The sequence below is a fragment of the Musa acuminata genome, chromosome BXJ3-7 (genome assembly GCF_036884655.1).
Source record: "Musa acuminata AAA Group cultivar baxijiao chromosome BXJ3-7, Cavendish_Baxijiao_AAA, whole genome shotgun sequence".
Lineage (NCBI taxonomy): Eukaryota > Viridiplantae > Streptophyta > Magnoliopsida > Zingiberales > Musaceae > Musa > Musa acuminata.
In genome coordinates this window covers 20,177,874-20,249,396 of record NC_088355.1, presented here as the reverse complement: position 1 = coordinate 20,249,396, position 71,523 = coordinate 20,177,874, and the positions used below count along the sequence as shown (strand labels likewise).

The window sequence follows — 71,523 nt, the reverse complement described above, 5'->3', positions numbered from 1 at the left end:
TCATCATGGACCGTACCATATCTAATAATGTACAATTTCTCCTTTCAGAGACACCATTGAGCTGAGGTGTATAAGGAGGTGTCCATTGGGATAATATCCCATGGTCCTTGAGGAACTGAGTAAACTCTATACTTAAGTATTCACCTCCTTGATCTGATCGAAGAGTTTTGATACTCTTTCCAGTCTGGTTCTCCACCTCATTCTTATACTCTCTGAATTTCTCAAAGGCCTCGGACTTGTACTTCATTAAGTACACATATCCATACCTTGAGAAATCATCAGTAAATGTAATGAAGTAGGAGTAACCTCCAATGGCATGAGTTGACATGGGTCCACATACATCACTATGTATGAGTTCCAACAACTCATTGGCTCTCTCTCCAGTTCTACTAAATGGAGATTTGGTCAGTTTTCTACGAATGCAAGGCTCACAAGTTGCATGTGACACATAGTCGAATGGATCTAGATATCCATCATTTAGCAACTTTTGAATCCTTCTTTCATGGATGTGACCTAGCCTACAATGCCACAAGTATGCACTGTTCAACTCATCTCGTTTCCTTTTGGACACATTTACATTCATGATATGTGGAGTGGTGTCTAACATAAATAAACCATTATGCAATGTTCCTTTCGTGATGATCTTATCATCTAATAATATCGAACAACCATTGTTCTCAAAAACAAATTTATATCCACTAATTGTTAAACATGAAATGGAGATAATGTTTTTGATAATAGAAGGAACAAAATAACATGCATCTAATGCAATAAAAGCTCCACTAGGCAGATGTAGGGCGACCTCGCCAACAGCTAATACAGCAACTTTTGCTCCATTACCCATCTTGAGGTCCATCTCGCCTCTCTCTAGTCTCCTAGGCCTTGCTAGAACTTGCAACGAATTGCATATATGATAAGCACTACTGGTATCCAATACCCATGTGTTATCATAAGAGTCTGACAAATGGAGACTGATCATGAATGTACCTGAAGCTTCATCAAGCTTTTGTTTCGCCCTTTCTGCAAGGTACTCTTTGCAGTTTCTCTTCCAATGCCCATCTTTACCACAGTGGAAGCACTGGCCTTTGTCCTTTGCTGGGTCTTTCTTAGCAACCTTTGCTTTACCTTGTTTGCCCTTGCCCTTTCCCTTCTTAAGGGACCTTTCTGGTTTCCTTTTCTTTATGGTCTCACTAGTGTAGACAACTGGCTTCTCTTTCTTAATAGTACTCTCTGCCTCCCTCAACATATTGAGGAGCTCTAGGAGAGTCACCTCAAGCTTGTTCATATTAAAATTCATTATGAACTGTGAAAAGGAATCTGGTAGGGACTGAAGCACAATGTCCACACACAAGTTATCCTCTAGGACCATTCCTAGATCTGTGAGTTTCTCTATCCACTCAATCATCTTTAGGACATGGTTCTGAACCGGTGTCCCCTAAGTCATCCTAGCGCGGAAAAGGCTCTTGGATATCTCATATCGTTGAGTCCTTCCCTGTTCCTCAAACAATTTGCGGACATGTAGGAGAATGGATCTGGCATCCATCTTTTCATGTTGTCTATGTAACTCTGGAGTCATAGAGCCCAACATATAGCACTGAGCAAGAGTGGAGTCATCAATGTACTTCACGTAGCGAGCGATCTCATCGTCGCTTGCCCCTTCTTCGGGCATAGGCATCACTGTATCAAGGACGTACACGATTTTCTCCGCTGTGAGAACAATTCTCAAGTTACGGAGCCAATCCGTATAATTTGGACCGGTGAGGCGGTTGACATCAAGTATGCCACGTAAGGGATTTGAAAGCGACATTTTCTGAAAATAAAGATGTAGCAGAAATGAATAACATGCAGATTTTGCAAGAAATAAACTATCAAGATATGGACTTCTATCTTAATATGCTCCCACTATTTTACTAACGAGTCACGCGACACCCTCAGCACGTGAAACGGAAGTCTCCGGCAGACTTCTAGTGGGGATCAGGATCCAATCAGCGTCTTAGTGTAACCTCGAGGGACTCGACCAATCACACTAAGCCTAAAAGGTAGGCAACTCTTGCCGATCACAACTCCTTGTGATTCCCGTCCTGTTCGGCCTCCGAATCACCATGGCCTCGAGGGACTCGACCAACCATGATGCTCGGTTAAGTCAACACCTTCATTACAAGATGAGTCTGATTTGATGATATACCCTCGAGGGACTCGACCAAGCATACCATGCCCTCAGGTCACCGGTGACATCTCTATGTCATAAGCAAGATAGCGAATCGCGATATAGGTGAGTCTCGAGGGACTTGACCAACTCAACATACACCGGGAATCGGTTCCTACTCATAACGATGGAAGGCCACGTGGGTCAATCTAATTGCCTCACGTTTACCGACTTAATATTATCGAGAGATGTTTCTATAATTTGGTCTCCTAATATGACATGTCACACATATACATATTTAATATATATCTACATCGCATGCAAATATATATACATATCTAGTATGTGTATAAGCAATCACACCAGATGATCATGGACCACAACCTAATATGATTAGGCCCGAGCCAGTAGGCCTAATCACTCACATCAAGATCTATGTGTGCAACGGTGCATCTCCATGCCCTGTGATCGTCCATCTCGTCCTCGTCGGTTTCGTCGACATCTTGATGCATCTCCATGCATCATGATCGTCCGTCTCGTGGGTCCCGCTATCGCATCTACGCTCCCGCTGCACCTCCTCATATGATTACAACTTAATCATAGGCACGCAGGCCCGACAATAAACGAGAAATATAATGGAGGTTCGCAGACCTCAATAATAATAATCACAAGTACACACATCACACGGTCCATGATCATCCGTCCACACATCATACATCACATGTATAAATAATCATCATCATGTAGGACTACTAGATAATAATAAAAATAATAATCAACTAAACCTTTTAATTAATTAATATTTTTCTGAAATCAGGGACATGTAGGGAATTTCTCAATTCCTAAGGGTATTTTCGTAATTTGGACAAAAGATAGAAATTGGAATTTCTCAAATTCCGAGGGGCAAAACTGTCTTTTGCCCAGAAAACCCTAATACCCTTTCCCCTTTTCGCTGCTGCCACCGCCGCCACCCTGCCGGCGGCGGCCTGTGCGGCGGGGCGAGGGCACTGCCCTCGCCTACAGGCGGCACGCCCGCTGGCGACGATGCCGCTGCGGGTGGGTGCCCCCTTCGGGCGCCGCTGCCTCCGCAGACGGTGTTGTATCGCTGGGCGGCCGCCCTTGTGGGGGGGTTTCGCCCGCGGGAGCAGCGGCGGCAGCCGCCGTTGCCCTGCGGCGCCTCTGCCCGTGGGCTGCCAGCCCCGCCAGCAGCAAGCCTGCTTCAAGCAGACCGCCGGCCGGCTGCTGCAGGCACAACGCTTGCGCATGCGTCGGCGCTGTGCTGCCTGGCTGCGGCCGCGGCTGCCGCTGCAGGTGGCTGCAGGCATGCAGATCGAGGGCAGCAACTGTTGCTGCCCTTCCTCGGTTTTGCGTCAACGATTTTGACGTCAATATTCTTCCTAAACACAACACACGCAGTTCAAAACCAATCATTCGCACGAACAACCTGGCTCTGATACCACTGTTGGGAAATCATGGGGGCGACATCATATGCGCAGTGGAAGAACAAGAAAAACAAAAATCCTCGATTCCCAAAAAGATGTTCGTCATCGTGCGAAGATTGGTGCGCAAAAATCCGCAAAACACAAAAATGCGTATAGAGATTGTGTTACCTAGGGAGATCGTATATCCCTGTTTCCTTGCATATCCTTAGGAGAGGGTGAAGGAGGTCAAGCGTCCTCCTCTCTAGCGGTGATCCACACAGCAGGGTTGCGACGACGCTCCTCAAAACTCCAGGCCTACTCTGAGGTGGAGAGGGAGAGGAGAATAGGAAGGGCAAGCAAAGACTCTAGCCTATGAGGCTGTGAATCCCTCATATTTATAGAGATCCCGTGTCAAACCCTAATGGGTCCTTCCCTAGTGGGTATTGGATCAGCATCCAATAAGACAAGGGCTCCGTCAGATATCTCATATCCGAACATCTACTCATCGCAATGCCTACCATATGTGTGTGACCCTCTAGGCCCAATATCGAGCTGGCTGTGAGTCATACCTGTCAGAACTCCTTCTAACTCAGTGAATTATTATCTCTGTAATAATTCACTCGACTCATCGACTACGGACGTACTAGGCCACTACGCCGTAGTCCCCAGACGATACAGGGGAATCCAATCCATTGGACCTGTCTGTCCATAGTTACCATGTACCTATAGTCCCTCATCCATCTAATATCCTAAATACCGTATATCGAGCATGGTGCTATCAGACCCATACGGTTTCTACTCAAGTCTCGCTCTAATCGGATTCTCCCGGAGAACTCTTTCTCTCTCAACCCGAATGACCCTGGCTAGGGATTTGTCTAAGCAAGAACACATGGGATATTCCTCTCATGACACCGAGAGTAGATGATCCTCTGTCGACACTCAATAGCCCTCGTAAGGTCGACTACCACTCCCAATGACCAACTGTACTAGATCTGGGACAGCCAAACCTATAAGTCTGGTATCAAAGAGTGGAGCACTCATACAGGACATCCTTAGAGTCTCAAGTCTAAGGACCAGGTACACCACTAGGACTACGGAATCGTTGTCTGACAATAAGGCATCATCAACCATCCAGCATTCCGTAAGCGGATCAATCAGTGAACTCATTCTCCAATGAGCACCTGTACTGTATCCCTAGTGTCCCTACACGAGCAGCTATGAGACCAGCTGCATCCATCATATGGACGGGTATACAATACACCAATCTATCCGGTTATCACGATGTCCCTCTCGAGTAACCTATGACCGGGATTATTTAGGATATGTGTTTAAAGGTGAATCGATCTCATTATCGTGATCTCATCACGATCCGATTCTCATTGCACAAATCCAAGGAAATCACAATATATATATGCACATATGCAATAGTTATAAAGTGATATACGCCAAAATATAATAAGCAAAAAGATTTTGTATCAAGTCACATGTACCATCACTTACGTGATTGGCTTGCTGGGCACCTATGACTAGCAGTTTTCTTGGGAGACTAAGCTCTTGGGCGGTGCCACCGCCGACCCAAGTGGTGCCACCGCCGGCTAGGAAATCTGGGTCCGAATGGGCTGATCCATTCAGCCCAATTTGGGTATGTCAAGGGCCCAATTGCCCCCAGATTAAGTTAATAGGATCACCTCTCATTCCTAGCTTAATCTACATGTTAACTACGATATTTCTTAAGACATTTACTACAACTTGCTCCGGTACGTCAATCGCTTCTTCTAGCGAGCTTCTGACGAACTTCCAGCGAACATCCGACGAACCCTCGGCGATGCTCTAGCGGACTTCCGACCAACTCCTAGACTTGCGACGATCCACTTGGCGAGTTCCGACGAGCTTCTTTGGCAAGCTCCTGGACTTCTCGGATTTGTTCCCGCAGAACCTCCGACGACCGTCCGGACTTCCGTCGAACTCTCGAACCCCCAACGTGATCATGGTCTTGACTCTGGCGCAACTCCTACTGCATATCTTACTTCCATCGTAGTTAATCCTGCACACTTATCTCAATATATGGATTAGATAACAAATGACAATTGACTTTATCATCAAAATCTGAGATTCAACACAAAGGACAAAGGCTAGTACTTCCACTGCATAAAAAATGGGCACTATAAGAGGAATTGTAAAGAGTATCTTGCAGAGAAAGCGAAATAGAAGCTTAGAGAAGCTTCATGTACATTCAGGATCAGTCTCCATTTTTTAAACTCTTATGATAATACATGGGTATTGGATACCGATAGTGCTTATCATATTTATAATTCGTTACAGGTTCTGGCAAGGCCTAGGAGACTGGCGAGAGGCGAGATGGATCTCACGATGGGCAATAGAGCAAAAGTTACTACAGTAGTTGTTGGTGAGGTCGCCCTACATCTGCTTGGTGGAGCTATTATTGCATTGAATGCTTATTGTTTTGTTCCTTCAATTATCAAAAATATTATTTCCATTTCATGTTTGATAGTTAGTGGATATAAATTAGTTTTTTAGAACAATGGTTATTCAATATTATTAGATGATGAGATCATCATAAGAGAAACATTGCATAATGGTTTGTTTATGCTAGACACTACTCCACATATCATGAATGTAAGTGTGTCTAAGAGGAAATGAGATGAGGTGAATAGTGCATACCTGTGGTATTATAGGCTAGGTCATATCCATGAGATAAGGATTCAAAAGTTGCTAAATGATGGATATCTAGATCCATTCAACTATGAGTCAAATGCAACCTATGAACCTTGCCTTCGTAGAAACTAACCAACTCTTCATTTAGTGGACGTGGAGAAAGAGCTACTGAACTACTAGAACTCATACATAGTGATGTATGTGGACCCATGTCAACTCATGTCATTGGTAGTTACTCCTACTTCATTATCTTTACTAATGAGTTCTCAAGGTACGAACATGTGTACTTAATGAAGTATAAGTTTGAGGCCTTTGAGAAATTCATAGAGTATAAGAATGAAGTAGAGAACCAAACTGGAAAGAGTATCAAGACTCTTCGATCAGATCGAGGAGGTGAGTACTTAAGTACATAATTTACCCAGTTCCTCAAGGACTATGGGATTCTATCTTATTTTGGGGATATGCCCTAGAGACCACAACTTACCTTCTGAACATAGTTCCAACTAAGTCGGTAGTGTCTACACCATATGAGATATAGAAAGGGAAGAAGCCCGATCTTAAGGTTGTTAAGATTTGGGACTGCCCTGCCCATGTTAAAATGCACAACCCCGATAAGTTGGAATCAAGGACGGAGTGGTGCAAGTTCGTGGGATACCCCAAGGAAACTTATAGGTATTATTTCTATCATCTTGAGGACCAAACGTCTTTGTAGCCAAGAGAGCGGTGTTCCTTGAGAATGAACACATTCTTGGCAGAGCCAGTAGGAGTATGATAGAGTTTAGCGATATGTGAGTTTGTTTGGGTACCTAACACACAAGTTCCAACTTTACATAGGTCTGGCAAAATATCCCATCCTCCTGAGAGATATGTGAGATATATTAGAGGTGAAGATGTTGAGGACATTGATCCTCAGACCTACGAGGAGGCTATTATGAGTCTAGACTCCGGGAAGTAGCAAGAAGCCATGAATTCTGAGATGGATTCCATGTACTCCAACAAGGGTTAGAACCTAGTTGATGCGCCCGAGGGTACTGTATCCATCAGTTACAGGTGAATCTTTCTAAAAAAGATCGAAGTATATGGAAAGATAGAGACCTATAAAGCAAGGTATTGGCTAAGGGGTATCGTCAAAGGCAATGTGTTGACTATGACAAAACCTTATCACCCGTAACCATGCTAAAATTCATCTGAATTCTATTGGCTATTGCAGCACACTATGATTATAAGTTCTGGCCGATGGATGTGAAAATCGTATTCCTCAATGGCAACCTCGAGGAGGAGGTATATATGATACAACCCAAGGGATTCGTGTCTAAGGACTGCCCACATAAAGTGTGCATGTTGCTTAGATCCATTTATGGACTAAAGCAAGCTTTCCAAATTAGAACATAAGATTTGATTAGGCAATAAGATCCTATGACTTCGTTAAGAACGAAGATGAGCCTTGTGTGTACAGGAAGATAAGTAGGAGCTCTATCACCTTCTTGGTGTTATATATAAATGACATCCTGATCATTAGGAATGATATAGAAATGCTATCCGTATTAAATGTTTAGTTATCTAGACACTTCTCCATGAAGGACTTAGGGGAAGCATCCTATATCTTAGGGATTCATATCTATAGAGATAGATCCAAGAGGATACTTAACTTGTCCCGGTCCAAGTACATAGATACCATTGTCAAAATGTTTGGCATGAAAAATTTTATGAGAGGTCTCATACCGATGAGATATGGGATACCGCTTTCTAAGATTATATCCCCAAAGACTCCTAAAAAAAGGGCGAACATGGATAGAACACCCTATGCCTCAATGATAAGGTCTATCATGTATGACATGCTATGTACCAAGCCTAATATAGCGTATTCTCTGAGTGTCACGAGAAGGTAACAAGCAGATCTAGTCTTGGAGCATTGAAAAGCAGTAAAGTATATCATTAAGTACTTGAGAAGGACTAAGGATCTTTTACTAGTATATGGAGATAGCAGCCTCAAGGTTGAAGGCTACACAAACTCGAGTTTTCATTCTAATATCGATGATAGCAAGTCAAATTTGGGGTATGTGCACACCTTGAATAGAGGAGTAGTATGTTGGAAGAGTTCCAAGCAAGATACTACTGATGACTCGACCACAGAAGCGGAGTACATTGCTATAACAAATGCAGCAAAAGAGGGAGTATGGATGAAGAAGTTCATCACAGATCTAGGAGTCGTGCTAAGCAGTGAGGAGCCGATTTTCTAATATTGTGATAACTATGGGCCAATTGCTTAAATGAGGGAACGCGGGTATCATTAGAAGTGTTCTGAGGAGGTTCCACCTGATCAGAGAGAACGTAACCCGAGGAGATGTAGCAGTGGAAAGAATTCCATCCGAAGATATCATTACAGATCCATTGACAAAACCGTTATCTCATATTGTTTGTGTCTTGATTGTCGAAGATTAGGTCTAAATTGAGTTAGTTTTGGGTGTAACCATGCTAACTCAATTAAGGGCCCATTGGGCTTGAACGAGGGTTGATTTGGGCCCATTAAAAGGCTCATTCAGTGACTTACAGATTGGGTTAAGCGGTGGCACAACCAAACTAGTGGTGGAACTATATATGAGTTGGAAATTTCAAGTACACAATCTCCTAGGTTGTTTGGTGGTAGTATCGCCTAAATTGGGCTGTGGTACTACTAGCACTTAATACTAGCAGGCAATGGTATTACCCAAGCTAGTGATAGTACTGCTAGAGCTTGGTCTCTCCTAGGTGGTAGTACTACCCAACATAGGCGTTGGTATCACTTGTACCCGGAAGACCTAGAAATTTAAATTTTTTGCTTCATTTTTTAAACGATTTGGGGCCTATAAATACCTCACTCATCCCTGTAAGGAAAAGACAGAAAAAGTGAACTAAAATGCTAGTGAATCAAAGTTGTAATATTGAAAAGTGTTGAGAGTTCCTCTTCTCTTCTTTAAAAGATTAGAATTATGTCTAAAAGATGTGTGAGACACAGTAAATATTTTCTCCTAAATCTATGAAAATGAGAAAAAAGTTATAACAAGGATAGTTGGTCTTCGTCCATTGAAAGAATATCGTTAGTGGAAGCAAGTGGTCTCGACAAAGGAGGAATCGAAAGTGGACGTAGGTCACAACGATCGAACCATTATAAATCCAATGTACATTTTCTTTATGCCTTTCACTCTCATCTCTTACTAATTTAATTGCTTATTATACTTGTACATTTTCTTTATGCCTTTCACTCTCATCTCTTACTAATTTCTTTATGCCTTTCACTCTCATCTCTTACTAATTTAAGTACACTTTTGATATTGATTTTCATCGAATGAAATTTTTAAAAATATCAAATATTTTCGAAAATATTAACTCACCTCCCCTCGTGCTACTACTATCCTAACAAAAATTGATTTATCTCTTTTGACTAATCTTTTACTTTTGACTTGTATTATTATCTTTACTCGTAACCTTTTTTACTCCCACTTAATACTTGATAAATCAAGTTTTTGAAATGTATTGATTTCTTATTGTTTTAAGATGGTTAAATTGCAATCCTAACAACACTTGGGTGGGTACATCTAGGGATGAACACAAGATGCGACTTAGACTAATCTCGACAAGTTTCATACAATAAGTCCAAGACTAAGCAAAGCTAATTAGAAATAGTGACCCAACTTCCCATATGAAATTTAATGATGTACCAAAGTCCCACGCCTCACACTTAATGAAGAACATGGTAACGAACTCGACATCCTCATTAATACCTTGTAAGATAGGGCAAGAGGGGTGGGGAGCATTAAAGGCAATGAGATGATTCCAAAGATCATGATGAAAATCCAATAAATTCATTTCCAGATAAAGCTCACACTATTTTTTAAATAGTGTTACTATTTTTTAATAGAGATATAGTGCTCACACTATTTTTGAATGTTGCTACAATGTTTTTCAATATGACACAAAAAATAGTATAATCATTTCAAAAATAATGTAACTCGGATCTTCAATTTTCTTTTTGTTTTATCAAAACTTTAGAAAAAAATCTATTAAAATATTCAAGTGGTTTTTGTTTCAATGTGATTGCAAATTTACCTTAAATTAGGATAATGACTTATTTAAAAAAATTAAAATAGAAAAAATGATCAGGCCTATGTAACTTCATTAAATATTTTTGATAAAAGTGAAATTTGAGTTACATTTTATTTGAATGATATCATACTATTTTTAAATATAGCCCAAAAATTATGTAATTACATTAAAAAATAACTTAGGTCTCTAAAATTTTTTTCTCCTTTAAACTTAAGAAAACCTTCTATAATAATAATCAAGTGATTTTGTCCTAAATGGATGGTAAATCCACCTTAAATTTGGTAAAATAAAAAAAATGACATAATTTTATTCTTTTAAGGACTGAAATAAATAAAAATACCTATTTTAAAAGGATGAAAAATAATTATTTAGCAATTTGTAAGTTGTTTACAATTTTAAAAAAAAAATAGAATACTTGAAAAAATTGGAATGTGAATTACATTATTTTTTAGTAGGGTTACAAAATTTTTAATAAGACTAAAAAATAGTATAACTTTATGTAAAAATAATATAATTCTGGTCAAAAAAAATTTATTTTCGTAAAATTTCGAAAAATCTTCTTTGATAATATTCAAGTAATCCTGTTTTCGAAAGTAATTTAAATTCTAAACGACATAATTTCATTTTTTTAAGGTTGAAGTAAATATGGAATACATATTTTAAAAGCCCAAAAAATTGAAAACAGTCACGCTGTTTTTAGAAAAATAAGAATTAAAAAAAATGGAATGCAAGTCACGCTGTTTTTAATTTAATGAAATTAATATAACCCTTAAATGGAAAAAATAATATTATTTAATTTTATCTTAAATGGAACCCAAAAACATTGTGACCCTAAAAGTAATATAACCCTTAAATGGAAAAAAAAATAATATTATTTAATTTTACTTAAATCGATCCATTGTTTTATTAGGATTTATTCTAAAAGGAAAGGAAATAAGGAAAAAGACAAATTAGTGGTTTGAGTGTATTTTTGTCTAAGTAAAAAAAAGCACGAGCTCTCTTTGGAAAAAAAAATCAAAATAGGACAGGAAAAAAATTTAAAAAAGAGTGTTTTTAGGAAATTTATTCTTGATTTTTTAAGATAAATTTACCGGACAAAATTATAAATAGACGGTCTTCTTATTTAGTTTAAGCTAAAGAAAAAAGTAAATTAAAAATAAAACCAAAATTATAAATTTGGCGGTCCTCTGTTTCCCCACTTTGACGGCGACGCCGCCTTGGGTAATGCTTCGTCTCTCTCTCCGTTTGCTTTCGATCTTCGGGGCCAGGTACGTTTCTTCTCCTTTTCGACCACGATCTCAGGGGGAACATATGCGGTCTTGATCAAGCAACGCAGGCATCGACCTTGTTCTTGCGGCCGTCTGCGTATTTTGGGGGTCAATTCGGTGGGTTTCCGTCGAATCCGGACGCTTGAGGTTCAGATTGTGCGGATTGGTGTCTCTCGTCTTGAATATGCGTTCGGAGATTGGTTTTGAGGAGCCTGTGATCGATTGAATGGTTCGCTGGTGGTGATTGTAGAATTAGGTTTTCGGTTAGGGCTAGGGTGGAAGATCTTGGGGGTTTGAACGAAAATTGAGATATTTTGGAGAAGGGCATGTTGATGGCTCCCGATTCTTGAATTGAGAATCGAGTGATGACCGTTCCTTTGGTAAATTGGCATGCCTAGAATTAGATTTTTGTCATCATTGGTGATTTTATGCCCTTTCCCCTTTTTTCATAATAGACGTTGTTCGTCTTTTCGGATGATTTTTTTATGCATTCGTCGGTCTAAAGCTGCCCTGTTTTTTCTACCTTAGCAAGGGCCAACTGTTTCTTTGATGGATGATGACCGCGCCAATGGTTAGGTCTTCTTCCACCTCGCCTGGGGAGCTTGCACAGCGACTTCTTGAAAAGGTATGAGCTCGTAAACGTCTTGTGTTTAAGATTGGATCTTGCTATTTAGATTTTGCAATTATACCATTTTTTTTGTCTCATCGTAAGGACTCTGGTGTCTACACCCACAAGCCTTGTTAGGTATGTAATCACGTCTCTACGGGTCACAAATAAGACTCCTTAAATTATTCAATCCTGCTAGAGACAAGTTACAGTACAAGAAGTGGATCATTTATGTTCTTAAGGCTGTTTATGAACTTATAGTGTTTCACATTCATATTAATATTTTACAAGATTAATCTTCTCCTGTCTGTCCTATCTTGTACCCTTGTCGAGTTGGAGAAGTGGATACATGTCTGTAACAAATTCTGGTGCACGTGTCCATGCAAGGATATGTATCTTATGAAGTACTTTATAAATCAGAATGTATAACCATTATATTTGCCTCCTGTGCGTAGGCAGCTAAATACTTATCTGAAATTGCAAACTCAATGGCAAAACGAAGTAACTATAACCAACCTTTTTATAAATAATGTCAATCTTGTATTAGATTAAAATTAATAATTTTGTTGTTTATGGAGCTTTTAAGTTTTGCTCTATCCTTGTGGAGCATAATTATCCCACCCAAGGTTCGTAATTTCGTATCGTACCGGAGTATCGAGCTTAACTCGGTGCGGTATACTGAGCGGTACGTTCTGGTGTATATATATATATATATATATATATATATATATATATTTTTTTTTTTTTTTTTTTTTTTTAAGGCGACATCGCCTTGACAACGCGGATGAGGAGAAGTCGTCGACAACGTCGTGGCCTTGTTGTCTCAGGCAAGGAGGAGGTGACATATCATCTGCGTTGTCCGGCGAGAGAGGGCGACGATGGATCGGGATCGTCGAGGGAGAGCAGCTCCGGATCTCTAGGTTCTCCCATTTCTTCTCCCTCTTCTTTCTTCTCTCTCGGCTAATACCATCTGGTAGTGGACGGCGACGGTCGAAATCGACCGTCACTGACCGATTTAGGGTGGTAACAGGACGGAAACAATCCTAATCTACGATACTGCCTGGTAACGGGCGGTCCGCGTATCGGTTTACTGGCAGACCGGTACGTACCATCTGGTACGGGTGGTATTATTCGAAATTAAAATCTTTAATCCCACTTATGCTACTTTTTTTTTTTTTATTGGCTTATTTTTATTTTTTGTATGTGCAGTGGTGCTTTGTAAATTCTGTTCCACGTTTGAACTTGTCTTACCATCTTCATGAAATTGTAATTGTCTTTTTTTTTTATACAGAACGTTGAATTGGAGAATGGGCTGCGAAGGTCCACAAAGTTAAAACTTCCTTCAGACCCTAATGCTTGGCTGCAAATGCGTGAAAACTATGAGATTATAATTCTTGAAGATCATGATTTTTCAGAAAAGCATGATGTGGAGTTTGTCCTGTGGCAACTGCACTACAGAAGAATTGAGGAGTTCAGGCAGCACATTAACGCAGCAGCCTCGGCCGGATCAAATGCAACTTTTGGTGGGAAGGTTCTCGTCCGGCCTGATAAAATTAAGAAAATCCGTTCAGTTTTTAAAAGCTTCTTAACAGAAGCTACTGGATTTTACCATGATCTGATATTGAAGATCAGTGTAAAATATGGCCTGCCTTTGAATTACTTCAGTGAGGGCATTGAGAAAGAAATTGTTTTGGCAAAAGATGAAAAGAAATTGGCTGAGATAAAGAAAGGGCTTATGTCTTGTCATCGTTGTCTGATATATTTAGGGGACCTTGCTCGCTACAAAGAACTATATGGAGAGAGGGACTCCGTTAGTCGTGATTATGCAGCTGCTTCAACTTACTACTTGCAGTCTGCTTCTCTTTGTCCTTCGAGTGGTAATCCACATCATCAGGTATTGGTCATATGTTATTTAATTAGAGCATTTACTACCTTCTAGAGCTTCTCTTGATTTAAGTCATGTTACTTTTCATATTTATGAGCTTATCCTTGCAGCTAGCAATACTTGCTTCCTACTCAGGTGATGACTTGTTGGCAGTCTACTGGTACTTCAGAAGTTTGGCAGTGGAAATACCCTTTTCAACAGCACGAGATAACTTGATCATCGCTTTTGATAAGGTATGTTTTCATTGCAACCAACTGGGACACTGTTCCATAATTTGTATTCTGTTGTGTTATCCCTAACTTGGTCCATGCTTCCATCATTACTGCATCCCTTGGCTAGTTTAAACAGTTCTGACATGAGTTACAATTCCATGTTTGCTCTGTTTCTTTTGGACTGCATGATTGTGTAGTCAGTTGTTATGATGATGATTTTTACCATGCTAAATAACTTTTTATTACTTTTCAAGTTTCTCTGGATTATGTAGATGTGAATTTAGAATATATGTTGTGGTGGATTATGGCTGATTTTTTTGGTAATGTTATACATGACTTATGGGCCTACTCAATAAGAGCAACACTGGCTTCACTCTCTCTCTCTCTCTCTTAATTTTTTTTTAAAGTTAGGTTATTGCAGATTATTTACTTTTGCATATCATGAAGTTAAAGAGTTGGGTTGTCATTCATTTGATGTTTCCACTTATTCTCCTTTCGTCTTGATCTTTAGTTTTTACTGTTCTACAGAATCGTCAAGGTTACTCTCTGCTGTATGGCAATTTGAAAACTGCTCCAGGCAGACGACTGTCTTCGCATTCAGCTGGGAGAGGTAGAGGAAGATGGGATGCAAAGTTTCTCCTAAAAGATACCAAAATTCAAGTGACTGCGACCAACGAGCAAGAGTTGACTATGTCAGAAGTGTTTAAAGCCTTTTCCACTTGCTTTGTTCGTCTTAATGGCATCCTTTTCACACGGATGAGGTACTTGATCAAATTAATTCCCTTCCAGTAAGACTTCTTGATAATGCTAAAGTTTGATAATGCTAAAGTTATTTGATTACTGCATTCAACAGCTTGGAAACTTTTGGAGAGGTATTATCATCTGTGATTAATGATCTAAATGTGCTCCTTTCTTCTGGTCCTGAAGAGGAGCTTAATTTTGGTCTGGGTGCTTCTGAAAATGCATTGATCATTTTGAGGCTTGTTGCAATTCTGATATTCACTGTACACAATGTGAAAAGAGAGTCTGAAAACCAGTCATATGCTGAGATTCTGCAGCGTACAGTGTTGCTGCAGAATGCATTCACTGCTGCCTTTGAGTTTGCTGGATACATCCTCAAGAGATGCATAGAGCTGCATGATGCTACATCAAGCTATCTCTTGCCAGCTATTCTGGTTTTCATCGAGTGGTTGGCATGTCATCCAGATGTAGCAGCAGGTATTGATGCAGAGGAAAAGCAAGCAGGTGCAAGATCAGTTTTCTGGAATCAATTTGTCTCATTAATGAATAAACTTATTCAGACAGGACTTGCATCTGCTACTGGTGACAAGGATGAAACCTGCTTTTTTAACATGAGTAGGTATGATGATGGAGAAAGTGGTAGTAGGATTGCACTATGGGAGGATTTTGAGTTAAGAGGTTTCTTACCCTTAGTGCCAGCGCAATTCATTTTGGATTTTTCGAGGATGCATGCCTACATGAATGATGGAGGCAAAAAGGACAAAGTATCCCGTGTCCAGAGGATTCTAGCAGCTGGACAGTCTCTTATGAATATTGTTTCAATTGATGAGCAGAGAATATATTTTGATCCTAGCGTCAAGAAATTTATAGTGGGTACAGAGCCTTTATCATTCAAAGGTGAAATAGATCCTACCTTTTCAAGTCCATTGGATTCAAATGTTACTGAACAGGGAAGTCAGAATGAGAGTGTGGCTGATCTTGGAGTAGCATTAAGGACATATAATCCTGGAGTGACTCAAACCAAGGTACAATTATATGTGGAAGGAGAAGAAGATGAAGAAGTAATTGTCTTTAAGCCTACAACTGCTGAGAAGTATCCGGATGTATCTGCTTCGGTGTTGAATACCTATGACTTAGTCAACCCTGTACAAGCATCTTTAGCAACTGATTTGATGACTCATGAGCATCTTTCTGTACATTCTGATGGTTTTCCGATGTCGGCAGTATCCAATGTGAGTTTGGAACTACATCCATCTACCACTAATGTCTCACAGCTACCTTTGCAGTATGTGAATTCTGACAATTCCAGATGGTTTATGAAGCAAGATGCATTTTTGTCTGATGGACTGAAAAATGTTAACATAACAGAAAATGGTTACTTGAATAAGCATATGTTGCAAGAAGGCTCAAGTAACTCGCAGCTTAGTTCATTTGCACCTTTATTTTCTTTTCCTGTCAGTTTAGGTGCCAACAGCACACTCTCTAGCCAGACTAAAGCTGCAGAAGATGTGTTTCCATCTACACTTGATACTATAGTGCCTTCAGGATTAAGCTCTGATGGCATGACCATGAACCTCTCTTCAGCCTTGCCATCATTAAGAAAAAATCCTGTGAGTCGTCCAGTTAGGCACTCTGGACCCCCTCCTGGATTTAGGTTTATTGCTTCTAAACAACTGAATGGAGCAAGTGATACTTCTTTTGCAAAGGAACAGCAGCCTGATGTTGATGATTACAGCTGGCTAGATGATGTTCAATCTTCATCAACCAAAGCAATGGGAACGGCAAACTCATATAATCAAAATACGCATTGGTTTCCATATGTTAATATGAACAACACTACTGCCTCTAGTGCTGCTTCCAGCTTCCCATTTCCTGGGAAACAAGTATCTAATGTGCAAACTCAAGTGGCAGATGAGCAAAAATGGCATGATTTTCAGCTTTTTCAGCAACTGAAAGCTTACAATGGGCAGAAGCTTCAGCAACTAAATCCACAGCAGAGTTTGCCACCTGAACAACATCAAGCACAATCTCTTTGGTCTAGCCCATACTTCGTGTGAAATTTTGTGAAGATGACTATTGGTAACAAAAGGAGGAACTAATATTATATATTTCTTCAGAAACTTTCATACCCTTATCTAATTTCATTGTTCTGTTTTAGTGATGGATGAATATCTTGCAAACAAGGGACCTCTAGCCTGGTGCCTATCGACTTTGGTTCCACCTTTGCAAACTAAATGATGTCAGGTTTATGTTTGAACATGGAAAGTCACTGGAGTGCTGCAGGTGCTTGGACTAAAATTTGGTACACGTTGATGCTTAAACTTTTTTCCACCACTTTTTATAGTTTTCAGATAAAAAAAGGCTTGATCTGATTCTTTCTAGGCTGCTTTTGTTTAGGGGAAAAGAAGGTTAAATTGTGTTTCCAGGAATCCTTTCTATACTGTTGGAGATATGGATAGATATCAGACTTCAGATCCATGAGTTTCCACTTTCTTATCCTGTCACATGGGTTTTATTGTTTTACTTGGTTGACCCTCCCTCGATCCCGTATTGACAGGAACCTTATGTACTGGATTTGATCCTTTTTGGTTACCTCTGCTTTCTGTTCTTATGCAAGTGTCTCGTGAAAACTTATCAAAAGATAAATTTTGTCATGTCACTTGCTGAGATTGTTTGCTATTATCATATGAGATGCACTTGACTAGTTCCATAGGATGAAGATGATTTACCTACTGATTAAGCAAAACACATAAGGAAATTACTTTAACTGCTGATGTTAATATCCTTGGTCTTTTATCTTTTGTGTTCTTCAGTTTTAAAATCAGATATTTAAATTTGTTTTTTGATTTTGAGATCTGAAATCTAAATATGGTGCCTAAGAGATTGCCTTTGTTGCATATGACTGGTGTCATATGATTTTGTTTTGCTTTTCTAGTTTATGGTGTTTGAATCACATGCAAACATAACTACGGATGCCCTTTTGTTGGACATTGTTCCATCCCAATCAAGTTTCTTGAGGTCATATTTGTGGATTAGCTGTTCCTAAGGCTTTTTTTTTTCTTTTTATCCTTCTGTTGTTAATGAAGTTAATGATGTGTTTCCTGAGGAAAATTTTGCTTTTACCAAATAACATTCGGCTGCAGTTTTGCTAGATCATGATTGGTGCCATTAAGTGAGTTTGATAATTTGTTTAATGCACACCAATATCATTGTTTTGGTCCTATGTTTCTTGTTGTTACTTTGCCTTGTGTCCTTAATCCTTATCACTTCAACCTCTTTTTACTGCATTTTTTGGTGTAACGCGTAAGCGTCCACATACTAAAGTTTGCATATGTGAAGTTAATTGAAGGCAGTTTCATATTCTGGCTCAGGTAGATTTTTTTGTCTGGTTTTTCTTTTTTGTTTCAAATGGTTTATTTAAATCGTACATTTAGGTTGATGTTTTGTCTTGCTATTCTTTTTGTTTCAAATGATTATGTTTATGCAGTACATGCTTTCTTGATTTGCTTGTTTGGGTCAACAAGTTTCGAAAGTATTTTCTTATTAAGATTTTTCATTTGAAAATTTTTATGCAAAGGGTTTTTTTTATATATAACTCAAATGAGAAGTTTGTGTTCAAACACTGTTAATTGGATTATGATTAATTGTTAAATTATATTAGTCTGTTATCTGGTGTTCTGCCACCAAGAGTTACTTTAATTGATTGGTATATGTTGATGTTTATCACCTGGGAATAATCAAGTCACTTGTCTTTCCAGAATGCTCCGAGACTACCAGGCCGAAGAGCAAAGATGGTCGTTGTCGACTTTGGAGTTATCGTGAGAAAGTCCAACACATACTTGATGGTTCAAAAGTTAAAACGATGTGAGATCTTCACGGACTTTGCTCCTCGGTGGCAACCATTGTTCCACCATAGAGTTGCCTTACATGGCAGGCTTCGGTGTACTTCATCTACCAGCATCTGGGTTTTAGCTGTTAAAATAAGGTGTCTACATCAGTAGTAGGAAGATATTGGTCGCAGAAAGAGATATGTAACTGCACAAAGTGATTTCATATCGGAGGTTACTTGGTGATGGTAATTAATTCAGAATGCAGGAGATGAGAATCCATTACTCATGTTGCCTTAAGGATACTTTTACTTAAATTGTTTTATATAGTGGTGTGGAGTTTCAGTTGGTGTGGTTTGCTTTATCACCTAGCTCAATAACTTGGAAGACCTCGAACTTCCAACTAGAATATCCTATATGTTTGCAACAATTTGTATGGATTATGGTAGCTGCCATCTCTGGCTTAGTAGTAATTGCACTTGTCTATAAGGTATGTGTGGTGTGTCATGCAATCCAACCGCCACTATATTTTCAAGGATCTGTACTTCAATCTGGATTTGTTTTCTGTGGCTATCACAAGAGGTTTGATGCATCTTACTGTTACAAGAGTATGCTATGCATCTTACTGTTACAAGAGTATGCTATGACTCACCTATTTTTGAAACCGGTGTTTGGGACTCCTGCTTGCTATTCTAGTTTTCTGCTCCTCCTCATCACTAGATCAGCATTGCAACTTGACTTGAAAATTGGAGTTCATCGCAGTTTCCTAGTGTCAGCTATGTTGAAGAGTGAAAGTTGCTTGAAGATTAATAATTTGACATGGGCTGATGTATCTCCTTTGGACAAATTCCCTAAAAGTCTCTCGACGTTCATTTTGCTTCTTTCCCGGACAGTACCTCTGTTCCTTAACTACTTTCTACTTTTTTTTTTTTCCGTCCAGAACAGTACCTCTTCCATGTCTTTAGTCCGATTTATTATGAATTGTCTTCGATTCAAAATGAAATTGAAACCGGTTCAGAATCGGTTTTATTTTGATTAGCACATTTATAATTTTAATGATTGTAAATTTTGATTTCAACACTTCAAAAAAAAAGAGAATGATTTTTTGCCCAATTTATTCTTTTTGGATAACTTGAATTGAATATAGAACAATTTCATACACAAAACCAAGTTTCCTGAAAATTTAAAAATCTATTTATTTTCAGATCTCGATGCTCGTTCTAAATCCGATATGGTGCTAAACTCGTGTAGCATAAGTTTTCTCGCGTATAGTTTTCATGTGAGGCTTGAAGATGACGAATCGTGCGAACAGCAGCCGTTCACGGGGGGTGACCCGAATTTAGGGAAACGGTAAATAAGGCAACGGTATTCCCATCGTCCAAACTAGTCGGAGTGTGCGTTCGTGGCGGTGACGGCAATCTGCGGTGGACGTACAGCAGTGAGTCCTGACGATGATACCATCTAAAAAACAAAGAGGAATCATTGTGAAATCAAACAACTTCATACTCTGACGACGGTGACCAGAATCTCGGGTAGAGGTCATGAAGACATCCGATGAGCTTACCGTGCAGAGTCAGATAAGTTGGACCAAATCAAAATTTCGATTTGAGGAAAACAGATTGGCTTAACTGAAGACGTGGCAGCCATCCAACCAAGGCATCATCAGTTGATCTCCCACGTATGGAGGAGATCATGGCAACCGAGGTGGTGACCATACCACACCTCGCTATTGAATCGCCGCCAAAGGTTGTTCTTCCAACGAAGTCAAGGCGATAACGCCGTCGCCCCGCTCACCTCCACCCTCCGCCTTTGACTCGACAGGCAGCCGCCGCTTCCCGGAACTCTCGTTCCCTTGCTTCCAGGACTGGCTCTTCCTCCCTTGTCTGCTACAAAGCTTCCCACCTTCGCATCCACCATTATTTTCCCCCAGTTTCTGGATTTCTTGAAGTGAGCTTTATCCAGACTCTTGATTCGCGGCCGGACCTAGTATCCTTATCCCCTTTTCCTGTTCTGATTCTTTGATAGATGCATCAACCTCTTACCAGGATGATGTGCTTTAGTTAATTCATGGTTTTTTTTTCTTTTTTGAACCTGTAACGAATTAGACATAAGAGATCTAAGGACGTTATCCTTTCAGGGTTTCTATTCCCAGGTTCGGGGAATTAGTTACTTTTCCATTTGTTGGTTCTGCTGAGGCGGTTTTATCCGATCCAAGGACTTAAACCGCGGCTCAGAATACGATTTGTGAAGGGTTTTCTGTGTTCAGAATTATTGGTAGATGGCTTCTTTGGCTCTGCATCTGTTGATTGTAGCACAATTGCCATGGGGCTTGGTGTCTGCTTCAGTTCCGACACTTTCTAAGGCATGCGGATACGATCAGGTTGACTACTTGAGATCGCGGGGTGAGTATTACCTCTCGATTAATGGGATAAGGATGGATGATGCCTTTTTGATCTGCAAGGCACTCGAATCCTACTTCAAGAATGGTTGCTTCACCTGTGACGCCAATGTGGAATCGTGGACAACAATCGGAGAGAACTACTGCGATCAGGACTTCACCGCATTCGTTCATGTCAAGTGCAGTACCATCTCTGGTAAATTCATGACAAATGGGTAACCTTATAAAAGATTTTTGTTCTGCAACCACTCAGGAACGACTTGTAAAGGATGTGAGACCGCATATAGGAAACTCAGTCCGGGTAGACGGTTAATGGATAGAATTAATTACTTTTTCATAGAATTAGTTTTCTACCATTCTTGAACTTATTTATGTTGAAATTAGTTTAAATACCTGATAAACAAAGCTATTTATAGGTATCAGATGGATATACATATCTGTAGTGTTTGTTTTCCCTTTTTTTTGTCCTATAGCGATGTTACAGAATTTGGTTAATTGAATATGTGCATCTTATGTTCACATGACCTATTGTAGTGGACTCACTCAAACAAGAGGGGAGGAAACTCTTATTACAGTCATCAGAAAATGTCACAATTCTTAGTCAGGGGATCAAACTGGATCTGTCAGATGAAGAAAAGAAAGAATATACGTCTTCAGAACCACAGAATATCCCTCTCGCTATTCCAGGAATGCTCCTCCTATGTTGTGGTGTCCTCTGTCCTTGCTTTCATGCGAAACGAAAGGAAAAAAGTGAGCATAGTGTTCTAGACAGAGAATTGAAATCGAGTGAGTCAATCATGAAAAGCTGCTGTTACAGATTTGTCTACTTTCTTCATTTTGTTGTCAGTTCACTAACTTCAAAGGATGATACAACCAGATCTACTAGATGGATCCTTGCTTTATGGTCTTGTTGCTGCCTTGTTGGTGCTTCTTGTTTTATTATAGTAGCTGTTGATTTCACATATGGCTAATCCTTGGAAGAGTTTCTATTCATCTGAAATGATACTAGAATCTCCCGTGTTTCTTGATGGAATCCTTTGGATCTTCTATGCTTAATTTTAATTGAGCCATGGTGGAGTAGATCCTTGGAGGATTCTATCTTTATCATTTTAATTGTCTGCTATATACTTATAGATAAGCTCATTGCTTCATTGACCAACACTGACATTTCCAGACTGAGCTTTGTCTCAAATTCCTTGTTTCAAAGTAGGGCGAAGCAAGTGCTTCATGCTTGAACTAACATCCCTAGAAATCTCTATTCTCATTACAAAAATCTCAATCTTCTGAAATTATCATCTTTCAATAGATTTATTTCTTTTTATCTCTGATTCAAATGCTTCCACTATCTTCTAATGATTCATCATACCTTAAGATTCTTTTGGTTTATGGTTTGGTTGAACAGACATTACTTTCATTTTCGAAAACAAAAGATATCATGTTGACTAGGACAAGGAAATTAATTTCTTACATATAGGCAAATGCATCCGTTATTTTACATGGCTACCTTTTCATTTGCTTTAAAGGAAAAACAGATAGAAGAGAATTGATGGTTCAAAGCCAACTCCTGTTAGACAAGCATACAGTGGATATGTGAAAAGTATATTGACATAGATCCTATAGTCTCATTTTTTTTTTTTACCATAATTGATCTATAGGCCTAGGATTCTGCCCCTATGATTTGCTATATTGATGGCACTATGCTTTCGCAGCATGTTTGAATGTGTCCTAATCAGATTTGTTTCATGTTTCAGTGGATTTAAATTCATCTTTAGAGTTAAGCTCGGTCTCTGAAAAGATCCCAGTGACCCCAAGAGTACCTCCTAGTCCATCTCGGTTTTCATCATCTCCTCAACTGAGCAGAATTGGATCAGTACATCTCAGTATCAATCAGATAATAAGGGCAACTCATAATTTTTCAAATTCAGTGAAATTAGGTGAAGGAGGCTTTGGAACTGTATACAAGGCTGTTTTACCAGATGGTCAAGTCGTCGCAATTAAGCGAGCAAAGAAGGTAATAATATATGTCTTCTTAGAGGTTTCACAATGAGGCTTAGAATCACAAAGATGTATTGCTAGACTTTGCTGAATAACTATTATTAAGTCTTCTATTGAAATGCACAATAATTTTGTTGGTTTTATTAGTGTATTTTTTTTTTATTGCATATCAATTTGACTGAGGATACTTGCTTAACTAAATATTTAATTTGGGTATTATTATATGACCAATAAAGTCTGTTTTTACTGATTTATAATGCTATGCTAGAATCTTTTATACTGATCTATCTATACTTAAGCCAAGAGAGGGAGGTACGGTCCATGTAGTTCTCATATTCTAATGGAATATCACTTTCTCTTAGCAGTAGCATCACGATAGCAAGGTAATAAACTGCTTAACATTTGGGCTAATGGTACACTACCTTTCTCTTGGCCAGTAAGAGATAAAATTATTCCCAATACTGTAACATGCAAAGCACTTCAGATAATAGTACTTCTATATGTTAGTTCTGGCAATATGGGCAGTTCTGGCATTCTAAAACTAGCTCCGAAGCATTATATGGCCATCTCGCCAATCCTTAATAATCAGGGTGTCTTTCTCATCACCCACCACATTCTATGTGTTGAATCTCGTATTTTGATGATGAAACTACTTGATATATGTTTATGATTTAATCTGCGTTTTGAGTGACACAGGATGCCTTGATCAGGATGAGACAATTAAAGCAGGAAAATCATGTTGTGCCGGAGGAACATGTCAGAAGATTGGACGTCGGGCCGGTGGATCGGTCGACGTATCGACAGAAGGCTTCAGGCCGTGGACTCGGGCATCGGGCCAAGAAGAGCGGGTATTGTGCCAAGGATATCGGAGTTGCGGAGCCAACTGGCCGATTGGGCAAAAGGCCGCAGGAAAGGACGATGCGCCGAAGAATCGGACGAAGCGTCGAGGGACCAATGACATGCCGGACAACTTGGTTAATCGCTTAGGATTAATTATCTCGATCGAAGTTTTGTTTACATGTGCAAGATTAACTACGATGAAAGTAAGACATGCAGTAGGAGTTGCGCCGGAGTCATGATAATGATCACGTTGGGAGTTCGAGAGCTCGACGGAAGTTCGGACAGTCGTCGGAGGTTCTGCGGGAACAAATCCGAGAAGTCCAAAAGCTTGCCAAAGGAGCTCGTCGGAACTTGCCAAGTGGATCGTCGCAAGTCCAGGAGTTTGCCGGAAGTCCGCAGGAGGATCACCGAGGGTTCGTCGGATGATCGACGGAAGTTCGCCGGAAACTCGCCGGAAGAAGCGATTGACGCACCGGAGCAAGCTGCAGAATATGTCTTAGGAAATAATCGTAGTTAGCACATTGATTAAGTTAGAAATGGGAGGTGATCCCATTAGCTTAATCTTGGGGCAATTGGGCCCCTGAAAGAATCAAATTGGGCCGAATGGATTAACCCATTCGGACCCTGATTGCTGTGGGAGGTGCAACCGCCCAAGCCAGGAGGTAGCACCGCCCAGGCTATGTCTCCCAGCGAGACTGGGCGGTGCAACCGCCCCAGCCAAGAGGTGGCACTGCCCCGGGCTCAGTCTCCGAGCGAGACTGGGCGGTGCAACCTCTTCTGTCAAGAGGTAGCACCGCCAGAACTCAAGTTTCGAGCTCTGCTAGGCGGTGCAACCTCCCCAGTCAGGCGGTGCAACCGCCTGAGCTCGGTCTTCGAGCTCTGGCAGAGAGGTGCAACCGCCCCTGACAGAGGTGGCACCGCCCAGAGGCTCAGTCTTCGAGCTCTGCCAGGCGGTGCAACCGCTCCAGTCAGGAGGTGCAACCGCCTGATCCCGGAATTCCGGGAATTGACAGATTTGAGCTCCAAATTTGAACTGGGTTGGGGCCTATAAATACCCCACCCATTCAGCACTGAAAGCACAGAACATACACTCGAAATCTTGCTGTCTTTCTGTGGTTCTTAGAGCTCAAAACTGCTAGTTCTCCTCTTTCTGTTCTTCAAAGTTTGAGTTGTAAAGAGAGGAGAGAAAACTTCTGTAAGGGTTGTCTCCTAAGCCCGTCAAAAGGAGTGAATCTGTAAGAGGGTGGTTGGCCTTCGCTTATTGAAGGAAGGCCTCTAGTTGACGTCGGTGACCTCGTCGGTGGAGGAAGCCAAAAGTGGAGTAGGTCAAGATTGACCGAATCACTCTAAATCTCGGTTTGCATTTCCTTTGAACATTTTACCTTCACTGCAAACTTCTCAATAGCTTACTGCCCTCTGCGATTTTACGAACGAATTTCAAGGTTCAAACGTAAATCTGCGTTTAGACGTAAATCTGCGTTTAGACGTAAATCTGCTTTTTCGTATGATCATCATATTGCAGATTGCGTTTACGTTTTGAGCTTTACCATAACTGCACACTGCCTTTATACTCCTGCTTAAACTGCATCTTATCTAATCAAGTGATTTACGAATCAGCATTTAGACGTAAATCAGTTTCTTCGTACGAACGTCGGATTTCAGTTTGCGTCGATATTCTGGTTTTCATCATAGCTGCAAACTGCCTGCATAGTTTGACTTTAACCTTGCTTAGTATCAACTTTCATACAGAAGTTGTTTTTATCGTTCGAACGCAGCTTTCGATTTTAATCGCAGAAAGTTTTCCGCTGCACTAATTCACCCCCCCCCCCTCTTAGTGCTCTCGATCCAAACACTGTGATGGGTACTACTATATCCTCACCTGCTGCCAGCCCATAGATAAACTTGATGACTTCAGCAGTAAATCCAGAGGCAGCAATGGTAACAATCAAGCATCACGGATGATTGAAAGGAAATCAGCTCATCCTTGAAGTTGTAATCTCACTGTCAACAGTGACATTCAAAGCAGTTGCAGCCACATTGGAAGGGCTTCTTACTATTGTTGTCTGCCATGCAGCCAAGTTAACAAAGGATAAGAAAGAAGGGCACAACATTTGATGCAAGTAGACTGCATACGTTATTCCTAGGGTAAAACAACAAGCAAACCATTAAGATGAATTGGGGGTTGTGACTTGTAAGACCAAAATTACTAAGAAACAAAAGACTTCTGAGAAAAAGTAAGGCAACCATATTAGGTCTAGATTCTCCTTTTGCAAGGTGTCAAGTGATGCCAGGAGCAAGCACAGTCCCACAAACGTGATTATTATAGTAGAAATTTTTTGCTTTCTACCAATTTTGTCCATCGTGGTATAAATTTGGTAGAGTTGTTTGGGATGATAGTGTATTGAACACCACTTTTCTATATGTGTCCATTTGGAGCAAGATTGCAAACTGACAAAAAGTTTGTATTTATTTGCTCTGTAGATTGTTTTGGTGGCACAACAATATGGTAGTACATACGTGTCATGTCATCTTGTGATGTTATATTGAAAAGTGCACTTAATATAGTATACATATATGTTGTGGCTACTTAATGCCATAGGTGTCAAGTAGTTGGGTCTTAGAGACAACCTTCCCGCATTGGGGGTAAGGTTATCTACATTTAGCTCTTTGTATGCCATAGGTGTCAAGTAGTTGGGTCTCAGTGTATGGTGATACACTGACAGTAACTTCATGGACCAGGCTACTCTTTTGACAATACGCACAACATTGAGGGAGGAAAATGTGTCTTCAGTTCCCTGACGTCTGAATGTTCTGCTTAATCTTAATCTTCAGCTGTGACCATCTTTTCGTACCTTTAAATTTATGGATCACTGGCAATCGCAATAAAAAGTCTGCTTTTTTTTATATTACCTAGATGCAATCTGCTAAAATTAGCTTCTGGTTAGGAGCAAATTTCATCTTTGAGAGATGAATTCAGCAATGAAGTTGAGCTGCTTGCAAAGATTGAACATAATAATTTGGTGAGGTTGCTTGGTTACACTGACAAAGGAAATGAACGCATTATAATTACTGAGTATGTCCCAAATGGTACTCTGAGGGAGCATCTAGATGGTATGCTTCAAATTTTCTTGATGTTGTGTAGTGTCCTTAAGATAGAGTAATTGATACAATCTTCTCATTTTTCAGGTCTCTGTGGAAAAATTTTAGACTTCAGTCAACGTGTAGAAATCGCCATTGATGTTGCCCACGCATTGACTTATCTCCATCTATATGCAGGTTAGGCTATATTACTGGTTTTTCATTCTTGTTCGTGAATTTCCTTTAAAATATCGCTTATTGTTTATGCTTTATTCAATTAGTTATAAACAGATTTAAGAGTTTCATATTGCTACTTGCAAGTGCAGTGAATTATTTATGCATATTATTTGTCGTTTGCTGAGCATGATATGTCATAGTCGCATCTCTTTGGTGAAGACATGGCAAAATGGAACATATCTAGTTTGCAGATGTCATTTGTAGGTCCATAGATCAAAATTGTTTATGTTTTTGCTTCATTGCTTAAATTTGTGTATGCTGATATACTGTTTCAGGTTTTTTTGTATTTAGTACCGCACATTAGATGTCAGAATACTACTTGTAGAGTCCAGATTGGCAAAATATTAGCTCCCTGGATAACTTTGATTCTCACAAGGAGATTTTTCAGACTAAGCTTTAGCCGTTCAATAAAATGGCACACCTGGAGCTTCCTGACACCACACCCAAAACCTATCCCATTTCCCTTCTCTTTGCAGAAAGAAGGGTTATAATATGAAAATGAACCTTGTCGTACAACCTTGGCAGTGATGCATGCAGTGGAAAGAAGGAAATAGAATGACATTATCATCATCATGGAATTGATATAGATACCATGAATAAGAGACTAAACAGGCTTCTAATGGCTCAAAGAAACACTCAAGGAAGAAAAACATCTCTAGGCTTATGATCTGTGCCCAAACAACAGATAATTTCTAGGGAGCAATCCTTGGCATCTTGTTCGTTTATAACCTTCCTGAGGCTACAGATACCCTGGAAGGTTACCCCTTGGATTTAGAAATGTAATATGCCTCTTAGGTCTCTTTAAACATTAACTTGCCTTATTGGCATTTGGCAAGTACCTCTTGCCTGCAGTTACTGAGGAATCTGATAGAATGCTTGTTGTCGTGGGTCATTGATCATAAGAAAATGATGTAAATGAGTGAGTGTACATCAATCGTTTTATGTAAAGAAGGCACCTGTTGCCAATTTCCAACAGAGCTTAATGCTTATTTTGAAAGACATCTAAACTTGCTGGTGGTTTCAGGCTCTTCCTTGACACTGGCCTAAAGGAAATGGAAGTTTAAAATTCCAGAAGTTGTACAGAATCATGAAGCTCTCCTGGTCTACTGTCATCAGTTGCCATCTGTTGTGATGTATAGAATCCTTTACACTGATCTATTGTCATCCGTCGCAATCATTTTTTGTCATCCTTATGTTATTTATGAAAATTCCAGTCTGTCTGTCATCAGTAAATTTTTATATTGTCGTCTCTTGTAATCATTTGTCATCCTCATGTTATCATGTCAACACCAGTCAAGTAAGATGGTGATGAGTCACCATGGACATCACAGTAAAAATATTTTTTTTGGTTTAGAGCTTAACTTTTGAAGTGGTAGTTACTAGTTGCTACATCTTGAATAAGGTTGGTATCAGTAAAATATAATAATGATTGTTTGTTATGATAACAGCTTCTGTTTTCTCTTCAGTGAGTTTGTTATTACTTATCGTAGGCTGAAATTAAGTCTGCTTAAGTATCTAGAAGCATATGTTTATATGAAGTTTATAGGAACTCAATCGCATACTATATGCTTTTGTAGATTCCGTTGCTTGAAAAATGTTGTTCATTACACAAATAATGTCACAAACATTTTCCAATTTTTCATGGTATTCTTGAGCAATGGGATTATGCATGTATTTATTTATTCTAATTGTGTTGATGCATATGTAACTCAATGCTTTCTATATGTGGGTGCATTATGTGCCAAGTGTGCCAGGATATTGGAGTTTGTGCATCCTTGCTTAATCTGTATTTATGAGTTTATTGGTCTCAAAGATGTGTACATGTCATCCAGATGTGCAAACTCTCCAGTCAATTTATTGGACCAGTACCATGTAAAACTGTTCTAGTTCATCTGGCTCAATATGTGATGTGACAAGAATTGTTGTGTTGACAGAAAAAACAATAATTCACCGAGATGTGAAGTCATCAAATATTCTGCTGACAGAAAGCTATAGAGCAAAGGTGTCTGATTTTGGGTTTGCAAGGAGTGGTTTATCAGACACAGATCAAACTCACATATCAACCAAAGTGAAAGGAACTGCTGGGTACCTTGATCCAGAATACCTAAGGACATATCAACTCACTCCAAAGAGCGACGTATTTTCCTTTGGAATTTTGCTCATTGAAATTATTTCCGGGCGGCGACCAGTAGATCTCAAAAGAAATGCTGACGAAAGGATCACTGTAAGATGGGTATGCATTGGTGTCTCTTTCTCCTCAAAAGCTTATTGCATTGCATGAAATCTTGTGCCCCTTGGCTGCATATATGTCCTGGTAATTAAGTTCCTCAAATTAAATAAAGATATTTAGTTAGTCCGGAATGCTATAGTAAAATTTCTTTTCCAAAATTTACATTGACTAAATGAATCTCTGGTTTCTATAAAATCCATAATGATGTTTGCAAATATGCAATAACTAGTTCCGTTACTTGTTCAAAACATCTCTGCTGATTTTGGCCTCTGAAGCTATTTGTCATCTCCCACACTCTAATTAAAATATGCCACTTACTGCAGGCTTTCAAGAAGCATAGCGAAGGAAATGTTAAGGACATATTGGACCCATTACTGGAGGAGAACGTTGATGATGAGATAATTGGGATGATGCTCGACCTTGCATTTGATTGTGCTGCCCCTACACGTTCCAGTCGTCCTGCTATGAAAGAAGTAGGAGAACAACTATGGGAAATAAGAAAACGTTATGGAAAGACCCTAAGGGGAATGTCGGGATCCTTGCACCAGTGAAGATGGCATCGACGATAGAGGATGTCGCCAAAGGAAATCTGTTGTTCATGCCATTGATCCAAGGACAGTATATCTGCTGTTACCTGTGCATTTATTTTAGGACATAGCGGACAATATAGAGATTGTAAATATCAACATTTGAAACATCTTGTTGGATGCACACAACAGGAAATTTGATAATATGCTCTTCGGTGGTCTATACTATGATATTACCACTACCCTTGAGCTAGTATGTTCATCCTGCTGCTTATGGATGATGATGTTTGTTTGTTTGATTGATGAGATTTGGTGCATGTAAAATGCTGTCCATTTGTTTTGCTGTATATTTTTCTGGCGAATGTAGAAGTGGTTGTGTTAGTATTATGACATTTTTAGACTTGGTAGTTTCTTCATTTAAATCCATAACTATCTCCTCCACTTGAAACACCAAAACCCTTGGCTTGACATGGGCGGCCATTTAGATCATCACATTATTATCCATCACATTGTTATCATCTGAGACTTACGAATAAGTTTCAACATGACATGTATACACCACAAATGATTGCTGCTATGATATCATATATAAAGATGAATATATATATATATATATATATATATATATATATATATATATATATATACCACAAATGATTGTTGCTATGTAATCATATATAAAGATGTTTTTCCGAAACGAACGGAGTTTCATGCACGAATCCATTATCGGACTTGTTCAGCATGAATAAAACATTCAGATCAGTGTTGCATTGGTGATGAGGATTTTAGTCACCAAAACTAATGTATATTTTTGCAAGAATAAGTTTACAATCTTCTTTGAAAGTCTCGTGCATTGAGTCAATCTTTACACGATCGAAGTGGTGTCAGTCATATACTAATTTTTCTTCAAACAGATTATATATGAATAATAAGGATTTTGCAGGAAAAATAAAATAAAATAAGAAAACAAATTATATTTATATATATATATATATATATATATATATATATATATATATATATATATATATATATATACATATAAATAAACGGATTATATGACATCCACATCCCAACTGCGGATGTCAGCTGCACTGCTTCTAGAATGTAATACCCATCTAAAAAAAACCCACACATTCGAGCGTGAATAAAAAAAAACCAAGATTCTATTTCAAAATCCACCTCTATCGCTCACCCTTTGCGAGAGAGAGAGAGAGAGAGAGAGAGATCATTTAACTGAGATGACAAATTAGTGGGTCAAGATCAACAACCACCCCATGCTTTTTCCTTCTCTAGGAAACTGATGCCCAAAGAGCAAGCTCAACCATTGTATTGGAGAAAAAAAATAAATGAAAATTTGATACAACATTTGTTTGTTACAATGGAGAATAAACGAAAAATTGATACAACATTTGTTTGTTAATGAAGGCCATGCAATGGACATATAGCTAATACCATGCAAAAGGGCACCTTCAATCATTATAGACTTTTCATAATCCATGCTAAAAACTGTTATTGAGCCATCCATCATCACCAACCATCCAGTTGAGTATGCTTAATGAAAACGATTCTAGTTACTGAGAGGACAGCCTCAAAAAGGTTTGCTTTAATATTAAAAGTGAGTTTACAGGCTTCTGAACAAATTACACAGCTATTGGACTGTTAAGTTGTACCAAAAATTGACAACTCATTGGGTCAAAAAATATGTCAGATGAACCAATTTGTTCAACATGTATGAAGGTTGCCTCTAAAACTCTTCGGAGCAAGAGTACATGGTAAATCAGCACTCCACTGTTTGGATCTTCAACTTTCTGTTACCGGGACCGGACCTTGTTATTGACAAGGTCAGATGAACAATTCAAGAGACGACCACGTTCTCGCTTGCTTTGTAGTAAAGAATTTTCTGTACATAGAACAGCATATATGCCTGTGAAGCTCTCACCACCCTTTCACTGACACAAGTGATCCATGCATCATCGCATCTGTACCACTGACTATTGAGTCGTAAATATGTTAGATAATGGCCAGCATCTAATTTACCACTATGTGTAACAACTGCAAATAATTCCAAGTTTGATATCGACTCAATTGAAGTGTCTGAATCATCACCACTTGAAGCAAACACCCGATTGCCGTATCTAGCCCTGAGGATGGAGGATGAGAGGTATGGGGCCAAGTCCAGGGAAAATGGAAAGTGCAGATATTGATCAACCTTCCGTGACATTTTTCTCATTGATGAATGCTCAAACCGCTTGATGTGAAAGCAAGTTACCAGTGGGATCTTTCTTATAGACATCTGTTTGAGGGATTCCTGCCTAACTTGACAATGTTGGCAGAAGAGCTTCTGATCAGCGCCCAATTTTTCAGGCCTGGTGAATCGTTCCAGACACTCCATAAGGGTAGAAGTTCCACATGTTTGGCTTGCAAACATCGAATTGGCTTCTCCACCATTCATGTGAAGCTTTGAGCCTGTCACCTTCGTAGGATCCTGCTTAGAATCCAAGTCCAAGGAGATGTCCACGCAAGGGTCATATGTTGTAGATGTGAACCCACACATGGTGCAAGTGACATCGGATCTCAAGGTACCAGAAAACACCCTATGAGCAATGCAACATTCTCCACTGCTTACTGCAAAAAAAGAAGGGGGGGGGAAGATGACTATAAATGTCTGGCCATGCAATCCTAGGCATCAACATGTTTTAATAATTTTCTCATCAAAGAACAAGAAAAGAAGAAAAAACTATCATGCTATACATAGCACAAAGAAAAGGAACGACAGTAGAGTACAGTTTTCTTGATTACAAAAAGTTTGACCAGTGGCACAATAGTTTAGGATAAGAGCATCCACAGTTCATGAGAAGGTACTAACACGAAGGATTCTTATGCAATGGGCTAATAGATTGGGAAGTTGTAATGGTGAAGTTGTAATGAGAAGGTACTAATACAGCTTCATATAATAAAGATAATGGTGAAGTTGTAACACAAAAATTATGCATATAACCTGAACAATCAGAGAAAAAATGTACTATATATAGCACAAACAGAAAAAATATATATATATGGAGAGCAAGTATAGAGAAACAATTGGTCAACAAAAAGAAAAATAAAAAAATATTTAAAAAAATAACGAAGGCAAGATTACCATTAATCTTCTTCAAGAAATTAGGATATCCTTGCATGAGTAGACAAACATAATATGAAGTGATGTGGTCACTGCTGATATGAACCATCTGTTAATCTACTAGGCTTAACTATTACAATGAAGAATGTACATCAAAATCCCTATTCCTCTAAGAACACTTTCAGGAGGATGATAATTTGCCACAGATCCCAGTGGTACAACCAAAACATGCAAGAGATGCATTTCATAAGCATGAAGAAAAAAGCGGCATTGCTAAATGCTTGCTTTGAAGTTGCAACCTCTTAGAGCTTAGTTACTCATCATTGTCTAAGCCTTTTTCCAGTCAAAGTAGGGTTGATACAGAAACTGCATGGAGAATGCTCTGACACCTACAGATAGAACCATATGATAGTTTGGACTTTCACTAATAAAATTTTCTCTCACTCAACCAGTAAAGATTTTGTGAACATCAATCACCATCTCTTTTGTTTGCACTATAGCAACAACATTGATCTATTGCTAATAAACAACCTACTACTTGAAAAGGCAAACTAAAAAGGAACTGAAGGTTCGGTTCATGTTAACCACACAAGGAATCCAGTAAAGAAGAACAAAAAGAAAGGAAGGTATGGATGAGGATACAAACTCCAAAATTCGGTTTTAGCTGACAAGTGAGATTTAGAAGATACAAATTTTATAACTTTCCATTTACTAGTCTTTACTAGTATTCCAGCATATGAAATAGATAATCATACAAGCAACAACCAGTTGAGAAGATTGCATCTTTTCATGCAAATAGCCAATTAACATATAACCAATGTCAGAGGTTAGGCTCATGATTAACAACCATGGACTGAGTATTATTGATCCCATGTCAAAATAAAGATCCACAATTCAGAGAAAAAACCGTGTAGGAAAGAAATTAAAATCACCATCTTTTTGTGTGTAAAGGATAAGATAAGTGGTGAAGGATGAATTCGAGCCTAAGACTTTACCAGCTAAGCTGGCAGACACCTTCGGAACTTCAAATCACCATGGAACTTGCTAGGAGCAAAAGTTCTGTCATTTCCAAACACCTCATAATGAGGTTTTACCAGATATGATTTGGAAATCACATAAAAACTGAGAACTGACACGTTAGTAAATGAGTAATGCAAACTAATAAAGTTGTATGACAATAGTTGCATCAAAATTCTAAAAAGAGAAGATGAATGCAGAAAAGCATATTACCATGACTGGGACGTTTGCCTGGATCCTGCTCTTTTTCATGGATTCCATCAAGCATGCAAATAAAAAATTCATGTGCATCGTGTTGTTGGTAATTTGCAAGGTTTGATGCATATCGCCACCAACTGTGACATCCAAAATTCTCAGTTGTAAAAAAGTCAGATTCAGTCAAAATCTCAGAAGGTATCCCATGAAATAAACAACTTGACAAAAAACTTAAGGTGCATTGAAATTGGAAAAACTTAACCATCAAGGAACTATTTAACTGCATTTTGTCTTGTGTAATCAGAACATCATATTCGCATGACTGTGGGATGCAGTCTTTGTTCAAAGTCCCAAAGTAGGCTGAAAACCAGTACCATAGGAAGTTGATGATGTGTTTAATGAGCATTGCAGAATTAATACCAAAAGAGGTTCTGTGGATGGTAACCAGTCAGGAAGAACACATGGAATGCAATGGATAACTTTTAACTAAAGCAAATAATAGACTAACTACTTTAGGTATTACGAGAAACATGCGCATCAATGATTAGCTATTAATTCTCACCAAGCAAGCATGATTGAAAGATCTAACCAACCTTAAAAGAATTTTCAGATAGTATTTTTCAGATCCAAAATAAAACACAAAAGCCTTGAAGTTATATCGAATAGGGTGTTGTGATTAACTGTTGCTGGTAAAAATTATTATCCCGTCAAGTAAAAAGCTTCACTTTCACTAGTGGAATATGCTAAATTCCTTTTTACAACTATCAATTCTACCTGTTATGAGCAGAATAAGTGCTCACTTGCAAGCACATATCAACTTATAAAGAAAGAGGTCTCAAATCAAAGTTCAATAAAACAGAAAAACACTTCAACCAGAAAACAAAAAGAGAAAGTAAAAGAAAACTTTGAAGCAAAACCAAAACCAAAATTGAAAAACTTGTTGACCGCATTCGACTCTTGTTTTCATATTAAGAAAGCAAAACAAACACAAAATATAATTTTATAATATTAGTTAAAAGAAGCAACATTAACCTATCAAAATCCATTAGAAGTAAAGTTCGACATTCTCAGCTTTGTCCTGGCAAGCACGCAAGGAGAAAAGCCATTCAACAGATCATCGATTCAAAGATAATTCTCGAAACCTTCCCTTCAACAACGACGCGGAAAAAAATTTGATAACTTGAAGCCTAAAAATCAGATTTTTTTTTTTCTTTTTTGTTTTCTGAAGAGGAGAAATTTAGGGAAATAAAAGGACCTGTAAAGGAATTTGGCAGGGCTGTAAGGCTTCCGATCGCCAGAGAAGACAGCCGAGTACATCGCGTCTAAATCACAGGCCAGACAAAATTGCAATCCCACCGTCGCGTCTCGGGCATTGCTTCTCTCTTTGCTGTAAGCCTTCTTTCTGCTCTTCTGTTGGCAAACCATGCGGTTGTGTCGGTCGCTCAAGAAATAGTTCCTTAGCAACGGCGTGTGGAGCAGGGCCTGGAGAACAGAGTTCATGAAGCAGGTGTTGCCGAGGTTGTTCAAACCCCTCAAACCCCATGGCAACGGAGCGGAAGACGTGGCGCAGGAGGTGGCGGCGGCGGCGGCCGCCGTCGAATTCGCAGTGGTGATGGTAGATGAAGAGGAGGCATTGCCCTCGCGGACGATCAACAAGCTTGATCTCCGCCCGATCACGGCCCGCTCGGGCGCATCCGGCGCCCACGGCCGGTACTCCACCCTCCGGGGCCGCTTCGCCCGGCTCCCTGGCTGCGGCGGCGGAGGGCGGGAAGCGGCGGGCATGGTGAGCGCGATCACGACGGCGGCGTCGAAATCGTGGTCGTACACCTGATCAAGACACGCCGCGCAGAAGAGCTCGGCTCGATCGACGTCGACGGCGATCTCGTGACCGGGGGCGGAGGCGTGGTCCGGGGCGTGGTGAAGGCAGGAAACGGCAGCGCAGGCGAGGCAGGCGTAGAGCCGGGGGCCCCCGCGGCGGCAGGAGGCGCAGCGGGGGACCTCCCCGGGTTCGCGGTGGACCTCCGGGCGTCCAAGGGGCGGGCGGCGGCGGAGGCAGCGGTGGAGGGAGCGGAGGCCACCACCCCCGGCGGCGCCGCCGCATGAGCGGTAGGCGGCGAGGTGGGAGCAGGGCGGCGGGAGGCGGAGAGGACGGGTGCCGTCGGCGGCGGAATTGGAGGACATTGGAAGCGGATCTGAGCGTTGGATCGGATGGAGCAGCGGGATATAAGCCTCATCGATCGGACCAGATGGGTCCCGACTCGGAGCCCGAACTCACTGAGTCACGCTCATAATATTTTTAATTCATCCACAATTACAACAATATACTTATTATTAGAGAGAAATAGCGCGAGATAAAAGCCAGAGAGAGAGAGCTGCTTCTGCCTGCTAGATTTATGATAAACAAAAAAAATAAAAGAAAAAGAAAAGTAATAATGTTTTGAGTTCTAAATCTACCAGAGCGAGTGAAGAAAAGGACAGGTGAGTCGACTCGGACTGGGGATCGGCGACAGGGCTGGTTCGTCGACCGAGGAGGAGCAGAGTCTCTGTTTTAAAGCTCTGCTTTCATTTATGTTGCTGGGAATGGAAGGGGTAAAGGTTCGATTCCCCCCACGGTAGGATCAACTGCATGTCGCAAAGCAAAGATCAATAATCCTTCCCAATCATCGCTAGCCACGTTTATGAACGTGGGAGCGTGTCCACTTGTAAATGGGTTTGTACGAAACTATGTCCGATCGGGTCCCGTGGCGAAGCCCACAGGTTCAATTGCCGTCTGCAATGACAGAGCAGGTATCGCGGCGGGTAACACCAGCGGGTAACGAAGTATCGCTCGGACTTTTACGAGACCCTCGTCGATGCGTGTGAACGGCATATGCGTAAATATCTAAAATCTTCATCCCGGCTTAGATTGATAAGTTGGTTTTGTACTCAACTTTTGTCTGTGCTTATCAAGAATTCAAATTGAAAGCTGCTGTGCTTTTCTGAAGAATGACATGCCACTGTGATCACACATCGCCTGATTCAAATGGACAAACCAAAGTGCAGGAGACTCCCATCGATACATCCTCACCACTCTTACATTTAGAAAGATTGATTGTTCATGAGACTCGAACCCTAATTTTTTTTAAATCGCAAAGAAACAATCAATCTTCATAAATATACATTAGCTTAGCTAATTTAGGCACCACTACATGAGTACCTAAAACAAAGATATCCAAGACAAAGAAAGTGCTTATATGCTCACACTTTGAGGCCAATTTGTTCTGAAGGTTGGAAATGAACATATATCGATCACTGACAAAACTTATTTCGCAAGCTTAGTTATTAATATTTCACCAATAATGAAATGAAAGTAGCAACAATACAAGATTTGCTTGCAACCTTGAGCAGAGTCTCCAGATTGGATCTATATAGTTGGTCTCACTGTTGTTCTTCCTTTACTCTTTGTTTTCCCTTTTTTTTAGTCAGACTCAACACTGCTCGATCATTTGGTCTCACTGCTTGCAACTTCCTTTTTTCAAATAACTACATCAAGTACCTGCAGATCAGTTCAATTTTGACACACCATGATATTAGCTTGGAAAATTGAAACGATAATGAATTCATTTCCCTGAGAATACAGTAATTGATAGTAACATCTCTCACGATATATCAACCAGAGTTATAACTTCCATCCCAGTGTGTCCACTACTTTGCAGGCTTTCCTGAATAAAGTCCTGAACAATAAACAATTATTTCAAGATCGTCAAGAAAAACAGCAAGAAAACACAATTGTGATCCAAAAATATTACAAACAGTCAAAAGTTGACATTGCCAATGCCAAACAAAGGGAGATCTAATGGCTCAGATCTTAAGTTCTCCATTCACATAGACGACAAAGTGTTACAATTAAACTGATCAGAAGAAAACAATGACACAAACTAACATACAGCTGAAATATGATACATCACTGTCCCTTTTTTCTTCATATGATACCCCTATAAATCACTCGGGCTTAAATAGTTGAATGCAAATAAGAGAATCAGAGCCAGAAAATTTGCCATTGACTCCATGGACAGTCAACTGGTAGAGAGCTTACGATAATGATTGTATAATCCAGATTATAGGTGATTTTCTCTTGCTTCTTGAACATTATAATAAAGACCTATTCATATCGACAGACATCATTTTTTTTAACCTCAAATATAATGGACAATGTTAAAAGCAGTTGTTAAATATCTCAAGCTCTTAACCTACATTAGGTGCTACTGAGCCAAGCTAGGTTTAAAAATTCCACTCACTAGTGTCATTCATCATTGCTTGATTTTAAATTTCCAAACTGCCAACTTACTGTAGCAAGTGCTACATTAATGACATTCCCTTTTCTTTCTCTGTACTTGAAAGCCATTTGTTTGAGGAGGCAAAGGACAGCAATTGAAATTTAAATTCCAGATCATTGTCAGTTTGAACAGATACATTGATTAAAATAAGGAATTGTGTGCTACAATTAGATGCTTTGACATAATAGCATCATTAGCTACTACAATCAGTACAAAGCAGAAATCTAAGAATATAACAAATAAGTAATAATATCAATATAATTGAGGTACCTTCAGGAAGACTACTTGGCTAATTGGGTTTCACAGAGACTTTGCAGCTCCAAGTTCACACTCTATTTGAGCTTTCAGATCCATCTCAACTTCATGTAAAATCACATAGAATATGACAAGGTTCGTAATACCGTATCGTATCGGTATTTTGACCTGGGCTCGGTACCGATACGGTACACCCAGGTGTATCAAACGGTACACTCAGGTGTGCCGAGTACTATAGCACTGCTGCAGTGCTACCGTGCACTCGGACCGGTAACAGACGGTCAAGCGTATCGGTAACCGGTCGGACTGATATGTACCGGGCAGTACAGTTCAGTACTGCAGACCCTGGAATATGACACAAAGTAGAAAAGAACGAATTTTTATTTACTTAAGCATAAAAATTTGTTTTTAAACAGCACAGAAACTTTAGCATAAAAGTGTGTTCATACATCATACAATTAACAATTTTCAGATAACAAATTGCCACCTTTCAGACAGTCTTAGCAAGTCCTTAATAGATCTTTAGTCTTAACCCCATTTAACCATTTCAACCAACATAATTAAAAGATGCAGAGCTATATCTGAAATAAATAGGTTTCTCATAGGGAAAGTCAAAGAACATATACCTTTGTTAGTTGCATTTTGTTTCTAGCTGCATTTGTCTTGGTGTTTGTGCAACCTAAAACATTATAGATGTTAGGGCAGCGAATGGCTTATAATATAAGAAATATTATTCATGTTAAATATCCATTGTAATGTATCTCTTCATCACACTGAGGAGAAAGGATCAACTTTTTGTCATTACAGCTGTTAGAAACTCATCCCAGGTATAGATAACCTTGACGCATACATCTCTCTTGTGTTTTTCTGCATTAAACAAGCATGCCCTGGGTACTTGAGACTTAAGAGTACTACTTTCACTTACTCCACCAAAGTGACCATTGGTACGTCTGTTTTCACACTGTTGTGACACCAAACAACCTGCACTTAGACTTGCATGTGAGATTTTTGACCCATGATATAAGTAATAAAATAGCATGCATGTAGTGTTCAACTGAGGCTCATTGCTGTCATTGACACTGCAATTTGACCAGAAGAATAGACTATCAGCAACTACTCATTTTAAAGAAAGAGATCTACCAGCAACATTAACAAAAAAATTATTAAACCTTCTCGCAAAAATGAAAAGACAAGCAACTAGGATTATACTTGGCCTCCAGGTTAAGGGTATAGAGTAGCACTGAGCACAAGAAGTAGCCTTGAACATATACAATGAAGAACATTTAAGTATCATGTTCACTGACGGCAAGTTATCCCTCTTTGCCTAATAATCGATGAGGACCCACTCCCAGCCAGAAACTAAACTCCACCTTAATGCTATTGTCTAACCAACAGTGACCAAAATGAAACAAACTCTTGAGGACCAGATGCCACACGACCCACACCCCCTGCCTCACTTCCTCTTCTTGGTAGCTGGCTGTGGTAGTTCCTTGTCCTCTTCATCATTCTCATCTTCTTCATCTTCCTCTTCCCCTTCCTCTTCTTGATCCTCGTCCCCATCATCATCTTCATAATCCTCCTCTTCGCTTCCTCCTCCATAATTGGCCTCAGGGTCATCATCATCTTCATCTCCTTTGCCATCATTCTCCTCCCCGAGAGATCTTTGCCTCCGACGTCTTCTTGATCATCTCCATCCTCATCCCTGTCTTTCTCATCGCCATCATTGTCATCTGACTCACCACCATCCATGTTTTCTGGTACAACTTCATGTTTGCTTCTCCTAAGTATCCTTCAAAGCAACAGCACAGGATAAAAGTTTCAGAAATAAAATTAATTGATTGTGGTAGCAAACTAGCTGATTCAAGATCAAGACAAACATATACCATAATGGACTGGTTAAAATGTACACATGCTTTGAGCTTTGATTAGGTAGACATAAGGTATGGAGGAAAGATCCAACATGTAAATCATTTCAGACAATTCACCCAGTGGACCAGTTTGTCTTAATAAAGAGACTACCTGAAACAAATTCAATATTTAGTGGAAACAGGTGAAAATCATCAATCTGTACAAAAGGAATGCAGGATCATTGTTTTGACAAACATTAGTACATGCACTCCTTCAACCAAGATAGGCAATAACGGAAAATGAGCTTTACCAAGTAACAAACACTAAAAAGATGAAAACAACAAAAAGGAAACTTCAAAACCTAGTCTCAAGGGCTAAAGTAGAAATGAAAGAATGGCTTTTAAAGAAAAGATAAATAGAGACTAATTCTGAGATAATAAGTTGGACCACCTGCAAAAGCTGAAGCATCATGGAGAAGGCAACTCATACGCACAAAATATCCTAATTTTCATACACCACGAGATCACAAACAATATAACAAGTATCGAGAAGGAGCAAAATAATCTGACGGTCCCAAGAACACTGCCAATTCCGATCCCAAGCCCGGATGAAAAAGGTGGAGGGTTACGTTAGGTCATTGACAACCAATGTAAAACTATGACAGATCTCATGAATATGAATCTTAACCGATTTCAATATAAAGCTAGGTCATCACCGAAAAGTGACCCAAGGCACCTTCGCTACCTAGGTGGCCCGAATTGCAAATGATGGGCTAGGAGGTCACTCAGAAGCGTCCCATCACATCGGCGCATGGATGCGGTGCCAAGTAGGTAAGAGTCCTTTCAATGTTTCGGAACAATGGGAGTAAGGAAATTAGTTCAAGAACAAAAGATTAGGTTAGCAACTTGGAATATAGGAATTCTTTCAGGAAATGGATTAAAATTGGTAAACACAATGATAAAAAAAAAAATATTATTTGCTTACAAAAGACTAAGTAGGGGAAAAATCTAGAGAGATTAATAGTATTAGATTTAAAATTTGATATACTAAGAAAGTTAAACACAAAAACGATAAAAGAATTATTGTTGATAAGGGTCATAAGAACAATGTTGTAGATGTAAAAAGAATTGGAGATAGAATTATAATTCTAAAATTTGTGAAAGGACAAGATGTTTTGAATGTCATTAGTACTTATGCCTCTCAAGTCGGATTGGATAATCAAACCAAAAGAAAATTTTGATAAAACTTAGATGATATCATTCAAAGAATGTTAATAACCGAAAAACTTATAATTGGAAGATATTTGAATGGTCATGTAAAAACATATGATGAATATAAAGGGGTGAATGAGGGCTTCGATTATGGAGAGAAAAATGAAGATGACTGTATGATTTTGGATTTTGCAACTTTGTAAATACCCGCTCTAAGAAGAGAGATGAACATTTAATTACTCCAAAGAGTGGTCACAACTATAGTCAAATAGACTTTTTTCTCACTAAAATGGTAGATAAAAGTATTTGTAAGGATTATAAAGTTATACTTGGCAAAAGTTTGGCTAATCGACATAGGTTGATGGTATTAGATATTTACTATAGAAAATAAAATAATGAAAAATTAAAAAATTTACTAGGACTAGATGATGGAATTTTAAAAATGATAATGTGATAAAAGGAAGGTGACTTAGAATTTAGATGAGGATAATATTAATATTATTCGGACTAAGATAGTTAATAAGATTAGGAGCTTAAAAAAAGAAATTCTGGTAAAACTAAAGATAAAGGTGTAATATTAAGGAAAAATAAGTGGTGGTACGAGGAAGCTCAAAAAATAGTTTTTACTAAAAGATCATGTTTTAAAGATTGGCAAAATTATAAAAATGAGAAAAAATTTAAAAGATATAAAAAAGAGGCTAAAAAAGTGGTTAGTATGACAAGATATAAGGCTTATGATAATTTTTATAATAAATTAGGTAGTAAAGATGATGAAAAAAAGATATATATTAAAATGCTAAAGCTAGGGAAAAAAATATAACGATTAAGTAATATTAGATGTATTAAAGATGAAGATCAAATAATATTTGTTAATAATAATGAGATTAAGAAAATATGAAAAATAAATAAATTATTTAAGAATAAACTATTTTTATAAATTATTTAATGAATATTCCACACAGGACTTAAATTTAATGATAAACAATAGTGATAGATTTAATAATCATAGATTTATTCGTAAAATTAAAACTAATGAAGTAAAAGATACATTAAAGAAGTTGAAAATAGTTAAGAGTGTCGGGCCTGATGGTATCCAGGTTTGGAAATGTTTAGAGAACAAAGGAGTAGCTGTTGAATCTCGTATTTTGATGATGAAACCAATTGATAATTTTGTTTATGTTTAACTGCATTTTGAGTGATGCAGGTCTACTCGATCAGGATTAGACAATTAAGACAGGAGGAATTAATGTTGCGCCGGAGGAGATCATGTTAGGATATTGGATGGCAGAAGGCTTCGGACGTCGGGCATCGGGCCAAGAGCGGAATTGCGCCAAGGATATCGGCGTTGCGGAGGTCAATCGCCGATTGGGCAACAAGCCGCAAGAGAGGACGATGCGCCGAAGAATCGGACGAAGCGCCAACCAATGACGTGCTGGGCAACAGAATATCAATTCGCGTTGTAATAATTGTCTAGATCAGAGTAGAGTTTTAGCATGTGTGTGCAGGATTAACTACGATAACGACGAAGACATAAAGCAAAACAAAGTGTCGGAGTCAAGCACGAAGGATTCATTGCGAGTTCAAGAGTTCGACGGAAGTCCGAAGGTTCGTCAGGAATGCTGCCGGAACTAGCCGAGAATGAGTAGGGAGCTTGCCGAAGGGTTTTTCGGAAGCTCGCCGGAAGGTTCGTTGGAAGTTCGCGGAGCTCGTCGAGAAAGATCGGAGCTTGCCGAAGAAGCTCGTTGGAACTCGTCAAGATCAAATCGTGAAGTCTAAGAGCTTGCCGGGAGTTTGCAGAATGGTTTCCGAGACTTTATCGGAAGACCGTCGGAAGTTCGTCGGAAGCTCGCCGGAAGAAGTCTTGACTTACGGACTTTGTAATAGCTTAGAAAATGTCTTTAAATTCGTAGTTAGCACATTAATTAGGGTTAAGATTAGGTGTTAATCCTATAACCCAAGTAGGGGCCAATTGAGCCCGAGTTCGGACTGGTTTGGGCCAAGTTTGGAGCCCAACCAGTGAGCTGAATTGGCCTAGGCGGTGGCACCGCCAGCATCGGGAACATAAGAGAATTCAAATTTTTGGAGCCCAAATTTGAATCCTCTTGAGGCCTATAAATACCCCTCAAGTCTCAGCTGAGAAGATAACTTTTTGAGCAGCAAGTGATTGAGAGAAAAGTCTTAGAAGAGTCTTTGCTAGTCTTGTTTTCAATTTGCTAGTGTTCACCTCCTTCTTTCTTGCTGAAAATCTATAAGAGAGTGAACCGCTTGTAAAAGTTGTAAGAGGGGTATTTACCCTTCCCTTTCAAGAGATTTCCTAGTGGAAGGTGGGAGCCTCATCGAAGAGGGGCCTCGCAAGTGGATGTAGGTCATTTGACCGAACCACTGTAAAATCGGCGTAATCTCTAGTTTGCATTTACTTATTGTCATTTATATTACTGCAAACCATTTGCACTTTAATGCTATACTGCTTTGTCTCCGTCTTACTTATCTCTTCAAGTTAAAACGCAATCGAAACGGTTTTAAACGAAAACGTTGCTTTTATCGTACGAAGTTTCCGAAAAGTGTTTAAATCGTGAAAAGTTTATCGCACTTCACCGCTGCACTAATTCACCCCCCCCCTCTTAGTACCGCTCCGATCCTAACAATTGGTATCAGAGCCCGGTATTTCTCATTTCAGATTTACACTCGAGAGAAATGACTCTTCATGGCTTTCAAGAGGGCTTATCGGTTGTTCGTCCACCGTTGTTTAACGGATTGGACTACACTTATTGGAAAACTCGAATGAGAGTTTTCTTGATTTCTATGAATTTGGATTTATGGAATATCGTTAAAAATGGTTTTCAACTTCCCTCTAAACCGATGAACGAATGGTCGGATTGGGAGAAGAAATATTTTTCTTTAAACGCAAAGGCTATGAATGCCTTATTTTGCGCTTTGGACAAAAATGAGTTCAATCGGATTTCTACGTGCGAAACGGCTTTCGATATTTGGCGAACACTTGAAATCACGCACGAGGGAACTAGTAGAGTCAAAGACTCGAAAGTTAACATTTTATTGCATGATTTTGAGCTTTTTCAAATGCAACCAAGCGAGACTATAGGCGACATGTACACCCATTTCACGGATGTCGTCAATAATCTAAGAGTTCTTGGTAAATCTTTTTCGAATTTTGATCTCGTAAGCAAGATCTTAAGATCCCTTCCAAAAAAGTGGGATTCTAAAATAACCGCAATACAAGAAACAAAAGATTTAAATATTTTTCCACTTGAAGAACTAATTGGGTTGTTGATGACATATGAAATGGTGCACAATGCACATGATGAACAAAATCACCTTCCAAATAACAGGAAGGATTTGGAACTCCGGACAAATGGATACCATTTGAGCAATGACTCAAGTGATGAGGACAATGATGAACTTGAATTTCGAACACTAAATCTTAATAAGTTTATTAGACAAAAATCTAAAATAAACAATGAACTTGAACGGAGGAAGAGGCCAAAGAAGAGGAAGGCAACCAAGGATGAATCAAGAACTTCCAAAGGTAAAACGGCGAATTGGGCTTTGACGGGCTTCGACTACAAGGTAAGTAACTCAACTCTCTTGAATTATTTTGAAATTACTTGATGTTTTCCATTATGCATTTTCTCTTTTCTTTTGAATAATTATTTTTCTTGAAAATTGTTTGTTTTATGTTAATAGAATAAAATGTTAGATTTAAATAATCATATATATATGCTTGAGAAGCAAGAATGTGTATTTTGATGATTTGTATATTAACCTTCAATGATGATGCATGGTTTTTATATGGAAGGCTTGATGATTTTTTTTAAACCTTATCTTTGGTTTTCAAACATGATGTATGTTTTTGACATAAGAACAAAACTTGAGCATGCTAATATAAAGTCAATCACATAAATTAAAACTAAAGAAGTTTTAGTTATCTATAAGAATCATTCAAAATTATGTTCAATGAAACCATAGTATAATGATGTAATGAAAATATTAAACATTTTGAAACCATGTTTTAGTGTCATGCATAATGATCATGCTTAATAAATTTTGAAATTATGCATATGAATCTTGTGATTTATGGATTATTGATTTTTACCATAATGAAAGTGCCTTATTAATCTTTGTTGTAATAAATCTTACACTTTCGGTTTTAAACATTATACATGTTTTTATTTGGTATAAGTGAAATAAAATCATATGAATTGAAACAACTAAAAAGAGGAAAATATATTTTCCTTGAAAAATTATTTTTCTCTATCCTATTGATCTTGATGTTTATTACGATAAATCTATATATACCATTTTGAATCTCTTGAAAGTAATGTTGATATTTTGATGATTTTGATGATTTAAATTTGAAATGAGTTTTATCAAAATCATGATATTGATTTCTTGGAATAACATGAGATTACCTTTGATGATCATGGAATTTTGGATTCATGACTTGGTCTTACATTTGTTTATGAGATGGTTGAAATCTTTGTACGTTTGAATTCTTCCCTTCTCCTTTCAATTAATGCATGTTATATGTTAAAGATTTAAAACCATGTTTTGGTATCATGCACATCTAAGAAATATTGATGTGACAAATTGAATAAGTTGAAAATGAATGATGATTTTTCTCTTGAATATAACTTGTGATATTTTTTTTATATAAATCATTATTTTGATTTCTCGACATTCGATACATGAGATTTTATTATAAATCAAAATTTCTCATTAATCTATCTTCTACGATTTTACTTGATATTCTCTTGAGAGGATATTTTCTAAATGAATCATGATTTTTCCTTGTGAGTTCTTGGAGTTATTACTTGATTTTTCTTTTAAAACAAGATTTCTTCTTTGTACTCCTATGATTTTTCTTGATATTTTATTTAAAGAAGATATTTACTATATGAATTATGTCTTTTGGTATTCAAATGATTTTATCCTTTATGACATGATTTCTTTGTATTTATGGCTTGCATGGCTTAAAATGTTTTGGTATGATGCATGCAATGATGAAATATTCATAAAGTTAAAATGATGTATGCAATACTTATGATAATGATGTACATGATGTATTTATTGCATATGATGTGTATCATGAATGCTTTAAATGATGAATGTTTGGTATCATGATCAACATGTTGATAAATGCTTGAAAATTTTAATGTTTGAGTATCATGTATGATATGCTTATTAATGATGATTGATTTATTTTTCGGTATCGTGCATGAAAAATAAGGTTATTGAAATTGTGTATGTTTTAATTTGAATATATAATGATGCACAAATAAGAATGATACTTATCTTTGTCATAATATGAAAATTGATATAAGGGTCTTCCCTTCTTTTTGACAATGACAAAGGGGGAACAAGAATTTCTAGCGTGGACATCATGAAAAGAGGCAAACTAACTAACTTGCACAATTCAAGATGAAAGCAAAAATTGCACTTCTCAAAAGAGAAGATGCAAATGTAACATTTGCCAAATTGTTTGCTTGCCTCATGTAAAACATTATCTCTTGCTAGATTGGCATTTTTGCTAGCTTGTATGTTGCAAAACTTGATCACTTTTTCAAACATGTTGCTAGCTTACACTTTGCAAAGAAAGCAAAAATGACACTTCTAGAAGAAAGAGCTTGTTATTTTGAACATCACAAGCTTGCCTATCTTAAGAAACAAAAATTACAAAAGTGCTATCTAGCCTATCTCAAGAAGCAAAACTTGCAACTTGCACATTGCAGTAGGAAGCAAGAATTATGAGCTTACACAAGAAAGATATCTTGCATTTACTTTCGAAATTTTTGCTAGCTTGTATATTGTGAAACTTACATATCATAAAAATTGCTAGCTTGTAGTCTAAAGAGAAGCAAAAAGTTGCTATCTCAAAAGAAGCAAATGTGCTATCTTGCCTATCTTAAGAGGCAAAAATGCTAACTTGCACATCTAGCAAAACTTGACAAATTTGCATATTTCAAGAAGCAAGAGTTGCTTTCTTGAACATCTCAATATTGTTAGCTTGCATGATGTAGAACTTGCTATCTTGAACATTACCAAAAGTGCTATCTTGTATGCTGTAAAACTTGCATATCTAAAACTTGATAGCTTGAATGTCCTAAGCATGATGCATTACTTGCTAAATTTTCTAGCTTCAAAACTGCATGATGATAAAACTTAATATTATGTTTTTCATGCAATGAGTTGAACTTATATTACAAACACAAAGAATAGTTGTACTTCTCCTTTTTGTTGATGACAAAGGGGGAGAAGTATGTTGATGACACGATATGCATGAGTTCATAATGACGTGTTGCAAGTATTCATGATGAATATTGCAATGACTTGAATTCAATTTGAATTCAAGGTTCTATCAACATGGCATATTGATAGGGGGAGTTTGTTTAAACTCCGGGAGTCAAGTTTAACTCCGTCATCAATTGGTTATATCATCAAAAATGGGGAGATTGTTGAATCTCGTATTTTGATAATGAAACCAATTGATAATTATGTTTATGTTTAACTGCATTTTGAGTGATGCAGGTCTACTCGATCAGGATTAGTCAATTAAGGCAGGAGGAATTGACGTTGCGCCGGAGGAGATCACGTTAGGATATTGGATGGCAGAAGGCTTCGAACGTCGGGCATCAGGCCAAGAGCGGAATTGCGCCAAGGATATCGACGTTGCGGAGGTCAACCACCGATTGGGCAACAAGCCGCAAGAAAGGACGATGCGCCGAAGAATCGGACGAAGCGCCAACCAATGACGTGCTGAGCAACAGAATGTCAATTCGCGTTGTAATAATTGTCTAGATTAGAGTAGAGTTTTAGCTTGCGTGTGCAGGATTAACTACGATAACGACGAAGACATAAAGCAAAACAAAGTGTCGGAGTCAAGCACGAAGGATTCATTACGAGTTCAAGAGTTCGACGGAAGTCCGAAGGTTCGTCGGGAATGCTGTCGGAACTAGCCGAGAATGAGTAGGGAGCTTGCCGAAGGGTTTTTCGGAAGCTCGCCGGAAGGTTCGTTGGAAGTTCGCGGAGCTCGCCGAGAAAGATCAGAGCTTGCCGAAGAAGCTCGTTGGAACTCGTCAAGATCAAATCGTGAAGTCTAAGAGCTTGCCGGGAGTTTGCAGAATGGTTTCCGAGACTTTATCGGAAGACCGTCAGAAGTTCGCCGGAAGCTCGCTGGAAGAAGTCTTGACTTACGGACTTTGTAATAGCTTAGAAAATGTCTTTAAATTCGTAGTTAGCACGTTAATTAGGGTTAAGATTATATGTTAATCCTATAACCCAAGTAGGGGCCAATTAGGCCCGAGTTCGGACTGGTTTGGGCCAAGTTTGGAGCCCAACCAGTGAGCTGAATTGGCCTAGGCGGTGGCACCGCCAGCATCGGGAACATAAGAGAATTCAAATTTTTGGAGCCCAAATTTGAATCCTCTTGAGGCCTATAAAACCCCTCAAGTCTCAACTGAGAAGATAACTTTTTGAGCAGCAAGTGATTGAGAGAAAAGTCTTAGAAGAGTCTTTGCTAGTCTTGTTTTCAATTTGCTAGTGTTCACCTCCTTCTTTCTTGCTGAAAATCTGTAAGAGAGTGAACCGCTTGTAAAAGTTGTAAGAGGGGTATTTACCCTTCCCTTTCAAGAGATTTGCTAGTGGAAGGTGGGAGCCTCATCGAAGAGGGGCCTCAGAAGTGGATGTAGGTCATTTGACCGAACCACTGTAAAATCAGCGTAATCTCTGGTTTGCATTTACTTATTGTCATTTATATTACTGCAAACCATTTGCACTTTAATGATATACTGCTTTGTCACCGTCTTACTTATCTCTTCAAGTTAAAACGCAATCGAAACGGTTTTAAACGAAAACATTGCTTTTATCGTACGAAGTTTCCGAAAAGTGTTTAAATCGTGAAAAGTTTATTGCACTTCACCGCTGCACTAATTCACCACCCCCCCCTCTTAGTGCCGCTCCGATCCTAACAGTAGCTTGATTAACTAACTTATTTATCAAAATCATGATATTCAAAACGATAATTGATGAATAGAGAAAGAGTTTTTAGTGCCAATTTACAAAAATAAGGGTAACATACAAAATTATTCAAATTATAGAAGAATTAAAAGCATAAGCCATATTGTAAAACTTTAGAAAAGAGTTATTGAAAATAGGATAAGACTTGAAACAAATATATTTGAAAATCAATTTGGTTTTATGCCTAGAAGGTCAATCTTAAAAACTATTTATCTATTAAGACAATTAATGAAAAAGTATAGGGAGAAAAAGAAAGATTTGTATATGATTTTTATTGACCTAGAGAAAACCTATAATAGGGTTCCTAGAGATTTATTATGGTGGATTTTATAAAAGAAAAATGCATCCACTAATTATATTGATGTTATTAAAGATATGTATGATAATATAGTTACTAGTGTTAGAACTATAAGAAGCGTGTCTAGCGAGTATCCTATTAACATAGGATTATACTATGAATCCACATTAAGTCCCTAGCTTTTCACATTGATTATGGATGAACTTACTAATCACTTATATAATAGACTTCTTTGGTGTATGTTATTTGTTGATGATATTATCTTAATTGATGAGAGCCTAAGTGGAATTAATTATAAACTTGAGTTATGAAGGCAAGTCCCAGAAACTAAAAGTTTTAGATTAAGTAGGACTAAATTAAATATATATATATATATATATAAACTAGGCGACGTCGCCTCGCATGGGGAAGGAAAAGGCGACGTCACCGAGACGATGCGACGTCGCCTTTTAAATATATATATATATATATATATATAGTGATTCTAAAAGTAGACATGAGAATATAATTAAATTGGATAGACAAAAGATCCTTTTAAGTAAAAGTTTTAGATATCCTGAATCAATTATTTAATAAGATAGAAAGATCGATGAAGATATAATTTATAGAGTAAAAACAGGATGATTAAAATGGCAAGGGGCATCAGAACTCATGTATGATCATTGGATACCTTTGAGATTAAAAGATAAATTTTATAAGATAGTTATGAGATCAACAATACTTTATGAATATGAGTATTATGCAATTAAGAAAAAACATATATAAAAAGTCTGTGTTGTTAAGATAGGAATGTTGAAATGGATATGTGGAGTTACTAGAAAAGATAAAAGAAGAAATACTTTTATTTGTAAATATCTAGGTATTACTTTGACAGAGGATAAGATAAGAAAAAATCATTTAAGATGATATGGGCATATGCTGATAAGACTTCTGAATGAGGTAATAAAAAAAGATAAAATAATTAATATTAATAGTACGAGGAGAAATAAAAAAAGACTTAAAAATACTTTAATAGAAACTATATGTACTTTTAACTTAACTAAGCATGTGACTTTTTATAGATCTCAATGAAGACAAAAGATTCATGTAGCCGACCTCAAATAGTTGAGACTCACGACTTTATTCTTGTTCTTGTAGTCAATGCTATTCATACTGTCACAACTCGGACATTACCCATGTGTCCTTCCAAAATCCACAATTTGGATAAAATAAAGCCAACAACTTTGAAAGCAATGCAACTACACACGCAAGGAGAGAGACTCCAGAAGTTATCCTAACCCTTGTACCTTGACATCACACAAAACCTCATATCCATTTCCAAACGGTGCAAACACCCATTTCTAAGCCGGGAACAGTCACGGGCCAAAGAGAAACAAAAATCTCCCAATTAAAACAAAATACCAAAGAAGGACCTTGTTTGATACACCAAACAAACATGTTCGTACCATTAACCTAAAGAACGCACGATGAAGCACTTTAAGAAGCTCGAAAGCTCACAACTTATGTCGCTTAACACAAAGGAAAGCCTTACGTCCACTTCTCGGATCATCAAATTCGCAACTTTAGCAATCAAACAACCAAAAAGCGAAATCAGGATATCGAACTAAAGGGACAACCATACCACTAGAAGAAGCCAAAGGAGAGACCTTCCCACGGCCAAGACAGTCTCCCCCACGAGGAACTCCACCACGAAGGGCAGCAGCTCCACTACTCTCGCTTCGGCACGACGCCTCCATATTTATAAACCAAACACCAAAATGTGTAAGAGCAGCAAATGAAAATGCAGCGAAAGAGAAGAGTACGACGACAACCCTAGGAAATAGAAAAAATCAAAACAAAACATGAGGAGTATCACACACCGAGGTCGAAGAGGAGGGAAGGGGTATGCTACGACGGATGATTTCTCGTCGGGGCGTCTTGTGAGGTGCGCGCGTTGGGTTAAGGTTTAGGGCAATTGGGGTTCGAGTGAGGATCCTGTACAAATCTATCATGGGGACCCACGAAGGACGCTCACTTGTTCTACGCAGAGTCAACGGACGGTAGGGTTTTGGAATTCGAAGGACGAGTAATTAATAGAATAATTGGAGAGGATCCCATCTACTTTTACGGTTTTGAGTCCCTTCGTTAAGGCCTGCATCCAACCCGCACCTACGTGTAAATAATTAAGTCATCACTACCGTAATTTCTTTTATCTTTTCTTTCGAATTAATAGTGATAAATTAATATTTTATCATTATTGATAGAGTATAAGGAATTATCTCACTAATTTATAAACTCTTATTCTTTTAATATTAAATTAATATTTCATCATCATTGATGTAACTCATATGCTTGTAAAAAATTATCTGTTTTAAATGTGCATGTATGAATTTATATTTTTAGGATTCATAAATCCCAAAAGACATATTTGATAGTGAGAATGATTGGACAAGTTTACAAGTTTACGAGTATTCATTTCCTTACTTTTCGATTAATATGAAACTAAATATATTTATTAAATAATGATTATAATTTGAAATAATATCAAATAGCGAGATGGTGGTTTGTCCTTTTTTTTTATTAGAATTTTGAATTGAATAATCGTATTCTTCTTTTCATCGTTCAAACTAATATATATTACTTATTACAGTTTATTGGACCAATATCAACCCATAAGATAGAAGATTTAAATATAATATTAAAAAATAGGGATCATATATCTATTATCGGACGTTGACGGAGGATCCGAACGCAATCGGATCGGTTGATGAATAGGGATTAGGATCCGCATCAGGATGTTCACATTGGATTCCGGATCGGGTTCGGGATGATAAGTCACAGTGCCGTCTCCGGCAATAATTGCAGCTCATGTCACTCCACTAACCCATCACATATGAAACAAGAGAAAGAAGGCTGTTCTGCTCTTCCCAGAATACCCCTCGACCGCAATCGCGAGGACACGAAGAAAAAGGCCGATAGCATCAGACGGCTCACAACACCCAACGTTTCCGATCACGTGGTAACCCGCCTATCTCATCATCATTTCTCTCGTCCAAGCAACGATCCGCGTACGCCCTCGTTCGTCACCCGTCCGTATACGTTCGTGATGATTGGAAATTTCCCTGGGCCTACAACGTGGCCCGCCATTCTTTAACAGGGTAAGTGAGTGCGTAGGAATGCATTTTTTTGTTCGGATTCAATTACTGTTTTACCCTTTCCTTTTTTTCCTCTCCCTTCCTGTCGAGTTGCAGAGGGAGCAGAGCGCAGAGAGCAAGAAAAGGTCAGAGCGAGGGACCAACCGGAGAAAAGGAACTCAACAACAGAGTGGAGGGCTAAAATCCCTAAAAATCTCTCTCTTCGTTATCTATTTCTTCTTCCTCTTCTCCGCTTGCTGTTTGTTTCGTCCAATCAATCCCTCTTTGTGGCAGCCGAAACCACACTCTCGTCTTTCCAAAACCCTTCTCTCTTCCCGTGTTCTGTGGCTCCGCGGTGGCGGGATGAGGTAATGGGGGAAAGGTAGGAGGGACGGTGGGCGGCCATGGACGACTCCTGGCTCGCCAAATGCGTGGCGCCGCCGCCGCCGCTTCCGCCATTGCCGGCTCCGGCTTCGACTCCGACTGTGCCGCCGCAGCAACTGCCCCTCCCGCAGGCGTCCGCGGGTCAGGTATCCTGCTTCTTCCTCTTCGAGAGGTGGGGAGGGGGTTAGCATCAAGAGTTGGTGAAGGTTGATTCTTTTCGTGGGCGATGGGGGTTTTGGTGGATATTCGTGCAATGCATGCGTCGTTTCTGGCTGTTCGGTGCTGTTATGGTGGCATTGGTTGGAACAGCTCTTTTGATATTATTGTAACTTTACGCCCACGCTGCATGTCTTTACATAGAGTGGTATTAACGGAGAAGTCGCTGGGAGTATTAGGTGGGGCAACTTCACTAGCACGAGACCAACATACTCTGGCAGCGTGTTCGTAGAATTCTTGGGCTTTAACTATGCCACAAATATATCATGCTCTTAAATTTCTGCCTATAGGAGCTTTTTCTACTTAACATTGTAAATCCTTCATGAATACAAGCCGTCTATTGCCAAGATCATCAGATATCGCGAATGAGGACCTTTTGTAATAGCAGGAACTGTGTACATCTGTAAGCTGAACAAACATATGCTCCAAGCCATGCAATGTATGACCATGTAGCGATATGGATAGAAGTATACTGTATAATTCTGGTTTCAAATATGCAATAAGTTTCAGATTGTTGTTTGGCCCTGAGAGGGGCATCTAAATAAATGTGAAGCATAAATTTGCCACTGCTTTAGTCTTTCTCATTGTTTTTTCTCTCATATGCAAGGCAAAAATAGGACTAAACTTGTTTTCAACCTTTTCAGAGGGAAAAATAAGATTTTTCTGGAAATGTTTGATAATAATAAACAGCAAAAGCACATAGATTGACACTCTTGGGAGGAATAAGAAAGAACTTACATGAGATATAGAGGGGTATTGTGGTGAACAAACTCCAGGAAATTTAGGTTTTATGTATGGAGTTTCTCGAGTAGGGTTGTTTGACATTGGGAGGGTCTGGAAGGTGCTTAGTGCAATTAGATGAATGTGCAAGTGCACCCACTGTTATAAATCCATAATCATTGATTAGAATGAGCACCTATCTGATGGATTTTTTCTATCCTTTTTTCAGATATATGTATTCTTTGTTATTTCTGATTATGTGACTCATTTTTTATTAAAGTGATGATGTTACATGCCCTTAAGATAAAGGGCTAGCATTTAAATGCTGGTTTGTGTAATACTGGGTGCCCAATAGACTTGTATGGTATGCCATACAATACATAAAGTTGAAGTTTTTGTATGAATTTATGTACATGGTTAACAGCATTGTCTTACTCTGCAGGTTTCTATGAATTTACGCCATCATTTCCCTTCTTTTCTTGCACAAGAGGCTGTTTTGAAGGATCAAGTAAGAAGTCAAGAGGCTTCGGCTAGTGATACATTCAACTTAAGTTCCTACAGATTGGGGAAGACAGAGCTGGGTAATTCATTTCTTGCTCTTTTGTCTGGCAAGTTTTCTCAGTTGCCAAATTCAAGAATGGATGTAGCCAAGCCTCAAGTTAGCAATGATGATAAGATTCTAAGTGGTAGCGGTTGTGTGGTCCCTTCTATAAATATCCCACCTCTGCCTGAAAATCATGGAGATAATGCCCCAGGAAATTGGAATGAGCTTTCGTCTTTTGTTGCATCGAGGCCGTCTGTAAATTCTGCTTCGGTACATAATAGTGCTCAAGTTGCAGGGAATTCTTACCATGATATGGACTCTATTGAACTAGTTTCCCCACAATTATCTAAGTGTAGCAATACAGGATTTGCATTGAATTCTACAAGGAGTGGATGGCTTACTTCAAGTAAGTCAGCAAATGGCAATAAGCATGCAACCATGGATGTTCAAGCTTCACGAATTGTTTCATTTGAAGCTAAGCCTCCTGTTTCCAATAACAATTCTCCGTTTCTTAGAGGACATCCTCTTGTCTTCTGCAGAAACACTGGTTAGTATACCACTTGCTCTCTTCACTAAGTTGTGGTTGACTTGCATAAATTATTTCTGTTTCTCTACGTACATCAATGATCTTGTTGACATTATGTTATACATCTCTGTCTGATGTTTTGTGTAACATAACTTGATAACAACTAGCTAAAATTCATAAAAGTGCTTTCTGACATCCTGACAGTTGGGGAATTATTTATGGGCAACAAAGGACTTTTTGAAGTTATATGCTTTTGTCATAGCTGTCGCATGTCTGTCGCCAAATTTTGTGAGGTAGCCTTGTAAAGAATCAGAAACTTGTGATTCTTCTCATGTTGGGCTTTTCCTTTGTCACTCTCATAGGGAGAATGGTCTTCTTCACATGTTTTTCTTGCAGCATTCTGGATCACCTTCAGCGAACCCTGGTGAGGCTGTCTATATGGAGAATGGAATGAGTATATCACATTGGTGCAAGCTATGCTTAGGGGTAATGCTTTCACAAATTTCATTTTATGGAATTCTCGAGAAGTTTTCATTTATATTACTGTACATAGAATCTGTAATCCACTAATGTCTTTTCTTTTTATGCAAGTACTCCTTTGCTGAAGCAACAGTTTCAACAGATGTTCTTGGAGTTAGGGTTAGAATCAAATTAATTTAGACTTGCAATCAGTCTCTTGACAAAGCGAAGCCTGTGCCCCATGTATGAGCATTTTCTAAAACATTATATCACCTGAAAAATAGATGCAAGTTTTCCCATGCTGAGGTTGAAAAGCTTCTCTAATGTAACATGTAGAATCTATCATCTCTTTGAGGTGTCTATACACTACTTTGTCACGATGATCAGCTCCCTCTTGTTCACTTTTGACTGCTTTCTCTGCTTCAAACTAAAAAGTTAAATATTTATTGTAGGCTGTACTGAATCATACTCATATTTGCTGATTGCTTAAGGATATGAGCATCATCATTCACAAGCACACTGAAATTATCCTATTGTATGCTCACATGTACTGCTGCCAAATTCTTTGTAGATTTTCATTTTTCAGCTGCCCATTGTTCAATGTAGATGTGCACCATTATCTTTGTATTAGTAATTATTTATGACCTTTTGAAAGCTTAATATATAGTACATGCGAGTTGCCTGTTGACAGCTACTGACAAATTTGTGAGGAAGTGGTCAGCTGATTCAAATCTCTCTAGACAGCACTACTAGTCATCCTGGTTTCCTGTGTTAAGCTGGATGTGTAGGAAATAAAAAAAAGGATTTATCTTTGTGATAAGATTCTGATCTTCATTCCAATGCTAGAAAATGGACTTTTAGCTCCTTAATTTTGCTAACCAGTAAGATAATTATTCTGCTTCATACATCATTTTATGGTTTCCATATGATTTATGTTTTATGAAATATAACAAGAAGTGTTATCCTGTAATTTTGTAATGCCACAATGATGCTAAGTTAAATAGCAATGCAAGCATATGTGCAATTGCAACACTCTTCATATGTGGGACTAATATCTAATCAACCCAAAAGTGTACCATTTGGAATCTTCCTAGAAGGGTGTTGCAAAATAGTTACAATCTAATGGTACCATGTTTCACAATTGAAATTCTTGTTTTCTCATTGCAAAATTTATTAGTAACTTTAAACTGGCTTCTTGTTCTCTTATTCATTAGATTCTGGCACCAAATGATATCAGTGGATGGGAGTGGACAGGTGGCTCATCAACAAAAGGTGTCTTTTTTGGTTCCAAGGCTAGTAATGCTCCAACCTTGGTAAATAACATTGGGACAATCAGTGATATCAAGTCATTTGGTGGATCTTGGAGATCTGCAGAACCTTTGAATAATAGTGTTGTACCTAGTCATCCATACACAATGGTAGGGCACACTGCCCAGGAGAAATCTGTAAACAAGGTACAAGATAATGAATATCAGAGGTACAATTTGGATGGATGTAATCTTTTCCAAGAGAAGATTCACAGTTCCGAGCAAGTTATCAAGCCTGTTCTGTCAAAGAACCAGTCCATGCAGATAGCGAAGCAAAGTCCTACTTGTGTTGGTTCTGAGAAACTTCATTCAACTCTATGTAAGGGAAAAGAAATTATCGACCATCATTTAGATACTGATGGTGTCAATTACAACACCAAATTTGTAGATCAATCTGTTGCCCTACCATGTTTGTGGGCCAACAATTCTGTAAACCATGGTTGTGATATCAGCAGTAACAACTTCTCCATTGATACGTCTCTTGCTGATAAGGATGGCGCTTCAAACATAGAATTGAGGCTTGGTCAACCATCTCAAAAATGTCATATATTTGCAGGTTCCTATCCAACACCTGTGCTGGAATTTGGAGCCACATGTAACCCAAAGAAGCCACACTTTCATCAGCAACTAAAGCAACAAGGTAACTTTGATGGTTAGCATTCTTTTCTTTTTATATTTTGATTCATTCTGTTTCAAGTGTTTGTTATCGGTTAATTGTCATCTGTTACTGGAGAGTTGGATAAGCGCTTTGTCTTTTTGCAGTTGATAATGCCTATGATAGAAAGAAGACTAGTCAAAGTCTACATTTCACTGCTTCAGAGACATTATGTTCAAATAAAAGACTCGAACGGCATGCAACTACAGCTGTTAATACTTACAATCATTCTGAATCAGAAGATCTGAGTCGCAGTGCAAACAAGAATCCACTGATTTCACTGTTTCTCTCACACCTTGAGGGGAACAGTACATCTCTTTCTCTTGATACCTTTTTTAATAGCAGCGATCATCTTCCATCTAGGGTGCCTAGTGGTGACTCTCCTGTTAAACTTAAAGTTTCCAATCCTGTAGGAGATGCAACTCATGGTATTGAAAGAAAATCTGAGGCAAGTAAGTTGGATTTTCTCAATATCTTAGATGAAAGAAAGAGCCTTCTGGCTGCTGATAATGGCATAGTGAAATCTGTGTGCATAGTGAAAGATAACCAAATTGCCAATACTAGAGAGATTGATACATCGTTTAGTAAGAAGTGTCCTCAAATTAGTGTATCTGTGGATGCTAGCCAAACTTCCTTCTATCCAGATCAGCTGTCTGGCATGTTACAGAAACTTGGTGGTAAAATCCCCAAGCAACATGATTTAGCCTCTGTCTCAAACAAGGATTACTGTAATCATGCCGTTCATGGATCTTCCGATCCAGTTCCTAGTGAGATGGTGGGTCATGATTCTTTGAACTCAGATATTCCAATGAGTCTGGCTTCGACATCCCTGTGTTCGCTGGAACCAAAGAAAAAGGTTTTAAATACAACCCAGCATTTGATGGATGTCAACTTGAAAAATTTTGCTTTTAGGCACATGGTTGGTTTAACTACACAGAAAAGTTCTACTTCCCTTAAAAAAAGTCCCCAACATCACAAACTATGCTGTTTGTCATCCATGGAACCTCAACTTGATGGTTGTCAGGATCTGGAAATGCAGAGAGATGCAGGGGAAGGAAATTACTGCAGAAATTACCATGAAATCTCCAAAATTGCTATAAAATCTGTACATTCATGTCCAAGTTGTCAATCTGGTCGTGGTATGGATATTTTTCCTGGTCATCCTTGTCATACAGGTCTGTATTATATATAATTGAGATATCTGTTTTAATTACTAAAACTGGTGATTGTTCATATGCTTTTAAGTTACTATACATGCATTGAATAGTTATGTTCTTATGTTGATGAATATGCAGGTTCAACTAGATCCTGCAATTGCACTGGTTCAACACAAAGAGTTCCACTAAGTTCTGAAAAATACTGTAAAAGGTTTTCTACTTGCTGCATTTGTGATGTTGATGAGCAACCTTGTTTGAGGTGGTACCATCTACTTCTGTAGTGCTCTTGTATGTGTTAGTGGACTTTGTATGAGATAAGCAACTCCCAAATGATCATCTAAAGAATTTTTAAGAAAGCCTTTCTTAATGGAGCATAAAAGAGTCACCGGATCTGGATTTTATAGCAGACATCTTTTTATAGTTAGCTTAAATTGAACATAATGTGGACCCTATATGTGAGTGTTGATGCATATACACAAGTTATCTTTTCATGAGCATGCCTGACAGCTGCTCTGTTTTCTTATGAGCATGCTCATTTGGTATAAATTTGCCATACTCTTGGTTTGGTAATTAAATCAACTTTGACATTGTCGATTTTCTGTTTTCCTGATTGGTTCTCATGCTTCAGTAAGTAATTCTTTTTGTTGAAACCTTATGTGGGACATTGGCATGGAACTGCTGTATGCAGGACATGTTCCTTGCCAGTACTATCTATTTCATAGATTCAGCCAATGTTGTTAGGGCAAGTGTAAATTAACTCCCATCTTCTTGGTTAGTACTATTGTTAATCACTTCATAACATACAATACATTAAATGACATATGACGCACTAGTGGACTTGAACTTGAGATCTATCATTTATACATGGAAAACAATCCAATAACCTCGGATATCTCAACAGAGACATAAATGGGTAGTTGACTATATATATATGTGTGTGTATCTTCATCTTTAGAATACACGTAAATGCACAGATACAAGCAGTAAATCTACATTGGTTTCTGATCATTTTTTAGTAATATGACACTATAACTTATGTTGTTGTTATATGCTTTTTGGTTAGGAAAACATTATCTAGGAAGCATATTGTAGCTGTTAGCTTTTGTTATTGTTGTTCATTTTATATCTTGTAAACCTTTTTCATCATGTTTTCATGCTTTATTTTGAATAATTATTTTTTATCTCTATCCCAGTATAGTTCTTGGATGTACTATTAATGTCCAGATGGATGTTTAAGCATATCTTTCCTCACTCTTGATCTCTACCTCAGATTGGGGAGGCTGGGAAGCAATTGTTTCACTGGTAGTCTTAAGCATGGAATGTGCAATCACAAAGAACATAATTCTTGCTTATCTCAACATTGCTGCTCCTCTGTACTTCCATATTGTGTTTCAGGCTTCTGTACGTCAGGTGGTAATAAAACTTTTCATGCCTTAAGTGAACGAAGAGTTTGTGGGCAAGCTAAAGTAATGCATGCCACTCCAGACCATGATAAGGATTATTTAATACCAGACAGAAAAAGAATTTGTCTAGCTCATTGTGGTTGCTCTAAGAATAAGTTTGTTCCAAGGAATGATCAAAAGACATCCTTTTGGAGAGATGTTCCAAAGAAAGTGTATGCCGATGCTGATATCTCTTCTACTTTCAAGATTGCACAGGCACTGGAAACCACAAAACGTATTGGTGATCAACTTGATGATTGTTCTCCAGAGTTTGATGGAACTCGTCAATCTTCCCAGTCAACGAGAGCACAGAAGATGTTTAATATGTCATCTGGATCATCTGCTCCTGTTGTAACTGAGGTTTCAACTGAAGTTAATAATTTAACTTCTTGTGCAGCAAATATTAGAACTACAAATATGATCCATGATCTCTTGGTGGATGAAGGATCAGGGAATGAGAAATGTGGCTCATCTGATGAGGCTGTTGGTGGTGGGGAGTGTGAGGAAACCATTCACATAATGGGTAAGGTGGATGTAGCTACACCTGGGTTCCATCATTTGGCGGGTCATTCTTCTGTTGGCCTTATTGATGAACTTTGTTTGATGAGTCCATTGAAAACCAAGAGGGTTAGGAATATGAATAAATGCTGTGCAGATCAAGAGAATGTCAATAAGAATCTGAATTTTGAAAGGACACCTAAAACAGCTAATAGAAACGAGTCTATGGAGCTCAATGGACCAGATATGTTAATTCCATTATCTGATTATGCTTTTCCTTCTGAAATCCCTAATAATCTCAGACATTTAGAAATTGACCATTCTCGATCACAAGGAGAAGTTTCCCCACAACCTGTTAGTGTGAAGAAAAAAACACATCTTTCTACTTGTGGATCTTCAAGTGTTAAGAGAAAGAGGTCATCACTGTCCTGCAACAAGTCTAACTTCGAAAGATTCAGTATCCAACATAAGTTGCAGGAGGACATTGAAAAGCGGATCCTGGATGATGATCATTCTCTTAGTAGAGTTGAGACTTCTAGAAAGAAGACAAAGCAAGTTTTGGCTGCATATTTGAAACAGGAAAATTCTACAAGAACTGGAAAACCACCCAAATATATGTCATTAAACTGTATTGGTAATACTTTTAGCAATATTAAGACTACTTTGCCTAAGAAAAGCAGGCCTATTGTATGTGGAAATTCAGGTATCATCTATTGTGGGGAAACAGATGGTGATCAAAAGCCTCCAAAGATCATTTCCCTTAGTTTGATACTAAAAAATGCTAGGAGGTGTAGCACTGTTGAAGTCTATAATACCAGTTTGGGCCTAGACAATGAATTATCATCTTTGAAATTATTACATGAGAAGGATATGCCAAGTAGTTGTTCTGAGAATGGGCAAAATCCAAAATTTCTTCGTATATCAGGTGAAAATAAAGGATATTCCAGCAAGAATGGTGGATATTTGGATACTTTGTCAGCAGGAAAGGAAACAGACTCTGTCCTGGGACCTGGTTTGCATCCTAAACAATTAAAATCCCAGTCAAGACCAAAACAGAAGGATGTTCATACACAGAGTCTCAATAGATTCGGAGCAAAACATAGACACGCAACAAAGAACTCCTGCTTATCAGCTTCTGGAATCAATGAATGCTCAAAATCGATTGAGGCAGAAAATGAGCTAAATGATTTTCCGTCAACTACTGTAGGTAATGTTTTAGTATTTGAATAATCTTGCACATAAGATTCTTGCCTGTTGCCTGTGGTACAGTTGTTTTCTGTTTTCTAGGATCAGTGCACTTGTCAGGATCCATCTGATTCCATTGATATAAATATTTTTGTGTCATGTAATTTCTTTCCCATTTTAAAGATGGAGTGGAACATCAAAATGAGAAGCTTCATCCAAGGGAGATTTTAGAATCTGCATTGCCAACAAATATTCCATCATTTGCCAAGCTTAAGAACAATCAAGATCATGCTGGCAAGCTGTCTCAAGTAAGCAGAAGAAGGTAGATAGTCGCATTGGATTTCAATTGGATCTAGATATAATGATGTTTAACAAACTCTGATTGGACCTTAAGCTTTTCCTTCTCTATTTGTCCTAATAAATTTGTCAATGTAGATGCAGCCAAGGGTACAAATTTCCCTCCTTTCTTTTGAACTCAGATTCATTTTGTTGTGTCTGTGGAAGCTCAAATCAAGACGATGCTAATCATTTGATAGAGTGCAATGACTGCTTGATTAAAGTGTGTGACATAGAAAGTGTACATTCGATTTTGTTTAATTTTTATTATTTTTCTTTATTTGGCATATTTTTGTGTAGGTTCACCAGGCTTGCTATGGTGTTTCAAAAATTCCAAAAGGGCATTGGTCTTGTAGGCCATGCAAGGCCAACTCCCAAAACATTGTAAGCAACTGGCAGATGCTATTTCTAAACATGCTAATGTCATCCTCAGTTATAATCCCTTTATAGTTTCTGGTTCTTTATGATTATTACTCATGTTCTTGTGCCTTTATTTATGTAATTTCTTTGTGACAATAATTTGAGAGAAAACATATACTTTTAAATGACTTTGATTAATCTATGTGCCTTTTTGTACCATGTTCCTTTTTTAAGTCCAAATTCATGATACTTGTGTGTCATGGATCATTGTGGTATACTATTTAAAATATTAAATTTGGAGATCTTATCTGATCTGTCATTTAGTTTTACATGGATATAAATTGGCCATCTAATCTGATCAATCTTGTTTTTAATATAAACATAAACCAACTAAAAGCATAAAATTTCAACTGTTCCTACTCAAGATTTTTTCAAGAAATGGCCAAAACAACAAAATCACTGGACTAAGGAAAATAAAGTTACTAGAATGCATACTTGAGAATCCTTCAAGAAAAGGTCAAAACAACAATAATACTGGTCCCTGAACAAAAAGCCAATGAGAATGTAGTAAGTATTCTGCTGCATTGTTATTTAACCTACTTGATCCATTTTGACACTGCTTTAGAAGAAATTGAAGAAATATAATTTAGAATGCATATTGAAACTGCTTTAGAAGAAATTGAAGCTGCCATTTTGACATTTTAAGTACATCTAGGTGTACGTGTCACTATGAGAATTAACATATGTATAATTTTGTTTCGCATTTCACTTGGATATATCACTTGTGGCATGTTCCTGTTAGTGGGACACATATTGGCATTGGTGTATGAACTATTATTCCAATAATATTCTCAATGATCAACTAGATGGACATTTTGGCATTCATTTATCATTGCTTTATTAGATATATATATATATATATATATATATTCATATATATATATATACATATATACATATATATAAATATAAATAAATAAATAAATAAATATATATACATATATATATATATACATACATATATATATACATACATATACATATACATATACATACATATACATATACATATACATATATATACATACATATGTATATATATATACATACATATGTATATATATATACATATATATACATATACATATATATATATGTTTATATATATCAGTGGTATACCTAATATCCATTCAATTTCTCTTCACTTTTATGGAGTCAAATTTCACTAAGCTTTTGGCCCATTTTTCAAAGATATTGTCTGACAGTGGTTGATTCTCTTAACATGTGTTGCCCAACTGTTAAAATCAGCAGCTCAGTTGACCAAGAACTTGATAGGTTTATTCCTTTAAATTAGAGAAGGAAAATGTGGTCAGCCCATAATTGCATTGTCACTTGTGTTTTTTTTCTTTACTTTTTTTCCATTTTGTACTAAACAACTGTATTCCATTCTGCAACTGTAACAACTTATATTTGTTTAGCTTCAATTGGGATACTACTTCCTTCTTCCTTTTAGTTATGAATAAGGTTTTAAATACCAGTCTGATACAAGTTTTGGTGATCTATTTAGACTGCCAATTTGGTATTAGTGTACCAGGTAGTATACCAACTGTATCTGCTGGCAATGGAATAATAATTATTAAAATAAAGTAGATAATTCATTGTCAAGGTACATGTTTGGTTACTGATATTTGGTCGGGCTGGTTAAATATTGGACAGTAGTCCGTAAATTTTTATTTTCTGGGGGTGGTGTTAGTGATTTTTCTTTTTTGTTTTGTTTTTTGGGGGGGGGTGGGGGGGTGTTGATTTTTTATGTCACAACAGACTATCTGTTCTTTTTTATTAGTCTGTAATTTTTTAATAGCATCTGAATAACTTCAGTCATGTCACATGTGAGGTGGATTTATATATTTAATTCATTCAACTTGCAATGAGATAAAAAAGGATGCTGATAAATTAATTTATTCCACTAACATTTTATTGTCATCTTTTTGGTGCATAAACAGGTTTGTGTTTTGTGTGGATATGGAGGTGGAGCCATGACACGGGCGCTAAAATGCCAAAATATTGTCAAAAGTTTGTTGAAGGCTTGGAGAGTCAGTAAAACATCCTACTCTGGCAAATCAGTTCCTTCTGAAAGTACAGAGAATGAGTTTTTTAATCCTAGTTCAGTAGGTGAAGTACCAAAGTTTGACAAATGTGGTTTAGCTCCTCTTGGTGAGATAATCTCCGATTTCTCTCCCAAAGCTGCTTTGAAATTGGATATGCAGATGCAAACCAACTTTCCTGAAAGCAAAAATTGCATGCCGGAAAAGTTTCAGACCCATAACAGCATAACTGCTGGAGTATTGGATCCATCCACTAAACAGTGGGTTCATATGGTTTGTGGACTCTGGACACCCGGTACAAGATGCCCAAACGTTGACACAATGAGCACTTTCGATGTATCTGGTGCTTTACCGGCGAAGAAAAATATTGTAAGTTTAAACTCACCAGGAGTAAGAGATAAAATCATAAAAATCTCACCATCCATTACTATTTGGTGAATGCATTCTGTAAAAAACTTTTCAGTAGCTGGAAAAATCTAAATCTTCTTACCAGTAGACTAGGTGAAGTATGTTCTCCATCAACGATCATTTATTTTTTTCTTTTGTGACCTTGCCCTGTTCAGGTTTGCTCAATATGTAACCGACCTGGGGGTTCATGTATAGAGTGCAGAGTTCCAACTTGTTGTATCCCATTTCATCCTTGGTGTGCACATCAGAAGGTATGTATACATACACAATATACCTTTTATACTAGCTTCTTGGCATACAAACTAATTAATTTGTTGATAATATAGTCTTTTATGTTATCCAGGTTCTCCTGTTGTACTTCTCATCAAAAGTAGCCAGCAATATTTTTCATTTTTTGTTTATCTTTGAATTTATTATTTTCTCAAACATCCTTTATCAATTAGCCAGCAATACTCATTAAAATTTTGTTTTCTTACACAGTTATATAAAATCTAAATTTTGACAAGTTTACTTGGATAGTCTGATTTTCAAGGGTCAAAGAGCATTGACATATTTTGATGTTTCTACATTAGATGACATACATCATGCACAATAGAGATTGGCAATAAATTGAATTCCTCAGCTTGTGCCTGCTTAATGTTTTGTGACTACTCCAACTGACTTCTAGATTTCAAGTATTCATGCTCTTCACTTAGACACTTCTATTTGAGGCTTTAACCTCTATTTCTCATTCATATTAAACACACCTGCTAGTGAGGAAAGATACCATTTAACAGTTAAGTTGGAACTAATTGAGTTCATAATAACCAATAATTTTCTAGTGCATGTGCATCTTCCTGTTCAAGGTTTTTTCTCCCTTTTATTATAGACTAATTGTTATGCATATGAAATTCCAATAGACGGCTTGTTATTGCTGTTACAGCTGCGGCTGAAAGTTGCTCACATAGCATAAATATGGACTTAAAGAAAACAAACCTAGTGCATAAGACTCTGGGATCTAGGGAGGGTCAATGAAAGTAAACTTATATTTATAAACAAGATTTTCTTGTGACTTTAGTCTTGATCAAGGTTTTATGTACCAAAGCATACTGCTCGGTATAGGCGGTACATACCAGTCCAATAGAGGATTGGTATGGGCGGTACATTAGTATCCCCCAGTATACTGTGTTGATACACTCGGTATGTATTGTACCAATAGTTGATTGGTATACCGGTATGGATTGGTAATGCGAACTATGTTTTTGATAACCCAGGTCGCAAATAAATAACTTTATAATGATGTTAAAACTCATCCTCTAAAATGTATTAACTTTTCTAAGAGGATGATCTAGTGCATGAGATTCTTGCCAACAAAGGTTTGGGGGATAGTCAATGTAGTGAATCATATTGAATTATGTTGAATCATAAATATGGACTATACAGTTATAATGATTCTTAAAAAAAAAACAAAGTTGAATCTGTGGTGTGTGGCCATTCTTGGCCTGCCTTATATTTCACGTGATTGGACAAGTTGTTTATATACTATCAAGACTTTAGGTACTTGTACAACCATTAACATGATTCCAATGCACTTTATATAGATTTTTATACACATGCTAAAGTGGTGGAATATTGAATTGTATGGGATAAGATTATACATTGTATGGGATAAGATTATATATTCCATCACCTTATAGCATAATTGGACTATTTAGTTGCCTACAATACCATGACGTCTTGTGTTATTATTAACATTTATTTCATCAATAGGGTTTACTGCAAAGTGAAATTGAAGGTGATGACAATGAAAGGGTTGGCTTTTATGGGAGATGTCCACATCATGCAACTCTCAATAGTTGTCTTCCTGATAGTCATGTTATGGATCCTGAAGAAGAAAGTCCAGGGAGCAACGAATGGACATGTGCTCGCACAGAGGTAGTCTGACAACTTATTGGATACCTTTTTTGTTCTTTTTATGTATTTAACTTTTTCGCTAACCAACTAAACAGGGTTTTAAAGGTCGGAAAAGAGAGAAAGGATACAAACCTAACACTCAGAGACCCTGTGATAATGGAGTATGCATTGTTTCTCAGGAGCAGATAAATGCCTGGCTTCATATCAATGGCCAAAAGTCATGTACAAGAGGTGTGGTGAGACAGCCATGTTCAGATGTTGAGTATGACCTCCGGGTATGTTTTAATTAGCCTGAAAATGTTTACTGAGATATATTCATACACTTACTCTGACACCTTGTTCATAAAAAATCAGAATATTGTATTCCAATATTCACACACTTTTACTTGGTAGTGTTTGGCACTAATTTGGTCATCATGTAAAAATCTTCCCCTACTTCTGAAAGGAACTTATAGAATGAAAATTGGTAGTGATTGTTGAAAAAAATCAATACAATTGTACACAACTGATACACTAGGCAACTTCAAGCTAGTTGCTTTTGCTTTTTTTCCCCAAATTTCTCCCTTGATCAGCTGGAGAAGTAAAGTACAAGCAATGCCAACCAAATCAGAAGGCCACCTTCAGCAACAGCATAGGAGTTCTAATTAACAGATTTGTATCAGTAAATTTTATACCTGTTAATCTTGTTTGATTAGCAGTCTTTTAAAACCATGCATCATGTTGGTAAATTTCAGGGGACAGTATTAATGGAAGTGAATGAAATTTGTCATTGATAACCAATAAATTTGGCATAGTGTTAAGTGCTTTGTGTTTACTAAAGTATGTATAATAATTTATCTAGCTCTACTATTTTGGACTTATTTTCCTTCAATCATGATTATTGCATGTTCATAAGCATATATTTTTAAGAAAAAGATCTTTTTTAATTAATTTGTAGCCATATTCTGTAATCTGGTTTTTCCACAGCATTTATAATATTGGCACATGTAAATGGAACACATGGTCAAATTTTTAACTTGCACATGACACCTATTTCTGCAAATTTATAGAAGTTTCCAGATCATTTTAGTACTTAGATGGAAACAGAGCATTATGATTCTATGCTTATGCAATTTATGGGAACAAGTACAGTGCATTAGGATATATGAAGTTGTCATGATATGCAGATTGGAGTGTTGTATCTTCACATATAGGTTTTCTTTTATTGTACTAAAGGTGTTTCCTTTTGAGAAGAAAAGGTACAATTTTTTTTGTACATCATATGCAAGGAAGAGGATTGATATTGAAATTTGCAAACAAATTCTTCCAGAGATCCTGATGACCATGCTTTTCCATTGGCATGCATGTGCTATGGGATTTTTTTTATCATATTTTCCAAATTAAGGTGTAAATCAGGGCTAGCTTTTGTCTATTAAAATCCCCAATTTTCTAGAAGGAACAGAGACTGAAATCTGTTACATTCCATGGTCAGTCACACCCTTAAAGCTTACTAACCCTCACATAATTCCAAAGCTTTTTGTTCTGGGGATGTGCATCTGCTGTGATTGCCCATGTAACTTTGCAGCAACCTCTTGTGACATGCCCTTAGCCGATGGAATGTGGATGAATCTGGTTCAGATGTATCAATTATATATAGAATTCTATTTATGCCAAGCTTTCATAAGAAAACTTCATTGTAAATGTACGTTATCCTGTTAGGTCTTCGCGGTCCCTAAGAATGTATGAACTTTCACACATTACGAGCTAGCCATTTAAATGTCAAAGTTCTGTTCTTGTCTTGAGTTAATCCTTTAACTAACTTGGTATTCTTATCTTGTCAGAAAGAATATATTCGTTACAAACAATCGAAGGGATGGAAGCATTTGGTGGTCTACAAATCAGGAATTCATGCTCTTGGTCTCTACACATCGCAGTTCATTGCCCGTGGAGCTATGGTAACTATTCGCAAACTATTTCTAGTGTTCAGGATTTGTTATGTTCTCCATTGTACTACTGTTAGTTTTGAAAGGATTGAACATTTGAAGGTCGTAGAATATGTCGGTGAGATCGTTGGACTGCGGGTAGCTGACAAGCGAGAAGCTGAGTACCAATCAGGAAGGAGAATCCAGTACAAAAGTGCCTGCTACTTCTTCAGGATAGACAAGGAGCATATCATCGATGCGACTCGCAAAGGTGGGATCGCTCGATTCGTCAACCATTCATGCCTGGTAATTGGTCTCATTTTATTCCCTATCTATATCGTTCCTTTGCTCCGTTCATGTACTTCTTCTGATCACCGAGTTATCTTTCTCTGCGTGCTGTTTGTTCAATCAGCCCAACTGTGTTGCCAAAGTGATCTCAATCAGGAACGAGAAAAAGGTAAGATATGGATGATGATAACAGTACCTTTTGATGCAAACTTCTCAGTAAGAATGATTACCTTGGATTAATGCAGGTGGTGTTCTTTGCGGAAAGGGACATAAATCCAGGCGAAGAGATTACATACGACTACCACTTCAACAGTGAGGATGAGGGCAAAAAGATCCCGTGTTTCTGTAACTCAAGAAATTGCAGGCGATATCTGAACTAGTCAGCACTCGATTCATTCGTCATGAATGTTTGCATCTGGTTTGTATCATATGTAGATATAGTGCCTGGTTTCGCTCAATGTGCACACATTCAGCTTCTGAAGAACTAGTGGAATGTTGTTGAGTGGCTGCACGATCAGATTCACGGAAAGGAGTCAAGTTGGAAGTTTTTGTGTATAAGTGTGCAAACATCAATTTGAAGTTGATCGTTATGGAATGATGAGTCATGTTTTTCAGATGCTTCTTCTTCTTCTGTGACTGAACTCCACAAGTTGAGGCTTGCGATTCCATGGCAACATTCTTGATACCAATGTTTGCTTTTATTGCTTTAAACAGGAGGATGGGTTTGTTTGGTCATTCAATTGGGGTGGAAACTTAGAGTTGGAATTGGTGTATTTTTATCGTAGAATTTTTGGATGGAGTAAGATGATGTTGCCAAGTAGAATGCAGTTGAACCGAGGTGGAAAAAATTGAAATCACTAATTTGTGGTTTTTGGTAGAACAAGAACAGCTCTTATCCATTGATTCAAAAATAAGGGAGAGATAATATGTTAGAATCTTTGTAGATTCTAAACTTGAGGTTGATTTCTTTACGGGATCGACCTTGGAATTATATAGGAGTTTTTCATTCTTCTAAATTGTTGTTCAAATGTTATAGAAAAGATTCATTTATTGTTTATGAAAAGAGGAGAAATACATGACTATTTATAAGGTTTCTAAACTTTAATTCATATTTTTAATCAACTCTTATTCAAGACTTTTATTCATTTATAACTTATAATTTTTTTCTAAGAAATAACCTCCTAACTTTAGTCGGCCTTTTCACATCTTTAATAGGGGTTGACTTAGGTAGGTTTTATATGAATGTCTTTCTCAATTAGGATTCTTCTGGCTAGAGTCCTAACAAATTTGCCTTCTTCAAATCAGTCTTGTTCTCGAGGCTAACGATTCATGAATTTTGGGAATTTGATCTTCAAGTCGTCAAAATTCTCCCAAGTGATATCTTCTGTTGGTAGATTCACCTATTGTATTAGCACTTCAGTAGTGGGTCGTCGTCGTCGAGTCACAATCTGTCGATCAATAATGACACTTGGTTAGGTTTGGAGTTCTCCTTAGGTAGTCATATTTGGTGGATGGCTTTGGACTGTTTGAAAGTACATATTTACAACTTCCGTCTGACCATCG

At 38.0% G+C, this 71,523-nt stretch overlaps 4 protein-coding genes and 1 long non-coding RNA gene across 17 annotated transcripts; 3 read left to right on the top strand and 2 right to left on the bottom strand.

The window, feature by feature from the left end:
* Nucleotides 1-11,482: 11,482 nt before the first annotated feature.
* Nucleotides 11,483-19,339, top strand: LOC103992036 (nonsense-mediated mRNA decay factor SMG7). Of its 4 annotated transcripts, none has more exons than XM_018829216.2 (8): nt 11,483-11,594; nt 12,123-12,219; nt 13,493-14,095; nt 14,197-14,319; nt 14,827-15,059; nt 15,152-17,118; nt 17,198-17,322; nt 18,798-19,339. In XM_018829216.2, exons 2-6 carry the CDS (start codon nt 12,148-12,150, stop codon nt 17,094-17,096), a joined length of 2,976 nt encoding a protein of 991 aa, XP_018684761.2. In that variant the 5' UTR covers nt 11,483-11,594; nt 12,123-12,147; the 3' UTR covers nt 17,097-17,118; nt 17,198-17,322; nt 18,798-19,339. The 4 variants fall into 4 exon arrangements, with proteins under 4 accessions (XP_018684761.2, XP_009409877.2, XP_065015397.1 ...); XM_009411602.3 differs by having other exon boundaries at nt 17,198-17,341; XM_065159325.1 differs by having other exon boundaries at nt 11,540-11,974; nt 17,198-17,341.
* A 1,242-nt stretch (nt 19,340-20,581) lies between these two features.
* LOC135584093 (calmodulin-binding receptor-like cytoplasmic kinase 3) lies at nt 20,582-30,518 on the top strand. 6 transcript variants are annotated; one of them, XM_065159083.1, is made up of 8 exons: nt 20,583-20,852; nt 21,145-21,460; nt 21,799-22,050; nt 23,016-23,275; nt 27,045-27,210; nt 27,286-27,375; nt 29,349-29,647; nt 29,968-30,518. In XM_065159083.1, the coding sequence occupies exons 2-8, from the start codon at nt 21,145-21,147 to the stop codon at nt 30,193-30,195; spliced, it is 1,611 nt and encodes a 536-aa protein (XP_065015155.1). In that variant the 5' UTR covers nt 20,583-20,852; the 3' UTR covers nt 30,196-30,518. The 6 variants fall into 6 exon arrangements, with proteins under 6 accessions (XP_065015156.1, XP_065015155.1, XP_065015154.1 ...); XM_065159082.1 differs by having other exon boundaries at nt 20,972-21,460; XM_065159084.1 differs by having other exon boundaries at nt 20,582-21,460; nt 29,349-29,728; nt 29,968-30,158.
* Nucleotides 30,519-31,745: 1,227 nt separating this feature from the next.
* LOC135642393 (ubiquitin C-terminal hydrolase 22-like) lies at nt 31,746-37,059 on the bottom strand. Its single transcript, XM_065158519.1, has 4 exons — nt 36,959-37,059; nt 35,760-36,778; nt 34,523-34,644; nt 31,746-32,799 (listed from the first exon to the last, which is right to left on the bottom strand). The coding sequence occupies exons 2-4, from the start codon at nt 36,683-36,685 to the stop codon at nt 32,030-32,032; spliced, it is 1,818 nt and encodes a 605-aa protein (XP_065014591.1). The 5' UTR covers nt 36,686-36,778; nt 36,959-37,059; the 3' UTR covers nt 31,746-32,029.
* A 3,198-nt stretch (nt 37,060-40,257) lies between these two features.
* LOC135642103 (uncharacterized) lies at nt 40,258-52,439 on the bottom strand. The gene is made up of 4 exons (XR_010497877.1): nt 52,323-52,439; nt 52,085-52,193; nt 40,959-41,094; nt 40,258-40,864 (listed from the first exon to the last, which is right to left on the bottom strand). It is a non-coding gene; the product is annotated as an uncharacterized LOC135642103 (long non-coding RNA).
* Nucleotides 52,440-53,699: 1,260 nt separating this feature from the next.
* LOC135584098 (uncharacterized) lies at nt 53,700-70,574 on the top strand. Of its 5 annotated transcripts, none has more exons than XM_065159241.1 (19): nt 53,700-54,106; nt 55,339-55,987; nt 56,171-56,259; nt 56,363-56,452; nt 57,640-58,372; nt 58,495-59,562; nt 59,683-59,803; nt 60,815-62,691; nt 62,853-62,991; nt 63,111-63,228; nt 63,306-63,389; nt 65,369-65,839; nt 66,034-66,129; nt 67,628-67,792; nt 67,867-68,046; nt 69,592-69,705; nt 69,796-69,978; nt 70,085-70,129; nt 70,206-70,574. In XM_065159241.1, the coding sequence occupies exons 1-19, from the start codon at nt 53,981-53,983 to the stop codon at nt 70,338-70,340; spliced, it is 6,483 nt and encodes a 2,160-aa protein (XP_065015313.1). In that variant the 5' UTR covers nt 53,700-53,980; the 3' UTR covers nt 70,341-70,574. The 5 variants fall into 5 exon arrangements, with proteins under 5 accessions (XP_065015313.1, XP_065015312.1, XP_065015314.1 ...); XM_065159240.1 differs by having other exon boundaries at nt 63,105-63,228; XM_065159242.1 differs by lacking the exon at nt 63,111-63,228 and having other exon boundaries at nt 62,853-62,977.
* The last annotated feature ends 949 nt before the right edge of the window (nt 70,575-71,523 follow it).

Bases quoted from the DNA above. Each gene is read 5' to 3' on its own strand.
- LOC103992036 (XM_018829216.2), top strand. From the start codon at position 12,148: ATGATGACCGCGCCAATGGTTAGGTCTTCTTCCACCTCGCCTGGGGAG. The intron at 14,096-14,196 runs GTATTGGTCATA...TTATCCTTGCAG, and splicing joins GTGGTAATCCACATCATCAG to CTAGCAATACTTGCTTCCTA. The intron at 15,060-15,151 runs GTACTTGATCAA...TGCATTCAACAG, and splicing joins ATCCTTTTCACACGGATGAG to CTTGGAAACTTTTGGAGAGG.
- LOC135584093 (XM_065159083.1), top strand. From the start codon at position 21,145: ATGGCTTCTTTGGCTCTGCATCTGTTGATTGTAGCACAATTGCCATGG. The intron at 27,376-29,348 runs GTTAGGCTATAT...TTGTGTTGACAG, and splicing joins TTATCTCCATCTATATGCAG to AAAAAACAATAATTCACCGA. The intron at 29,648-29,967 runs GTATGCATTGGT...CACTTACTGCAG, and splicing joins AAAGGATCACTGTAAGATGG to GCTTTCAAGAAGCATAGCGA.
- LOC135642393 (XM_065158519.1), bottom strand. From the start codon at position 36,685: ATGTCCTCCAATTCCGCCGCCGACGGCACCCGTCCTCTCCGCCTCCCG. The intron at 34,645-35,759 runs GTCCTTTTATTT...TGGATGTCACAG, and splicing joins CCTGCCAAATTCCTTTACAG to TTGGTGGCGATATGCATCAA. The intron at 32,800-34,522 runs GTAATATGCTTT...CTTTTTTTGCAG, and splicing joins AGGCAAACGTCCCAGTCATG to TAAGCAGTGGAGAATGTTGC.
- LOC135584098 (XM_065159240.1), top strand. From the start codon at position 53,981: ATGGACGACTCCTGGCTCGCCAAATGCGTGGCGCCGCCGCCGCCGCTT. The intron at 54,107-55,338 runs GTATCCTGCTTC...CTTACTCTGCAG, and splicing joins CGCAGGCGTCCGCGGGTCAG to GTTTCTATGAATTTACGCCA. The intron at 66,130-67,627 runs GTATGTATACAT...TTTCATCAATAG, and splicing joins CTTGGTGTGCACATCAGAAG to GGTTTACTGCAAAGTGAAAT.